The 72,089-nt window shown below is 31.5% G+C and overlaps 3 protein-coding genes across 4 annotated transcripts; 1 reads left to right on the forward strand and 2 right to left on the reverse strand.

Annotated features, from left to right (window-relative positions):
- Nucleotides 1-6,869: 6,869 nt before the first annotated feature.
- Nucleotides 6,870-12,086, forward strand: LOC118048148 (TOM1-like protein 6). Its single transcript, XM_035057722.2, has 9 exons — nt 6,870-7,334; nt 7,682-7,760; nt 8,008-8,106; nt 8,812-8,925; nt 9,444-9,607; nt 9,711-9,792; nt 9,870-9,955; nt 10,108-10,389; nt 10,756-12,086. Exons 1-9 carry the CDS (start codon nt 7,195-7,197, stop codon nt 11,657-11,659), a joined length of 1,950 nt encoding a protein of 649 aa, XP_034913613.1. The 5' UTR covers nt 6,870-7,194; the 3' UTR covers nt 11,660-12,086.
- A 198-nt stretch (nt 12,087-12,284) lies between these two features.
- LOC118048147 (regulatory-associated protein of TOR 1) lies at nt 12,285-25,018 on the reverse strand. Of its 2 annotated transcripts, none has more exons than XM_035057721.2 (23): nt 24,284-25,018; nt 22,509-22,611; nt 21,739-21,821; nt 21,508-21,666; nt 21,281-21,397; nt 21,001-21,158; nt 20,521-20,675; nt 20,258-20,402; nt 20,096-20,174; nt 19,819-19,920; nt 19,527-19,610; nt 19,312-19,422; nt 18,475-18,828; nt 18,193-18,382; nt 16,920-17,519; nt 16,471-16,788; nt 16,243-16,366; nt 15,703-15,827; nt 15,456-15,601; nt 15,259-15,360; nt 13,515-13,600; nt 13,142-13,226; nt 12,285-13,043 (listed from the first exon to the last, which is right to left on the reverse strand). In XM_035057721.2, the coding sequence occupies exons 1-23, from the start codon at nt 24,638-24,640 to the stop codon at nt 12,705-12,707; spliced, it is 4,122 nt and encodes a 1,373-aa protein (XP_034913612.1). In that variant the 5' UTR covers nt 24,641-25,018; the 3' UTR covers nt 12,285-12,704. The 2 variants fall into 2 exon arrangements, with proteins under 2 accessions (XP_034913612.1, XP_034913611.1); XM_035057720.2 differs by having other exon boundaries at nt 16,459-16,788.
- A 31,126-nt stretch (nt 25,019-56,144) lies between these two features.
- On the reverse strand, nt 56,145-63,712 carry LOC118048146 (alanine--glyoxylate aminotransferase 2 homolog 3, mitochondrial). Its single transcript, XM_035057719.2, has 9 exons — nt 63,305-63,712; nt 62,850-63,080; nt 62,585-62,755; nt 61,816-61,959; nt 61,541-61,720; nt 61,006-61,231; nt 60,565-60,678; nt 60,397-60,483; nt 56,145-56,440 (listed from the first exon to the last, which is right to left on the reverse strand). The coding sequence occupies exons 1-9, from the start codon at nt 63,539-63,541 to the stop codon at nt 56,397-56,399; spliced, it is 1,434 nt and encodes a 477-aa protein (XP_034913610.1). The 5' UTR covers nt 63,542-63,712; the 3' UTR covers nt 56,145-56,396.
- Between the last annotated feature and the right edge of the window lie 8,377 nt (nt 63,713-72,089).

A 72,089-nucleotide genomic window follows, 5' to 3' on the forward strand; every position in this document is an offset into this window, starting at 1 on the left:
CCCCCTCCAGTTTTTATATTTCAAGTAAAAATAGAAAATAAAAAAAGAGCTATTTTCAGTAAATTTAGATAGTTTTAATTGTTGTTGTTTTTTTTTTTGTCATTTTTATTTAATTTCTGTGTGTTAGGTTAGAATTAATCGTTAAAAAAAACAATACAAATAAAAGAGTTGAAAACACTAAACACTATATATATATATATATATGAAACTAGACTAATCAAGTGTTATATGTAAAAATTGAGTTCGGGAAATTATGAGTCATAATTGAAGGTTGAGTTGAAGAATAAATTGAAGAAAAGGGTTTAAATTTGTTTAATTTGGCTGAAATTAAAAATTAAAAGTTCAAGGGTGAGTTTAAATTAAATAGCAAAGTTAGAAAAATATTTATAAGCTTAATTGGAAAAGAAACTTGAAACTTGGAGTTAATTTAGCATAGAAATAAAGATTGAAGAACAAAAGACTGATATGAAAGCAATGGAGAAATCAAATGACATATTGTAGCTTGATCATGGTAAAATTGAAAGAAATTAAGAGAAAAAGGTGAAAATTAACCAAAAAATAAAAAAATTCAAATACCAGTGATTGAAGCGTAAAAGGTGCTGAAATAGAAGGACAAATATAAAGTTTGGCATGATATAAAATAGAAAAACATAACTCTAATTAAAGCAAAAAAAAAAAAAACAATGTTGTTCCACATTAAATAAAACAGTGTGTTTTGCTTAAGTTAAAAAACAAAAAAAAGTTTTAAACATTCAAATAAAATGACATTGTTTTGTTTCTAGTTTTGCAAAGATTTTGGGTTTTCAAAAACATGTATAGAAAGCTAACTTTTTGCCTATATTTCGCTCCTATCTCGGCTCTCAATTGGTTCTCCTAGTAAGCAAGAAAACACATGTTAATAATCTTAAACTTGTAATTCACTAGACAAAAGCAATAAAATATCCTTTATTAGTTTGGCAACATTGAATTGGAGTATTAAGAAATTGAGTAGAAAGAACTTAAAGTTGTTGAACCATAAGTGTTTAAAACTTGTTTAGGAGTGTGATTATGATTATTTTTTTAAGTGTGTTTTATATTGAAATGCATCAAAATAATAATTTTTTTATTTTTTTAAAATTATTTTTTAGATCTACACATTAAGACAATTCAAAACATATTAAAAAAATTAATTTTTAGTAAAAAAACAAATTTTAATTTTTTAAAAAAATACAAGTATAATTATGTTTTCAAACACTCTCTTAAAACTTATTCACTGTGAGTAGGAGACAATCAAGCATGGACATTTTGAGTAGTGACTTCTTGAATGATCTTACATAAGGACTTGGTTGAACCGTTAATATGATTATGTTTTAGCATATGTGTTTCGATAAACTTGAAGTTTTTGATTTTGATTATGTATTTTTTTAATTATATTATTAAATTAATAAATTTTATTGAACTCAAATAAATTAATAATCTGGATCTTTGATTTTTTTAAAAGAAAAATATTAGTGCTGCCTGAATATTTTTTTATATTAAAAAAATATTATACTCCTCTTATGATATAGTAAAAGCTCCCTATCTAATAAAAACTAAATAAAGATGTTTTAGAAATTGAGGGTGACATGAGTATAACTAAATAAATAAAAACTAGTGAGAGAAGGTAGTGCAAAAATAAAAATGAAAATAAAAATAAAAATAGAAAAAAGTGGTATTATAAAAAGAATGTGGAGATATATATATATATATATATATATAAAAGCATTAAATAATTTCTTCATAGTCTAAATTATTTTTATAAATACCTTTCTGATCATAATTTCAAGTGGACCTTGCACTTCATGCAGTGATTTGACGTAAAAAAAAACTTTATTACACTAAGCATGCACTTAAAATTGATGGTAGATGCAACGGTCGATAGGTATGGCCAGATGCAATTATCACCTCACCGCCATGGATTTTTAAAGATAAATGTAATAATTCTGAAAAAGGAAAGGGAAAGGTCAAAATCCAAAAGCAATTGCCCTTCACAACGTGCACGCAGGATGGAGGATGACTGTATTTCCATGACGTCTGCCATCATGGTGCTGGCCCTGTAACAGATGATGGAGATGAGTGTGACTCCATTTTGCCTTGTCTTTTACAGGAAAAGCACTTCCTTCTCTATCTACCGCAATACTTGCACGTGTCAATGGAAGTAATTATAAAGGCTAGTAGTGCCTACAGGTTTTAAAAAATAGAAGAAGAAGCTGTCAGGCTATAAGAACTACAAAAACTTAGGATCCGTTTGTTCGGACACAGCTGCAACCTCAGTTTCATTCATGTTTTTAACATCAATTCTGTCAAAATAATTTGAAAATATTAAAAATATATTAATTCTTTAAAAAATAAAAATAATAATTTTTTAAAAAGCATTTAAGTAGTTGGGTTTAAGGTTGTTAAAATCACGAATTGATTATTAAAATCTTACAATTTTACGAGTCAATATATATAACGTATCAAATCAGGTCAAAACTTGAAATCAGTTAAACTCAGTCAAAATCGGTCAAACTAGGTTAAAATCAGTAAAATTGGATCGATTTTGACCGAGTTTGACTAATTTCGAGTTTTAACCCACAAAAGTTAAAAAATTTACTACATTCATGTCTGAGTCCCCTAACACTCAACTACATAGCCCCCACTCCCCAGTCTCCCATTTCCTTGTTGTCCAAATCTCAAATTTTCAATCTTAGTAGACTAACACTAGCATTAAAGGATCTTGGATATGAGAAAACCTTATACTGTATTTTAGGCTGGGAAGGCATGATCGGAAGATAGAAACCATGGGAAAACAGAGGTAAATGGTGATGAATCAAAGGAGTAAAATATGAGATAGGAATACTTATATAGAGAGAAATACTGTTTTTTAGTCTAACCATTTGTTAACTACAAAGAAAGACAACAAAGACTCAAAGAGAACTTGAAATACATGTTTTGCTTAGTGGGATATTTGGACATTATTTCTAGAACTTGTTACTAATATAAAAAAGGTGGAAGGTGAGGTGACATGAGATTAAATTGATGTTATTTTGTATGTTTTCGTTTTCGTTGTCACAGGTTCACTGTATTGGTCTTTGTTAATTTTTTTTTGAAGTTGGTGATATACCTTAGAATGTTGTATCATCTCATTAGTTGCCTACAGTGTGTTTCAAGATATGTCTTCTAGAAAATGTTCTGAAACTCTATCAATAAAACATAGTTGTTCAATCTTATTTTTTTTGTTTTGTATTTTTAAGTTATTTAAACCATGAATTTTTATTTGAATTATATATTTCAAGGTATTTGGATATTTGTATTGTTTATTTCACTTTTATGTTAATTGTATTATATTATTATTTACTACTTGACTGAAATTGTCAATAAATAATTAGTTTAAATATTTTTCTTGTGATTTTACGATTTTACGATTCGAGTTTATATTAGCGGGAGAAGGTTATAAATGTAGTTTCTTCCATGGTATTCAGTAGTTCCCTCATTAATGGGGGGTGACTGGCATGTGATCTTTGACCATGAAAGTGACCCTTTTTCTCTTATGAGTAAAGACCACAACGGATGAGAGAAGGAGATTTCAGTTAGAGGAATGCCTCTGTAAGCTATAGTAGCGTAAAGAGGAGGAATGGGGAGGATGGATCCTTTCCGAGCGATATCCCCCCTTTTCTTTATAGTAAAGGGCAAGAAGATCAAGGCTGAATCCAACCTTTTTTTCGTTTTGTTTAGGTGTGAGCTAATTTTGACTTTATAAGATCTCTCTTAAAAGACCCATATGCATGTTCTCGAATTCGCAGCAATAAATAAGTGCGATTGAGCTTTCTTTTATGAGGCTGGTTGATCTGGTCTTTCCAATTATATTACATGTAGTTGTACATTTCATGTCGTGTCAAGAAAATATTTTTGACAACCTTGATTGGGTTGCATATGCGCAATTAACGAATAGTGATCCTATGCCAAAATCAAACAGTACACTTGACATGTGCAACTCTTAATTAGAGTTCAATAACTTAAATCATATGGAGTTCATCAAAAATATATTATTTGGTCTAATCCCACTTATTTATTTAACTTAAATCAAATTAGAATATATATATATATATATATATATATATATATATATATATATAAAACATTGTGGATACAAATCAAGCTATTCTCCTTCTCTCCACCTTAAGAACCGTAATCGTTTTGTTGTTTTAAGGTGGCATACCCGCTTCAGTTTTATCACTAATACTAATCAGATTTATTATTATTATTATTATTATTATTATACGAACAATAAGGAGTATACTAATCAGATTTTAAATATTTTAAACGAGCAGATTTGTGTCTAGATTCAACTATATTAGATCATAATGTGAAACATAAATCATTTTCCATCAAAACTAATTTCCAAGAATACTCTGACTTATATTGATATAGAAAATTCTAAAAATCATAACTTTAATGTGAGATTCAATAATGGATATTACTAATGAAATTACTCGTGTATATTCTTTTAAGTTTTTTCTTAGTTAATACTAGCCTACATACCTGCACTGTAGAAAGACATAAAAAATTTTAATGTAAAAAAAATATTCAGCTTTCGGATAATTTGTTTGCATTGTTATTAAACTAAAAAATATACTTGTTTTGAAATTTTATTTCATCAAGATAAATTTTCATTGCAAAGTAAGATTAATATGGTCATTCAATAAAATAATTTAATAATTATATGTGTTAATAAATAATAATAAATATATTTATTTAAACCAAAGAATGAGTCGAGAAGTTAAGATAAAGAAGTATATTAAGATATTTAATCTCATATCGCATATACCTTTTCATTTTTTTTTATCTAATTATAGAACAATATATTTTTTTAATCTAAGTCATTTGAAATAATCACAAAACATCTATTTCTTAAGTCCAAAATTAATTTTCTTATTAACATATTTTTTTGTTTATATTAGTGAATGCAAAGTGTTAAACTGGAATCATTATTTCTGTTAAAAAATATATTTTATGATTGTTAAAGTAAATTAAAAAAATATCAAAATATTTAAAAAAATATGTCAATTAGCATGGTAACTATTTGTTTTCCAATGCAAAAAATAATAATAATAAAAAAAACATAAAAAGGTTAGCTCAACGCCTAGCAAGCTCATTGCTTGCTTGCCTAGCTTTCCGCAATCAAGTGGCCGGAAAAATAGCAAAAAATATCCTTTAGTTTTTTGAATCATACTACTCATTTTTCAACTGATTTTTTTACTTGAAAACATATGAAAAACAACATACATAACTCAATTAACTTATATGTGCCCTTAAAATTTTCAAAAAAAAGTTAAAAATAAAAAAATCAACCAAAAACCTCAAATATTTCAAAGCTCAATCTACTTTTTCAGCCAATTTAAATGTTAATAATAAACATCATCCAACTCCTTGAATCGAATGAAATATTTAAACACTAAACTTGATTAGTTTTATGATTGTAATCATGATAACTAATAATTTTCTCTTTTTAATAATTGTAGAGTCTTATTCATCTAGAAATGAATTTATGGATGAAAATAAACATTGACAAGAATTTTGAATCAAATTTATTGATCTTTGTGTCTTACCGTATGACCCCCTTTTCTTTTGATGTATTACTTCTACCATAATTTCAATATTAATTCCATCTAATTCGACCATTGCAGAATGTAATTGAAAGGAGAAAAACATTTGAAAATGAAAAGAAGAGAAGAAGAAGACAGGGACGCACTATAAGAAATCCCGATTCCTTTAGAGTTGTAGGTAATTTAACATCATTCTATTAAGATATTGTATAATCAGAAGTCATTTATTTATTTATTTATTTTTGAAATAGGAGATTATGAGTTCGAATTCCTCTCTTCCATTTAAACTAATACTAGAATATTTTAAAAAATGAAAGAGGTTGGTTTGTTTTTCTCTTTTATTTTTTTGATAAAATCTGATATAAATGGATTCTTAGTCTGTTGTTCGATTAGCTAAAAGAATAACTAAATTAATACCTATGAACGGCTGAAATAAATTAAACACCACTCAAGAGTTGAGGGGTCATGACAGGGGCGTTCAAGCAATTTATATATATAAAAAAACGGGTTATATTTTTTTTATAATAAACAGCCTCACAAAGGATGCAAATATGTTAGAAAAGCATGTGTATTTTTTTATTTTGCTAATTGGAGATTATTATTTTTTAATCACCGGCAAGCTCCAAACAGCCTCACAAAGGATGCTAGTCATAAATGAACTTTATTACAAGAACCGAACTGCTTAGAAACAGCCAAAACAATCCTATGTTACAGTATGCTGTCTTTTCACTTCAATGTCTCGTATTGGCAATATCCCTAAGAATTCTAAGAAAATTTTGGGACCATCCATATTTGGGGGGTTGCATGACAAAACTGACCTCCACTTTTCTTTAACAGACAAAGCCCCACCCTGCTGATTCTGACCTCTGATAGTCATTTTTGTCCATTCTACGACTTTTCTCTTTCCCAAATTAAAATATAAAATTCAAAATAAAAAAATATAAAACAAAAATAAATAAACTCAAAATCATAAAAAGAACACCCAGAAAGGGCAGAAAAATAAAGAAAAAGAAAAGTTTGGTCTATAAAACTAAAATAAAATTAGCAAAAGGCAGGATCAGATTCTCATTCTCTATTCTAGCATACACAAGCCATTAATCATGCTTTATTCTCTATTCTAACATACAAAAACACAAATATTGTATCATTCCTTTCTCCTTTTTTAAGGAAAATAAATGTAAATACATGATATTTCTGTGTATGATATAAGACAATTTTTCTAATTTAAAGAAATTTGTTTATCAACTAATAAAATAATGTATAAGAAGAAATAAGAAAAAGGAAAGGAAATAAAGAAACGAAATTTCCGCGAAGAGAAGGCTGAAAGAAAATGGCGAGTCAAAAAATAATGAAAAGAAAGGGGAGAAAATCAATGAGAAGTGACCCAGATAAAGAAAGAAAGAGAGAAGGAAAACAACCAAGGAGGCCTAGATTGATTTTCTTTCCTGCCAAACTAGAAAATAATTAATAAGAGAAAGAAAGAGAGAGACTTTCTTTTTATCATCATCATCACTGTCACCTTCCATTTTGTCGTCAAACAACACTCCCAGAAAACGAGCTAAACACAAGTAAAGAAAGCGAGAGATTGATGGCTCTTGCTATGGGGATGGGTTTGGGTTCGTCTTCTTCGGCAACAGTAGCCGTTGATAAAGCAACAAGCGATCTTTTAATCGGTCCTGATTGGACCATGAATATTGATATTTGTGACTCCGTTAATTCTCATCACTGGTAATTCCTTTTTTTTTTTTATTCTTTTTTAACTCTTTTATGTTTTTATTCAGAATTTTACGTTTTGATAACAGGTGGGTTTTTTTATCCTGTGCATTTGTATACGTATGTTTATACGTATACGTACGTGTTAAAGATTCTGCTTAGGTGTTGTAACTGAAATTGAAGCTTACTTATTTGTTATCGGTTAATCAGTATGCTTTGTTTTTCCGGAAAGAATTTTAATCTTATGAGAAATAATTTATAAGAAGAAATGATGTTTTTTCTTTAATTGGGGTTTTCTTACACACTATGTTGTGTTGTTTGGTGAGGTTTTATTTATTTATTATTATTTATATATATATCAGGCAAGCCAAAGATGTAGTGAAAGCTTTGAAGAAAAGGTTGCAGCACAAGAGCCCTAAAGTCCAACTACTCGCTTTGACGGTAGTCTTTTGTTTTCTTGAATTCACTAATTTTTCTATGTTTTTTTTTTATTCTTTTATTTCGATTATGGTTTTGTCGAATTCAAATGTGTGTTTTGGAATGTGAAATTCTTTTGATTTTTGCACCAAAATATGGATTTGAATTATCTATTTGGCGTTCGAGGAAGCTCTGTTGTTTATAAAGTTTTCTTTCTTCTATTTTCTGGTTTTTTGGGTTTGATTAATTGAGTGCAAAATTTTCTCTGTAGCTTTTGGAGACAATGGTGAAGAACTGTGGTGATTATGTCCATTTTCAAATTGCTGAAAAGAATGTATTGGGGGAAATGGTGAAAATCATAAAGAAGAAGGTAACTCCTTGAATTCTTGCTAGAAGTAATTATCCACAATTTTACCATTTCTGTAGAGAATTTTTTTTCTTTTTTAATATGTGTTAGAAATCAGTATATATGATTCCCTTCTTTAGAATCCTTTGTAATTGTAATTCTGTAGCCATTCTGTTTTCAAGATGTTAAATTCTGAACTCCAGCAACCAAAAGGATAAATGTCAGTAGAATGTCTAATAGTCAAATGGAGTTTTGCATATACATTAAAGAGGTGGAACCATTTGTGTTTTGCAATTGATACATTGTTATGCTGTGTGTTTTATGGAAATTCCAGCAATGATTGTTCATCTCAAACCTTTTAACTAGGCCAGCCAAAATATTTCAGGAGAAATCGTAATCGGGATTATTTAAGAGTAGTATAAGCAAAAGTTTTGGCCCATCTTAACTAGGATAACAGATAAATTGTTTTGATATGATTGCCACTTATTGCCATAAAAACCACAGTGCTCAATGAGCTATTTGGTTTTGATGTCAAAAAATTCCCAGTTATGTTGTCCGAGGCCTCCATTGATCTCAAATAAGATTGAACGTGGTTGATTTTTCATGAGAAAGTGGAAACCTTGATGTTTTTATTTTTCTCATCTATTCACTCTTCATCAAAAACAAAAAAGGGGCTAGGTTGGGGGAAGCCTCATCTTAACTTAACACATATTTTAAATGGTTGTGCAGACAGATATGCATGTGAGAGATAAGATTCTGGCTTTGCTTGATTCGTGGCAAGAGGCATTTGGTGGGCCTGGAGGAAAGCATCCTCAGTATTATTGGGCATATGAGGAATTAAGGGCAAGTATCTCGCTAAAATATTCTATTATTTTATTTGATGTGCTCTTGCTGGGTTCAGTGTGTGTGCCAACTCTTGCATGAAATTTTTACTCAGTTGACTTTGGAAGTGGGGCAATAATCATTGAATGCTAGACTGATAAGCCCCTGATCTAAACATAATTATAGGTTTTGTATCCAACCAAATATTGTTGTGGATTGCAGTGCGCTGTCAATTTTTTAATTTGGTTTTTAATTTAATTTTGCTAGAAAGATATGGTCTTGATTTAATTTGATCCGTGTTAAAAACAATGCATGATTCATAATAAGAGTGCTATCAAATGATGCTATAGATGATTGCATTCAAATGAGATGCAAGCCAAATCCTTTGGATGGAATATTGCTCATATGCGCTTACATGCCTTTATGACAGCCAGATCAAAAGTTTTTTCATTCATAGTAGTTAATTAACAAATCATGCCATATTACATGGAATCTATACAGAAAAATTAATTTTTAGTTATGGGTTGTGCGAATGGCAGCGTGCTGGAGTTGAATTTCCCCAGCGATCATTAGATGCAGCTCCAATATTTACACCACCAGCATCCAATCCAACATTGAGGCTTACCCAACCTGGTTATGGAACGCCTAGCAATTCTTCTAGAAGACTTGATGAAACAATGGCTGCAGAGATTGAAGGCTTAAGGTTAGGATCAACCGCTGGTTTACACGTATTTGTCTATGATGTATTCTCAAAATTGCCAAATCTCATGTTTTGTATTGACTGATATTTTTCTCAATTATCATAGCTTGTCAGGCTTGGATTCCATGTGGGATGTTATGGAGCTCTTGAATGATATGCTGCAAGCTGTTAACCCTGGAAACCTTGAGGTATGTGCAGTGAGCTTTTTACCTTAGCAAAACAATTGAGGAAAATATTTGAGATGTGGTCCTGCTTGTCTTCTCAGGCTATAAAAGATGAAGTGATAGTTGATCTTGTCGACCGGTGTCGGTCGAACCAGAAAAAGTTGATGCAGATGCTAGCTACAACTGGGTCAGTTACTCGTTAGATGTCTATTTGCTGAAAATGAGTTTTTGATATAAGACTGGTAACTGTATGCTTGCCTTTGTTTCTCCATGCATGTGTCTGATGATCCCATGCAGTCTGGTGTATGAATATCTGAAAGTACCTTGGTCATGATGCAGGGACGAGGAACTTCTTGGTAAGGGTCTTGAACTAAATGACAGTATGCAAATCTTGCTTGCAAAACATGATGCTATTGCTTCTGGCTCTCCAATGCCAACTCAAGTTACAAGCTTATGCGCCAAACCAAGTGAAGGATGGTCCTCGGACATCAAGCCAACTGAAGCAAGGGATGCCAGCCCAAGATCTACAACTAATTCCACCACACTAGTTCCTAATGTGACAAGGAGCGCTCTAGATGAAGAGGATGAAGAGGAGGATGGCTTCGCACAGCTAGCTCGGAGGTAGCTCATGCTTATGAAAATAATCTTATATAATTTTTCATTGGTGACCTGAACTATTAAATTATTTTCACATTACATACACAAGGGAGATAGCAGTTCTACCACTACGGAACCCATCGTAAAGCAATCACGGGGTGGGAAATAAACCTTGACCATAACTATGGCCAGTATGTGGAGCGACAGGAGCAGTAATTGGTGAATAAAAGACCACTCAATTTATTTTACTTTGGTAGCTGGCCAACCTTTATGGAGATCTTACAAATTATTTATCCGTTTCCATTGTTCATGCTCTGCATCATGGGTGTTTACAAAGTCTTTGGTTTATCTCGAAGCAGTAATTGCACTTGTTTTGTTCTGTGAACACAGGCATTCCAAAACACGTTCCATGTCATCTCACAGCTCATGTGGAACAAACGGGGCTCTTGTGCCGTTGGATGCTGGCGTGCCCATTGCATCAACCTCGTCCCCATGCAATGCTCTGGCTCTTCCTGAACCACCTGCACCAGTAAGAACCATGAAAGAGCAGGATATGATTGACCTTTTGAGCCTCACCTTGTCAACATCAACCTCCCCTCACACCCCTCCAGTCTCCAAAACCATGCCTCAAATACATGTTTCCTCCAATATACAAGGTTATCCGTTTGTTTCTCCAACGTATCCTGTAAACCATGGGCCCATTCCATACAACAGCTATGTCGTTCCATGGGCCCAGCCTCAAACTCAGCAGCACCATTTACCACCTCCATCTCAACCACTTCAACAGTTGCAACCTCAACCCCAGCAGAAAGCAGTGCCTCAGCCTCAGCCTCAGCTGTACTTGCAGCCCCAATCTCAACCACAATTAGAACCTCAGTTCCAGTTGCAACATCCTCGGTACTTGTCTTGCTACCCACCTCCACCCTGGGCAGCTACAACTGGTCATCTCAGCAACCAAAATCACATGTCTGCTACAAATAGTATGCTTTCATCTCCCCAAGCCAACAAAACTGCATCTTATACACCAGTGCAAGCTGCTAGACCTGTGCAACAATTTAACTCATTTCCCACAAAAGCAGGCAATGGATCAACCATGAATGGTAATCCTTGGATGAGTTCCGCCTCTAGGATACCTGCAGCTCCAGGACAAAAGCAGTCCTTTGTTCCCCCATACAGGTTGTTTGAAGATCTAAATGTTCTTGGAAATGCGGATGGAAGGTATAAAATGACTAGCAGCACACCACCAAGCTTGTCAGGATCATCTGGCGAAAGTATGGTGGGTGGGAGGAAGTGAAATGTTGGTGGGGAATAGGGTGAACAAACTGGATATATCTTTGTGAATATGGCTAATGCCTGTTGTGTGGTCTTTCAGTTTGGGGTGTGTAAGAAGGTTCATTTTTAGATGTATCGAAGAAGGTTGAGGCGATAATAGCTCTGCATTCCCCATTGATGGGTCGTACATCCAACTCTTGGGTAGCTTCTGCTGGTTATCTCAGCAATTGCCTATGAAATTGATGTGGGATTTAGTGGTTTTTATCTTCAATTAACCTGAATTGCGAAAAGCAGCCAGTTTCTTCATTGGAAGCTTGTCGCTGGCTTCATCTCTCCTTCCGAGGTGTCATTTGTGGAGGTAGAACTTCCGTGGTGTGATCAAACATATTCTTCGCATATATGTACAACTGGCTCCCCCTCGAATGTTTTTGGCCCCGTTCCAGTTTTTACCTTTCGCGTCTTCTTCTCAGAATATTAAACGCCGCAAGACATTTTTATCACTCTAATTTTTTGGTCGAGATGATGCAAGGGGAGGGGGGCATCCTATCTTTAACATCTCAATAACACGCCTTGCTGGATGCTTGAAACAAGAGGATTTTTCACGGGGCAAACTCGACAGTTAATTACAAGCTATACAGAAGCCTACGGAACCATAAACCTATTAAAATATTCTGGGATTGAATGATAAACTGATTATCAACATCTGTTCGCAACACTTCCAATTATGTAGTGACACGTGTTGCTTATAAAAATGAACAAGGAGACGGAAGGATCAATGAACACACCACAGGAAAAGAAACTATTTACACACATTTTGCCCCCACCCCCACCATGCAGGACTTCTTCTCACCATCTGACCCCCAGCACCGGAGGCTAATGAAATATCTGGCACGCGATTCAGGACGTCAAATCAGTGTTCCAGCAAACAGGTGTTGGCACGGTCGACCGTCACATCTGATGGTAAATTGAAGCCATAAACTAGCATCGGTGACATTAACAAATCATTCAGTGCTTGTGCAGCCACCAAAAACTACGACATGATAGTCAACCAGTAAAGGAGTGTGCTTTCATCTTGCTTGAGTGTTGTCATCCGCGTAGATTGAGAATAAAGCATCAGTAGCACCAGCAGCAAGGAGTACCTGGTAAGGATGGAAGGTGAGGCAGCTTACAGGACCGATCTTCTGGGCCATTATGGTTAGGTGGTATCTAATGGAGCCTAATGGTTCACCATTTAGACTGAATAATTTAATAATTTGTTTTGCCGATCCACTGGCAATAATAGGGGCATGCCTATGAACAGCTAAAGCTGTGAGCGAGCCCCTGTGGGCCTTGATCGTGAGATAGGGATCTCTATAATTTCTCATATCCAGGAACTTCATGTCACCAGCCTGGGATGCACTGACAATCTGAAAGAAAACAAGAGAGAAAGAGAATTGTGGCAAGGTAAGATAAAAATCCACCAGCAGTCTAAACAAACTAGTATATCACAAAGTGCAATTGTTACCTTTCCAGGATCAAGCCCAGGATGAAAGCCAATCCCCACAACTTTTTCTACATTCTCAGTGTGCGGCCGAGTAGCACAAACAAGCCTAAGATTACAGTTAAACAGAGGGGAACGCAAAGTAATATAAGTTACTGAATAGTCTGGTCTATAATAAGATTAACATATTTCATCATATGATAAAATCCCAAACAGGTTCCATCATATACAATCCCGTTACTTGTTTCACTGTAAAGCATTAGGAACCAGTATATTTGAATTTGGGATTGTTATCATGAAAAAGGTAGCAACAGTAACAAGCTTATCAAAACGTCAAAAACAAGCAAACATTTATGCCATGCCAGAGCCAGAGGAACACTTTACGAGCAGTGCTTACATTTCAGGTGTTCGGACATCATAGAGTTTGACAGATCCATCCACAAAACCAGCAGTAAATTGACCTCCATGAACTTGAGAAGCAGACTGCACAGATAAACATAAATGAAGATCATTCAACAGATTTGACAAGTGATGACAGCGGATATGAAATAAACTACCAAATAGCAGTAAATAAAAGATAATTAAAGATGTGGATGCTTGATATGGTGGCAGAAACAATAGTGCACACAAATTATAAACATTCTTAAATTTGGACAAGATTTGCGATTTACATACATAATCTTTGCCAATAACCAATGTTGGGCATGAAACAACCTTATCCATATGAATTCAATTTGAAGATGCTATTGAAACATGTAGTACCAAGAACTGCAACGTTTAGTCACTGGCTATAGGAAGCAAATTGCTATGCAAATAAGTGGTGAAGGAGAATAATCCTTGATAAGCACCAGAGCAGCACATTAAAATGCTACTCCATGAGAAAACCAATTCACTTTTATGCCAGGCAACTATGAAGGCTATATTATTCCTAATGAGGCTGATGCAAATACAAAGAAAAAAAAGAGACCTCCATAAACTTTCAATCACTCTAGATAATGTACCAGAGGTCCTATTGTGGAGCTGGGGAACAATTGAATGTATAAAGGACAATTACAAGGGTGAGAACTGTTGGGAGGGACATGAACTATTTATCCATCATGGTTGGGCAGCACCAAGAGTGTACCATCTGGACAGTCCTTTTGGTTTGCGGCCTCTACCTTTTGTTTTCATGATGGAGAAATCATCCATATTCAAGATGATACACCATGATTTTTATTATATGATTGTAATGGATGAAACCTGTGGCAGGGTAAACTAAAAGTTTATGGAGCATTCTAAAAACACCGCTCTGAGGTTTAAGTAAAAAATAAACCAATACATTCCTTGCAACAGCAATTCCATAAAGAGAAAAAGGTTTATCAGATGGAGTAACGGTATTACACATTTTGAATACTGGAGTAAGAGGGAAGAAAATTGAAAATAATAATAATAAAAAAAACCACACCTAGCACTAATTAGAACAAAACAGAGAAGCAAGACTTTGGATCCAAGGCTGGGTTTCATTCAGTTGGAAACAGCTTTCTACAAACCTTGACAAGATTTCTTTTGACTCCGCGATTTATGATGGATAGGGAAAAGCTCTCAAGCAAAATCAGTTAAAAATTGAACATCAGCAAAAGACAACGGTAAAATCTGTAAGACAACATTTAATGTATCCAGCAAGCATCATTGTCACAAATGAGAAGAAAGGTATTTGTTAAAGCTCCTATAGCCAATCACACATCTGCATTTTACCACCAATAGGTACATGCATGATAACGTTTTCTTAGTGTTAATACATAGTAATGATAGCAGTGGTGTTATATGAGAGCCTACCCCATAAAACTTGGACAGTATAATAATCAGAAAGGAAAAAATGAGGTACAAAAGATCATAACAATAATAATGCGAAAAGAACCATTTTACATTTATTTAAGATATATTCATGCCATCAGAAGCTCTATTATTCTCATTACACAAGTGCCTGAATCATTCTCACATCCACAAGCACACCATAAACAAAAGAACAAAAGAATCTCTTCAAAACTACAATGTTTTAAATTTGCCACTATTCATAAATTCTAACTTAGTTCTGCTATTATCTATTGTAGCAAAGAATGATACTACTTTCAAAAACAACCCCAGGAAACAACAAAACTCACCATTGCTGAGACACTACAATCTGATGATGAAGGAATAGAATGAATAAGCTGCTCTTTATCCAGGTCCCAAAGCATGATGGATGATATCTCACCCGAAGCATACTAGGAAAGCAACATTAAAAATAGAAGAAACTATTATGAACATCACATTACAAATATAAAAACAGTACCAAAGACAAACTTAAGTGAGCATGTACCAGATATCCAGATTGTTGTTGCCAGTCCACAACAGCATTCAAACTCCGCACACCGGGTTTATGACCTTGGATTGAAGAAAATGCAGTGACAAGCTTTTGCTTACCCTTCACAGTGTAGTCTTTCCAAATCCGTATATTTCCATCAGCTGCAGCAAAAACAAGTATGGCAAAAATGATTCCAAGCATTCTAATAAAGGACCAGTCTAGCCACCATGAAATGAATTGAAAATCAGTAAAAAAACATTACATGAAGCAACAAGGAGCAAACTGTCATCTAGCTCGTTTACAAGACAGAGCTTCGAAACTCCTCTGTCAGGAAAATCATGATTATCAAACCCATTCAGAAGGGTAGCTTCCTCGTAATTCCACACCCTTCAAAGAAACAAGCATCACATATCACTCAAGAGATCAATATCTGAGAAGATTAAAAATTATTAGCCTATCACCAGGGAAAAAAACAAAAGAATCCATACTCCAGTTTTTGTTTGCCCAGGCCTTTTTGTAGTATCAGTAGAATTTAGGTAGAATACATGCTGAATTGTTCTTAATAGATGCAAAAGGTAACAGGATAAACAGGACTAAAGATGAACTTAAGCAAGAAGCCACAGTCACTGAGAAGTAGTTCCTATTGGCATATTGTACAATGTATGCAAGTTTCCCAACTTTTGAAATCATGACATCATACAATGTCATTAATCTGGGACCATACTTGGCATGTCAAAACAGACAGCCCTGAGAAACTAAAAATAATACTCCACAAAAGATGTATTGAATTAAGACTGCTTACCTAATTCGTTCATTCTCGTCAGCAGCAACCACAATAGGAGAGAAAGGCTGCAGCAAGGCTGTCTTTGTACCAGTTTCAAACTTTGTATCCCAACTAGCAATTCTGTTATTAAGGTTGCTAACAGCTGGCCAAGAAAATGAACATTTCATCAGCTCAACCAAAAACTCGTACAAAAATAAATAAATAAAATAAGAGAAAACAAATAGAAAGACACACAAGAGTGCTGACACATTGCAATATGTTCCAGTGCAAATTTTTCCCTTTCTTCCCTTCTAACTAATATTTCTTCAGTATCATCCGGTGTGGTGAGAAGCGGCTTTGAGAAGTGACCACAACTCCAATTGTAGATAGTTGACTGAGGAAGCAAACTGCGTTCTGTGCCTCCAGAAGGTCCAACAGAAGCTAAAAGAGGATCAGCTAATCCTGAATCTGGAGAATTCATAAGGTGCGGCCTGAACTCCAAAGAACACACCCTACGCATTCCTGTTAAGTAGCTTGATCGTGGAGGACTGACAGGAGGAGTTCTGAATGTCAAAGGAATGTGACCTGTCAAAAATATTCCAAAATTAAAGATTAGAGAAGATCAAAAGATAAAGGTGCAGATAAATAAGCTGACACAATCACTTGCTAGGAGTGACAGTACAATCATGGTAAAAAGATATAAAGAGAAGAGTTGCCTGCATGCATGTCAAACCATGATGATGAACGAGCCAGTCCAGCAAGACTTGGAGATGAAGTTTTAGGACCACTGCTACCAGTGGAATTTACAGATTTTGTCACCACTTGTTCAATCCCAATAATCGACAGTACCCTTCGACCAAGGCTTGCTATGCGTGGAGAAGGATCCTTGGCCAAAGTGCACATAGCCAGCACACACTGGGAATATAATGCATTATCCAGAGGCTTTGGCCTTGAATGGAGTATTTCCCCATTGCTGACAATGTCATTCAATATACCAGAATCAGAATGCAGAGATGAATCATCAGATAATGGTGATCCATGCATGATTCCAGCTGTAGTAGGACTGCTAGTGGAAGCCCTTCCATCTCGAACCACGGATGGGCTGTCACTACCAACTCTTGTCAGAGGGCCAAATTGAGATGAAACAATACTTGCATGTGGCACATACTGATTAGGGTTGGCATGTCCACTACCTGTAGCTTTTATATGGGCCAAAGAAGGTAATGAGTTGAGTAGAGAATTAGACTGAGGTTTCCAATAGGAGGCAGCAATTGACTTGAGGTGCTGTTTGTGGCCAAATGCAAAGCGTGCCAGAGCTGCACAAAGAGAACTGAATTCATTCATGATTCACAATTGTAATCACAGGGACTCACTAAAACAAACATGAAATAGGAGGAAAAATATGGACTGCCCCACACATCTATACCCCTACACTTGCCCCAGAACTGGTGAAGAAACAAAGTGGACATGAAGAGGCAAAAAGACACCAAACAACATTGCTTTTCATGGGAAAAAGTCTTATGTTGCCTCCTAATCTTTGTACAGCCTTTTATGAGTACAAAAACCTGTAAAGGTCATTTTGAAAAGTAGGGATCAAGTAGATGATCCACCAGAGATATAATTAGCTTTAATAATTGGTGTGCTTTGTCAAGCATGTTAGTAGACTCACTGGCTTTGGAGGATGTAATATTATAAATTTAAGCCCAAAAATTTTATTTTTAATTTGTTGACAGAAGAAAAAAAATTCCCACAGAACAGATGATAACCAAAATTGGGCTGAGAAAAAATGATAAGAGAAGGTAGCACTTCAGGTATTCTTTTAAATTCCAAAATGTTAACTATGGTGCCAGCGATAGTTGATGTTATTAACCTGCCCCCAACTGTATTATACAAGATAATTGCAATTGAAGGCATATTCCCGGCACTAAACTAAAAGAAAGAAAACATAATCAATCAAGTATAGAAATGTTAATAGTTAGCTACACATACCTACAGCAACCTCCGCCCTGACCAGAGGACTTCCATCTGATACAGCACTTAATAGACTTCTAATAATACTAATTTCAGCTCTAATTTTTTCATCATCATCACACTCATCATCTCCAGTAGCACCATCCCTGCAGACATCACCCCCAACATCAAGCAAGTTGGCCAGTGCAAATGCAGCAGAAGCCCTAACCTGGAATGAATAGATTATGTAATTAAGTAGTTCAACAAATAAGCAAACTCAAGAAGAACTGCTGAGGATAACAAACTCATAAAAAGGTAAACCTCTGGTTGGGGCTCCAACAGTAGAGGAGCATATATTGCTGGGGAGTCAGCCTGCAAACCTAGTATCTGAGCCTCTGTGAAATCCTCCCACAGCTTTCCCAGGCAGAGGCAAAGCCACTGAAGAAACAAGGGTTCAGTTTGTGTGTCATTTGGCACTGAACCTTGAAGGTGCTTCAAGCACACATGAATCAAACCAGCTTTAATACAGGCTTCCTGGCCCCGTCTGTGTCCATCAACAATAACAGCCAAAACAAATGCAGCCATTGCACGCTGTTCTGGATATGCTTCCAAGCTGTCAAGAAACCTAATAAAATATGTATGCCCCCCATCCTTAACAAGATCAACCTGGCATGACTGAGATCCACAAGAAAGAACTTCTTATGTACTGTTATAGAAATGAGAAAAATCAAATGGAAAGTAATTCTAATAGTGGTAAAATTTCCAGCCTTGATAAATTCTTTTGACAAAAGAATAATAGCCACGAGAAAATTGGGAATTAAAGGCAGTAAAATATAGTTTATAGTTGTTAAATTTCCAGCCTAAGTAATTCTTTGAACAATAATGCCAATGTTGTAGTCTTATGAACTAGGAAAATAGTATTTTAGCTACACAATATTATTTCAACATTTCTTGGCAGCTTGCCTTTTGATAATTCTTTTCATCACTAAAAATGATCATTTGCACCCTTTCATCTTATGCTAATTTATAATACAGGTGGAGAGTATTTTACTCCAGTAACCACCACTAGAGACCAAAAATATTCAAAATATTGTTTAATATAGCACACCATACAAGCACCAACTTGTCAAAAAAGCTAAAAAGACCTTGAAAATGTACCTTATCAAGCGCTAGAATTTTTGTCCATATGAATACAAGAATTTGCCTTAGTTCTGGTGTTGTTGTTTGCAACAGCTTCAAAACATATGGAAATATTCCAACAGATAAAGCCTAGAAATAAAAACCAAGTCAATCATGCCATGATAATAAAACCCCAATCCATGAGCACTTGTTCATAAAAAAGCTTTTGCACCAAAAAATTCATCAGCAAGTACCAGATCCACTGCCCATCGTCCCATATCAAGGAATCTCCCTAGAAGCACCAGTGCTCGGAACCGATGACATTGACTTAGCAGAACCTGTATATGAATAAATAAAAGATCTCAGAAGATAATAGTTACAGAAAAAAGAACAAAAGAAAAGAATTTAGCTACTACAGGCACGGATGTGGATAAAATCTAACCTAATATAAAGCATTTTACCAGTTTGTTTTTTGTAATTACTAACAGAAGGAAAAAAAGCCACTTGTGATTTTCTTGAAATTAACATGAACTAAGTGGCACACACCTGAAGAACAATAGGCAACTGCTCGGGTGGCTTCTTATGTTCAGATCCATGGTCCAACCACACCTCAAAAGCCGTCAGTTGTTCAGTAAAGAAAGGACTCGGCTGAATCAAAAGAAAGGCATATTGCTTAGACATTAAATTTTTATGCTTTGGATGGACAAAAGGTAATAATATGAAAAATAAATAAAGAAATTCAGTCTTCCAAAAGCACATGACAATTGTGGCAGAAGAAATTTCATGCCATTTTATTGTAGCATAGTACCACAATGGAACAAACCTGGAATTCTGCATTTGGATCCTCAACCAGAGATGGAAGCTGAGAGAGGCAAATTTCAGCAGCCATGTCCCATGCATCCCTGCATTGAACCTTAGTGAAACAGTGATAAATGGATATGTGAACACACTGCAGGGCTGACTAAACAAGTATTTCCTACAATACCACATATGATGCTGATGGGTTGGTGGCAACATTGGATGAGAAATTGGAGAACAATTTGCCGAACGCATAATTCTTTCAGCAAGCAAAAAATTTCTGAACAGACTGGCAACTAGCAAATCTTGCCTGAACAACTTCTGGAAAAGATCTGCAGAGTAAAACTAAGTGTTATCTACATGTAACAAAGAAAGACACATGAAGAACTAAATCAGAGGAAGTGCACAAATGAAAAATCAAAAAATCATTTTTTACTAAGAAGAAACTACCACGAGGAAGAACATTCCAAGCAATTGTGTCTGTCACTGCAGTAAAGATCCAGTTCAATTCTCCCAGAAGTGTTTTACGATCATTTTGCCGGCCAGGAATTTTATCAATTAATGAGTAATCAAGGGAGTCACAAAGTAGTGAACGTCTGTAGAACCTGGGGCACATGGATGAAAACCAAATGATTAACAAGTACTTGCCACAAAAATAATCAATTACCACAACATTTCAGAAGCGAACCATATGAAAACTTCAAATATCAAGACAACTCAACATAGTACATTTAAATATTCCTTGTAAAGTCAACAGACGACAAAAGAATAGAGGATAATCACAGACAAGGTACATAAATAGAAAACACTAACTAATGTAATGAGGAGAAAAAACATGGAAATCCTTATCCAGACGTCAGAAAGTTGCTATCTGAAAGGAAAAGAAAGGATGGATTGTAACAATCAAAACTAAAAAGATAAAAGCTTCACCATTTCAATGCCATCTTGATAGGAGTGGTGAGGCATGAAGTGAACACATCAGCAGGAAATTCATCACTTTGTGGCAAAGTCTCGTGTGCTTCACAGGCTGCAAGCAAAATGCAATCCCGCGTGGATCCAGCAGAGCCAGAAGCATTCCAGTCATGGAGCTATTTAAAGAATAGTAACAGCCATGTTAGAATCAGATTAATCAAATTGTGAGATCAAATTTTATGAAACAGCAGAAAATGGTGCATAGAAAGAAACTTATAGTGAAACAATTGCTGAATACCTCCAGAAATGCATTGACTATCATCCCAGCAGCAGAGCAATCAAAAACATAGATTGACGGTGTTCTCAGCCAGGAATCAAGATCACTGACTGGCAAGGGAATGTATTGTGTATAACTCTACACCAGTGATGAAAAAAATTTTAGCATGTTAAATATAAAAAAGTCTAAAAATACTACTGTCGCACTGAAATAAAAACACTCATCAACTAAAGGAGTAAAAGTAAAACCTTATTGAATAGCCAGATTTCACCGTTAGTAGTTGGCTTTGGAACACCATGTCCATTGTAATGAAACAAAACTCTCTCAGACTTGGCATATTTTCGGCATGTATTACAAAGTTTCTTCACTTCATCAACAGTAGGATCAAGTTGAACCTTGTAGCGAGCCTGTAATAGATGAACAAAGTAAGTATATATGGAACTATAATTCAAAGAAAGAAGTGTCAAGAATTTCCTCACCTTAGGTTGCCACCTTTCATACTGAATGCTTAAGTTTTTTCCAATTGTTTCAAGAGCTTTTTGAGGTGCCATTGAAAGTGGATCTGCCAAGAAAAAAGGAAATTAGAACCTCAAAAGGAAGGATTTAAATTCATGAATAAAAGGAGATTGTTCTTAGCATTTCTTGATTATGTTTCACTTATTTGCCATGGAGATAAAATGATGGGAAAGTAAATTGGATTTAAATTGTGTAGTTGAAAAATTGCAGTACGCTCCCAGATTCTAGTACATTGCTTCCTTCCATACAACCAACAAAGCATTACAACTATATGAATCCAACAGTAAGATAAAGAATCAAATAGTAGAGACAAGTTAAGCACCACACAACAGTTTCTTAAAAAGCTAACTGGTCAAAAGAGCCCCTGGACTTTGGTTAAACCAACTTAACCCCTAACTTTTGTTTTTCTGATTTTGGTCCCTCGAACTATCAGGTCAAAGCATTTGGCCACCTTCGTTAAAAACAGATGGCTGTAATTACTGCCTCCATCATCAACTGCTTTGACTTGATAGTTTGAGGGACCAAAATCGAAAAAAGGAAAAGCCAGGGGTCAAGTTGGATTTGACAAAAAGTTCGAGGGTCTTTTGACCAATTGGCCTTCTAAAAAAAAGTTTATAAACCACACAATTCTAATATTAAAACAAAAGCTTAAGTGAAAGCAGCATACAAAGCATGAGTAGAGAGAAGGCAAATATTTAAAACTAATAGGAGAGATCAGCAGCTCAAAGTGCACCTGTCCAGCACTCCATTCTGGCACAAGGGGATATCTTTATTACATCCGGAGGATCAACACTGATGTTTAAACACAAAACTAAAGCTACATATCCAGTCTTCATCTGCACAAAAAGTTGGGAGCTAAATCAATCACAAGTACATGTGAAGATATAACTTTTAAGCATCTAGAACAAAAATTTACCGTGGTGGCACAACATGGAGATGATAAGAAATATAGCCAAGTACAAAAAACATGATGTCCTAGATATTACCATCCTAGCCATTATCAATGAAAGAAAAATATTCCATACAAAGAAAAAAACTTCTTTTGTGAACAATGCAAGTGGAGGCAACGGCATCCCACAACATGCAACTGCTAAATGCATGCAGTTTTTCTCCTAGTTAATAACTCGTTCAATATTTTTCTCTCAAGAAGCTATTTCGGATATGATTTACTCTTTTTGCTGCATCATTTTCTTCTAATCCATCCAAGCAATAAAATCAGTACCCAATTCTTAATACACGTGTTTCATTCACAAGATCTAGTGGCATTTGCCACAATCTATGGCAATCCTAGGAAACGAGGTGGTCAGCCCTGTGGGAGCCCTAAAGCAACAAAACCAATTAGGAAATTCATTGTACACTATCATCCCATCTTACAGCAATGCTAAGCTTAAATTGATGCCTTTGGGGAATTTTCAATGTTTTCCCAAAGCAAGGAATAGCACCCCAAAAATTTGGTCTTTTTGAGCTCAAAAGCACCAATTCCAAACACACATTTAATATTATTAGATGTTTGCTAGGCCATAGCAGCAGATAGAGTTAAGAACTAGAGAAGCAAGCTCAAGGCAAAATAAAAATCAAAAGAGAAATCCAAACTTTTCATCAAAAGACTGCTAAGACTGAATCAAGGATCTTCAGGAGCTCTGTAGACATGTTCGTTTCCCAGCAGACAGTCAGCTATGCAGGGCACGACCAACCAACAGTCACATGGTCAAAATGATAACCCTCATTGTAGGAGTATTGAAATCTCTTTACTATTTTGAAAGTTATATGACTTTTTCATCTAAAGTAAAATGTCAAGAAGAAGCAAAAAAGATACTGGCATTTCAATTTCCTCGGCTCACTTTGTTTCGGAAATTTCACAAAGCATAGAACACTCGTCAAAGGTCAGACGAGCGGTTTCTTTTACTGACATTAGGATTTCTAAACCCAAATTTTCCTTGTATAATTGTTAAGCTAATATGATGTCAAGTAATTGATGGCATACACTTTCTACCAATAAAGCAAAACCCTAAATAGTACTTCTCTATAAACTATAATTCATTTCCAGGGATGCCATGTTAAATGTCACAGGTTTAAAAGACAACCTCTATGAAACATTTACGGAAAATGTCAAGTGCCACAATTTATATTTGTATTGAATCAAAACCTCTTCAAACCACCCCCACCCACCAAGAAACCACAGTTTCCAGTGATCACATTTAGCCAATTGCCAGTGTGATACAACAATTCCTCCGAGTAGCAACACTACTGTAAAACTTCCCCACCCAAACAATAATTTCATCTCACCTCAACAGTTCCATTATCTATTCATCTAACTATTTTCTTAAAAGTGTTTTTCATTTAATAACTACACAACAACCATAAAAGATCAAATTTTCTTCATAATCATAAATCCACCAGAATGACTAGCTGACAAAAAAAGCCCCAGAAAAAACTATAACTCATTCACATTCAATCAAATACTAAAACATAAAAAATAACACAAAACATCAAAACTCAGTATCTTACTCGGTCCTTGGGCCGCCATTTCGAAACGAGTCCACTATCAGACGGACCGGTAGGCACAGAAGCTTCAAATGCCTCGTGTCTAAGCTCACACAAAACAACAGTCTGCGGCAAATACGCCGTACTAGTAGTGGTTGTGGCGGTGGTGCTTGCCGTGGCATTGCCTCCGCCGTAATTACTAGTGCTAGCAGTATCAGAATCTCTATCTCTATTATTATTACTATTATTATTGTCATCTCTTCTGGCTACATCAATAGCATCATCTTCGTGACTTGACGGATAATGATCATAATGGTTCGATACAAAAGCAACTGGTGATTGTGAGGAGAATCTTGACGCCATTAAATCTCCCAATGCCATCCAAATCCCTAAACACGACAATAATATTTACAAGTTTTTTTCTAGAAATGGATATCTGGTTTCAAAACCCTAGCTCCTGGAAGTGATAAAACGGTGTCGTTTTTCGAATCACGAGAGAGGGGGGGAGATTGTTGTGGTCGTGTGTAAGGGTATCTACAGAGGGAGGGGAGGGGGTTAATCAACGAAACCGCTGAACCAGCGGCGCATGGAGATGCGTAAGAGAGAAGAGAGAGAATCCAGCTCGGTGATGTGGTGGTGGTTGTGGTGGTGGGGGGACAGTGTGGAGGCGCAGCGAGAGAGGGAGAAAGAGAAATAAAGTGGAGAGAGAGAGAGAGATGATGAGGGAGAATAGGATTGCTGTTCTTGTCTTTCCCTGTGTCTTTTTTAATTTAAAATTATAATATAATTTTGTTTTCATTAACATTTGTTAGGTTATTTTGATTTTGTTTTAATACAGTAGTGTACAGGGTAATTAATTACAACATCCTTTTGTTGAAGATATTTAATAATAAAATAATGGTTTTAAAATTGTTATAATAGCTTTTTTTTTTCTTGCTCTTTTTACTTTTTTTTTTTAATTATTAATATAAGTATTTAGACCAACTTACACACACTTTAACTAATTCTAAAAACTTTAAAGTTAACAATCATATAAATTTTCAATTGTTATTATATAAATAATCACAGAATTTGAATTTGAGATCATAAAAAAAATAAATTTTTTAATTTTAAATTTTTATCATTGTACCATAAATTAAAAGATTTGACTATAATTATTTACTCAAGATTATTTAATTATTAACAGACAACGAAAACCGTAAATGATATTAAGCATCTCTTAGTATTATACTGTTGGTGTTTAATTTTAAATTTATTGATGATTTAGGATTTAGAAATATAAAGACATTCCAAGTTATATTTTTATACAACTTTAGGGAGGAAGTCCATGAGACCTCATTCAAATTGCAAGCACAAGTTGTTAATTGCAAGAAAAAAAAATTTTCTCTTAAAATGATTTCAATATATCAAAGCTGATTCAAGGATTAGTTCTGGAGAAGAGTGTGATTTCAGAATAGAACTGTTTGTTTTTAAATTTTAAAAATGTTTTTGAATAAAACTTGAAATTTTTTCTATTTTAATTTAATTTTTTTTTAATATTTTTATATTATTTTAAAGTATTAATATTATTTTAATATATTTTCAAGTAAAAATATATTTTGAAAAATAACAATAATCATATACTTGGACCAGCTTTTTAAAGTATTTTTTATTTTTATTTTTATTTTTATTATATTATATTATATTTTACGATGTGTGAGAAAATCATTATGATGGTAATAGGAAATAGAAATTACGAACCATTATGATAGAAATTACAAGTAAAAATAGAAATTACGAAGGAAATCAGGTGCGGTCAATAGGCAACTAGCAAATAAAAAATGGAAAGAATCGATTCCAAATTCTTTTCTTTTTTCGCATATTCTCCTCCTTTGGGTTCATGACTGTTATTGATTATTACTCATTATCACTAACGAAATAAACGCTGTGGTTATATAGTTTCACCGTTTATGGCTGGAAAAGTACTTTTCTATCTTTATTATTATTATATTATACTATACTTTAAAATAATGAATCATTATGAGTGTAATATTTATACTATGAATCACACCATATATATTTAAAGGATTACGAGGGGCATTGTCTCTTTTTATTTTTATTTCAGAAAATATTGACGCATGTTAGATCAGGTATGGCCGTCTAACCCAAATATCTTGGGTCTGACATGCCGTGAGATTCAAGACATTTAAAATATTTTTTATATTTTTATTATTTTTTTACATTTAATTTTTTTTTGATATTGAGCCATTATAGAATGTCGGCCGGTATGCTAATAGTTTCTTGTTCCACATTACATATTATAGTTTTAGTTGTTTACATTTCATTTATAAAACTTTATTTTTATTGAGTTTAAGTCTCTAGATATTGTTAAATGTTCAATTTGGTCCTTAAAGTTCTTTAAAGATGTTTGATTTGGTCCTTACAATTTTCAATCTTGAAAGTCCCTTAGTTTTAGGTTTTCATGTTTTAATCTTAAAATTTTATTTTCCTAACATTTCAATCCTTGTATGACGTGCAAAGTTCATCATGGTCCTTGAAGTTTCTATATAAGTTCAATTTGGTAATAAAGTCTTGATTTTTATATGTTTTGTTCCTATAGTTTTAAATATCTATGTTTTGGTCCTAAAAAGTTAATTTTTCTACGTTTATTCCTTAGATGTTGATATACGAGAAAGAAAGTTGTCGAAAAAGAAAAATGAGGGAGAAAAATTTCGAGCGGGTACAAAAAAAGACATGTCTCGGTTAAATACAACAAAATAAATGAATAAGTAAGAATTTTGACTAAAAAATATTTTTTTATCATGAATTTAAATTATTAGAATTTTATGAATATTTATTTTAATTGCCTTAACTTTTAATTAAAAAATCACAAAGTTAATAAAAAACATATTTCATCGAAACAAGAAAAAATTGCAAAGATAAGAAATGAGGATTTTGACTAGAAAAACATATTTTGTTATCAATAATTTAAATCTTTTGATTCCTTTTGAATATTTATTTTAATTGTCATAGAATTAAATAAAAATGAGCTTCGAAAATGATCGTGTTACCTTCATTATTTCCTTTATTTCATAGTTTATTGCACTTATGTTACCGTTAACTAGCCCACACTTATAAAATATTTGCATGGGTATAAATTTTTTATTATTTACTAAGAAGATCAACTTTTTACTTTAGTTTTTAATTAACATTCACAACACTTTTTATGATTTATTGGTTCATGTGCATTTTTTAATTCATTGTATTAAGCGCAAACATTATCCTTTCATTTTTTAATTCATAAATTTTATGATATCAAAACATGCATCCTTATCACTGATTTTTTCTTCTCTTTATTTGAATTAACTTGAAATCATGTCTAAATTAACCTTTTTTCTCAGTTGCATCCAAATTAAATTATTGATCAAATTGTTATAATTTGTTAGAGAAAGAATAAATTCAACAAAAGATGACCAAAATCTAAAACAAAGAGAAACTTCATGGCCAGTTTTTAAATTCATGTGAAAAAATCTCTTTTTAATTCCCTTATTTTCTTTTATCTACTTGTTCAGTCCTTGTAGTTTTTGGAATTGTAGTTTTGGTCCAAAAGTTCACTGATTTTATTTTTTCATTACCTGAATTTTTTTTTAATATAAAGAAAGTCATTGAAAATAGCAAAGGATAGAGAAAGTTATCGATTGATCATGTTCTAGCAACCATAATGGTCAATCTTGGTGTTAGGGAATTTCGTTAAATGAGAGGATTTGGATGGTAACAGGTTTTACCTATAAACATGATGAAAAAAGTACATCAGGATTTTTCAATTAATTTTTGTTTTTTAAGTGATTTTGAGGTGTTTTTTTTGTTAGTTTATTAAGATTTTTATAGTGTTTTTGAGTTTTTTTAAGTTAAAATAACTTGAAAATTAGGTTTTTTGTGTTAAAAAACTTGAACCCTAATATTTTAATCACTAAGGTGACCAGAAAACATTACAGTAGACAAGAGGTTACCTCCCACTATATGCAACCCCTCGCCCTATTCCTAAAAAATAAATAAAAATGTAGTGGATGATGATGTAAAAAGATCAGGCACTAGCCTAAGCTTCTAATAAAGGTCAAGTACATGGGTCTAGCCTAGCAAGGCACGCTAAGGTGGTTTTTTTTAATTTAAATTTAATTATTTTAAAAAAAATTAATTTGAAATATTATAAATATATTAATTTATCAAATTCTAGCCTAGCAAGTCACACACTTGGATTTTACTAGGCTTTGGTGTTTTTTATTTCTTTGTTTTTTTATTAAATCAATTTTTTAAAATCTTTGATTTATTAAGAATTGAAATTTATAATTTTAATTTAATTTTCTTTTCTACAAGGTTATCTAAGTCTCATGATCTATGTCGCAAGTTTGACGAGTTAACTTGAGTCTCTTTTGTTTTAATGATTTTTTTTAATCCCATCTTTCAACATTGAGTTGATTGGAAATTAGGCTTTATAATTAGTTTTGATTTGCTTTATAAGATTATCTTAGCCTTATGACCTGGTTTGAGGGTTTGGTAAGTTAACTCGGGATTACTTGAGTTATTTTTTCCTTTTGTAATTGAGTTTATTTTTAATTTCATCATTGGACATTGAGTTACTTGAGAATTGAGCTTCATAATTTATTTTGATTTGTTTTTTACGGGGTTATCTTAGTTTTATAATGTATGTCTCAAGTTTGGCAAGTTAACCTAGACTGACTTAGGTTTTTTTTATTATTTTTTTTCAATTTCAGCATTCAAAATGGGTTTGATTTGAAATTGAGCTTTATATATAATTTATTATAATTTGCTTTAAATAGGATTATCATGATCTCATGACTCGGGTCAGGAATATGGTAGGATAATTCATGTTGATCTAGATCAATCCAATATGTTATCATTTTATTATTTTTTATAAAAAGATATTGCATTTATTTTTTTCTTAAATCAAACTAAATTTTTACCATCTTTCGAGTTTGTGTTTAGATCCACTAAGTCAACTAGGTCACATCAAGTCAACATCTACATAGTTTAAAAGACAAATTTTTATTATAAAGCATATTAGCAATGCCTGGATTGTTATTTCTTTTTTTTTCGTTTAAAAAACATTAATTCGATGTGCAACATAACACAAGACAATGATCTAGTAATTACATTAACAACAATGTTTATTTAAAGAAAATAACTAATTTAGCGATTGAAAAGGAAACATGGCACATATGAAAACAACACTAGAAAAACAACAAGCACATGAACACAAAGTTACACTAAATAAGGATCACACAAAAATTGTAATTTAAAATTTTATTAATATAAATTTTCTCTTTAAGTAGTCTCACTTTAAGAGGTTTACAACTCCTTAAATAAACTTCAAAACTTACCTAAAGCAACAAAAAAACTCAAAAATAAATGAAAAGTAATAAAAGTCCTAAACAAACTAGAAAAGAACGTCCTACTTAAATCTAAAAAAACAATAAAAGAGTTCTAAACTAAATAGAAAAAAAAATCTAAACTAATTAGGAAAAATGTTGCAAATCCTAAACAATAACTTTTGGCATTATCAGAAAGTCTTCTTAATCTTCAACTATAATGGAATTTTAACCCTATAAAAAATAAAACCTCTAAAACTTCTAGAATTTTATAGTGAAATTTCAGCTCAATCTAACAATCGAATAAAAAATTATGTCTATTAACATAAAGTTGTATATTAGAAAAAAAATCCAATGCATCAATCTTCCCAAATTGGAAAGAACTCGTCATAAGTTTAAATTGCCTTTACCTTGATCTCTTGGATATCCAATCAAGACTCTTCAATCCTTTTATTTTTCTCTTCAAGTGTATAACAATTATAAACTTCAACCTCTTCATGTTAAAACATGTATAGGAAACAATAATTGATGAATTATTTCATTGGCTTCTTAAGCAATATTTGTTATATCCACATAACTTTTGAACACATATAACTTTATGATAATAGTAAACTTATAATTAAAAGGATCAATATAATTTAAATCAATAATTTTATTTTATTGAGCATCTTTCATGTTTTATTTGCACTAACTTATCAATAAGAACATCATCAATGATATCATCACGACTATTACTGCCATTATTTATGATATTATCATTAACATTATCATCACTAAATAATATCATAAATTGGTGAATAATACCAATCAACATCTATCTTACCATAAACGGGATCACTATAATCTCCACAATACTCATCCGATCAAAAACTTTCAATAGATGCAAACAACTAATAAGAAAATCATGCCTATTAATACAAAACCACAATTGTACCGTGGAAGTTCACAGTGTGTGGAGTCTTAGTCTACAGTGGTATAAAGGATAATATTTTCTCCATGTTTTTTTATTGTTTTGTTAATGTTAATACTTGATTCTAGCTAGGAAAAAAAGTTATTTCATTTGGTACCAAAAAAAATTCCTTCATTGCTTAAAAATCCCTTGAAATTTGAATAAATCCTCTTTAGAAAAAATAAAGCAATACAAGGAAATATTGTCGCACCCCAAAAAAAATCCTCCCGGCGCGCGGCATCGGGCTGGCGATTTTTCATCATTTGTTGGGTTTTGCTTTGAATTCGTTCGTGGGAGTCGCCACCTAGTAATTTATTGAGGGCTACTAGGAAACCTGATGTACTGGTCTTGTCAGAGATCGCGGGTAAGGGACTGGTTGTGGTTAGGGAAGGTATTAGCACCCCTAACACACCCTACCTGAGGTAAGCTGCATTGTGTTCTAATGTGATTTAAAAATTTAAAATATTAATTAAATTCTAAGGCTTGAATAAATTAGTTATTAAATTCCTGAATATATGTAAAAACTTGTTCTTACATTTTCATGGAAAATACAACTTGATTTTATTTGTCCTTGAGATATTTAACCATATTTAAGAAAATTTAAAATATTAATTAAATTCTAAGGCTTGAATAAATCAGTTATTGAATCCCCGAATATACGTAAAAAACTTGTTCTTACATTTTCGTGGAAAATACAACTTGATTTTATTTATCCTTAAGATATTTAATCATATTTAAATTAACAATTAATTCTTTTTGTCTTTTTTTTTTATAATATTCAATAACATAAATAAAAAAATACAAACACACACAACTTTCTTTTTATCATTTATTTTTCTTTCCTTTTTTTTTTGTATTTTTTCATGTTTACAAGATACAAACTACAAAAAAAAAAACTCAAAAGTAAACAAATATTACATTAAATAAATATTACATTAAACAATTATAAAATTACAAAAAAGCCATTCAAAAACTCCAAAAACAGTGTTGGGACTAATTGGGTGAAGCCGAAGGACACCAAGAAAAGTGGCGGCGCGTGGGTTCACGCGCCGCCGCCACTGGCGGCGCGTGGAACCGCAAAAAAAAGGGCAGCCGGTGGATCTGACTCGCCTTCATCTCCTCTTCCCTCCTACACTGGCAGTGAGGAGCAACATCACCTGCAAAGAAGAAAAGGACGCAATCCAGTTGGTTTTATTTTATTTTTTTTTTGTTTCAGATCTGCTCCTCATTTTCTTCTTCTCCGTTGCGCCTCTGCTTCTTCTCGATTTCGCCTTCTTCTCTGCTTCGGGCGGCGCTGTTGGCTGATGGAGGGGCTGCCGTGTGTGGGAGCAGCGGGGGAAAGCTCCGGTGCTGAAGGAGATGAGAGATCGGTGGCGGTGCTGTGGAGTTTTTCTGTCCGTTGCTCCTTTCTCCTTCCCCGATGGCAGATCGGGCGGCGAGGTTGTCCTGGCTGCGAGGAGAGCGACGGCTAGCGAAGGGGCGCGTCCGGCTGCTGTGGCGACCGTCGCTGCTGAGGAGATCGGAGAAGAAGATGCTGCCGAGAGAGGGGCTGGTTCGGTTTGCTGCTGTTTGGGAGAGGTTGAGAGTCAGGGACGAGAGACAGAGGTGGAAGGGGCTGGTCCGGTGCTGATGAGAGGAAGATCGGCGTTGTGGGTGGTGCTGGTTTGGGGAAGAAAAGAAAAATGAAAACGGTGAGGGGGGCTGTCCGGTTTTGGAGGAGAAGGGAGAGGATTTTTATTTTTTTATGGCTTCGGGTCAGGGCTTGGATTTGCTGGTTGAAGGGGAAGAAGATGGAAAAAAAATAAAAATGGTGAAGAAGGGGAGTAGTGAAAACCGGCTGCTGAGGGGGGGGCGAAAATCAAAGAGCTAAGGGGCTCTTTTTGGTGAGCGGCTGCAGGGGAGAAGAAGAAAATCTCCAACGGGACTGGGGACTGTGGGTACTGCTCCCCTACTGCCGGGACCCGAAAAATGGCTCAAATCTTCCCCCCCCTTTGCAAAGCTGGGAATGAGAAGAAATAGGGGTTTTTTTCATTATGAGGAGGGCCACCATGTCGGCGGGAAACAAGGAAAAGAAGACCATGGGTGGGGGCTGAGTTCATCATTTTTAGCCGAAAGAGAGGGATTAAATAATGGTCTTGGGCCAGGGGCAACGGCTAGTTTCGGGTGAAGAGAAAAAAAAATTCTTAGGTTGCCCCTCCTTCCAAAATTCAAAATTCCCTTAGGCAAAAATATTGTTTCGGCCTCAAAATTGGTCCTTTAATTTTCTTTTTTTTTTTGTAAAATTTGATTTTTCTTGTTTTTTTGTATTTTTTTGAAAACGAGCAATATCAACGTCGACTCAAATACGAAAAATCAATTATTTTAAAAATGACGCGTGAAAAGTCGAACGCATTCGAAAGACCCTTAAAAAAAATTTTTTAAAAAAAAAAATTTAAAACGACGTTGAAAATGCTAAAATGATGAAAATACATTAAAAACATATTTTTTTGGATTTTCTTTGTTTTTCTCTATTTTTGGATTTTTTTGAAAAATATATCAAAAACATGGGTCAAAAATTGGGTAGCAACAAATATGATGAACAATTTCCACAGGATATGCCTTTATATGTATAGGAAAAAAGAAAGGCAAGGAAAAGGAAACAAAAAAGGAGAAGTAAAATGGAAAGGACAAGCAGAAGGAAAACTAATTTCTACATGCACTAGAAAATCAATACATTCTCAGTATACTTGAGTAATATTCTTTCCAAATTCACATAATTTAAAAATCTCTTGAAAGAATCAGCGCAATGTCATGGACTGAACCATCTTTTTTGTAATATGAAAATTAATATTTAGAAGACAGTTTTGTTTTTAATGAAATACAAGAAATATAATAGTTGGATTAAATCTTGATTAATTTGATAATATAATAAAAAAAAGACAATAATAACAATAAATAAACTAAAAACAAATATTGGTCCGTGCAAAGTTGAATTAACACTCAAAACTCATGGTATAAACCATGAGATCGAGATAACCTCATAAAAAAAATAAAATCAGCAAAAACTAATTTTAAAAAAGGATATGAAAAAAAAAAAGATCTAAACCAACCTCGTCAAATATTTTAAGCTCATGACCTGAAAGGTTAATAAAATCCCGATAAATAAAATGATGAGGGATGTAATTGAAAAAGAAACTTCCAAAGAAAAGAAAGGATTAAAATGAAAACAAATAGAAATTAAAAGTATAAAGATCAAATCTGACATAAAAGAAAATGAACTAAAATATCGAGGGATGCAATTGAAAAGATAATTCAATTAACAGAATGATATATTGAAAACATAATTTAATTAAGAGAATAATTAAAGAATAAAAAATAGCAATCAAAAGAATAGAAACCAAATCTGAAAAGTGAAAAAACCAAAGGAGGATTAAATTGAAAGAAAATTCTAATTCTATGGATAATTTAAAATAAAACAAACAACGAAAAAAAGAACAATATTTCAAATTAAACAATATTTTATATGCTAAAATACTAAATTGCCCTTGTCAAATTCAATAATTACAAAAAAAAAATTAAAATGAAAAGACAAAAACACCCTTTAATACAAAAAGTAAATGCATTTTTTTATTTAAGGGCTTGTGATTATTTTAGTGAAAATGCCCCTACTCGCCAACCAATGTTTTTTTTTTTTATATATCTTTAAAGGCATATCCATCATTTTGTTGTGCAAAATAACAACTAAAAAGCTATTATACCTCTACTTCTAAAGCTAATTGTGTGATATTTATAAGGGTAAAATCATTATTTAATTATTTCAATCTATAGTGCCAATAAACATAGAGCAATAGTAAAACATATGACACGACCAAAAGATTAATGTCTTCTCCTAAGTGTAGAAATGTCGAAGTAATAAATAACCCGGTAAGACTGGGATCGAATCATAGGGAGATTAACTATATAATAATAATAATAATAATAAGTTAAAGAGGACTTTGAGATGTTTGATTAATATGAGGATTAAACAATGATAAAAACAAATGTCAAGGTTAGAGGATCCACTAATGGTATTTCAAACAAATATAATATAAACTCTTTTTAGTATTCAACTGGAAACCACACATAACGGAGGTTCCAATCGGATGATTTGTCATTAATAGCTCATTATAAATTGTTAGCATAATCATATTAATTATCTTATTTAAGTAACACCAAACTTTTAAATATTGTTAGGAATTCATGATGCTAACTTATGTTAACAACAAATCAAGTTCCTTTCATAACACAGGTATAGGTTATACCATAAAGTTGGGCTATAAAAGTGCCAAACATTTGTTATACCAAGTGTTATACAAAACAAATCTAGATTAACCATTTAATAAGCAAGATATTAAGAATTAATAAGATAAAAATGATAAGACATGTTAATAGCAAGTTATTTAGGATATAAGCATTGAAGTCCATATTGAGTTTATGTTATACTTATTCTTACACCATTAGTGTAACCTTTTCACCTTGACATAACAAACTTAGCTAAACATAATGATGAAGAGAAACATAAATAAACAAGATGAGAATATAAATAAGATACAAGTTAACTAAGTAAAGAAAAGGAAATAAAAAGGATAAACAAGATATTAATGAAAGCAAAACTTAAGCATTACAAAAATATAAAGAGAGAAATAAAGAGCATGATCTTTATCTGAACAATCAAGATGCCTAAATACATGGCAAATGCCTCTTTTTATAGGCCAAAATTTGGAACTATTGATGACTAATTGTTGAGTGGGTGGCCACATCTTGACTTGATGACAATCCTTATCTTATTGTCTGAACAAAACGTCATTGATAACGTCCGAATTTGAACCACCTGTACTCATGAAAGTTTTAGGAAATTGTCTCATCTTTTTAGGAAAAAAATTGAAGTCAATTGGACTTCTAGAACTCGAGATATGGGCTGAACACTGAATAATGTTTGGGCTGTAGGACAGATTCAGACTTCTTTATTGTTGATATAATTTAGACTTCAAAATGGCTTTTTTTGGACTCCACATGAAAGTTTTAGGCCTATGTCTTGTCTTTCAATCCATATAAAGAAGACCTAAATCTGATATCTACAACTCTAGATATGACTCAATTACCGAGCAATGTTCCAATTTGGACTGAACCAGCATCTCTTTTCTAAGTTTGGCTTTCTCCTTGTCCTTTCAATTTCAGTACTTAAATTTATCAATCAATCCTTTCAATATGTGATAGGCCTGCATTTAAAATGAACATTTACCATAAATTAAAGGTATCTTATATTATTAAATATGTTGTTATAAAACATGTTTTAGTTAAGGAGTTATTAATACTTCAAGTGCAAAATGATGATATAAAACTTTGATAAAAATGCACTTTTAAGTACTAATTAACATACTACAGTAAAAAAAGAATATCAAAATGTAAAAAGGCAAAAGTTTGTTTGAGTACATTTATTGTAGTTCATTTGTTATCGAAATATGCTAAAATGACAAATTAAGATTAAAATTTTTAATAAAACTAATGACATTTATTATAAATATTAATTGATTGTCATTATATTATACATGATAATAATTTCATATATTTACAATAGATTATACAACTAAAAAAATCAATTTTAAAACTTTGAAGGGTGCAGTTCAACTCATAGTTTTGAAACCCGACCCAGTGGTCGACTTTGTCTAATGATCAGGTCAACCAAAAAAAAAATTAAAAATCAAATAACCCATCAAACAACTCCCCTGCACTCTTCATGTTCCCATTCTTCATATAAGCAGAAATCAACGTCGTCCAAGAAATCACATCCCTATTGGGCATTTCATCAAACACCTTTTGTCCACACTCCAAAAACCCACATTTTATAACATATCAATCATAGTTGCAGTTCAACATGCAAATCCTCACCAAACCCCCCAACCAAAATCTTCGTTTGCCTATGAATTTACAACCCCAAACCCACATCCATTTTAGCACCGCAAGCCTTAAAAAGAGTAGTAAATGTGAAAGAAACAAGCATAACACCTTCTTTTCTCATCAAACTATAAAACCCAGTTAATTCATTTAACCTTCCCTCAATCAAATAACATTTGATACGTTGTGTTGAGGCAGGGGTTGTCCAAGCTCGATGAATTGGAGGGAATGAGTAGGGATCACTATGAAAGGCTGCTGATAAGGGTAGAGCCCATTGACGGAGGGGACGTTGTGTTTGGGATGGAGACATATTACAGACATAGGAGCTATGGATTGAAATTGCTTTTCTTTAATTAGGTTCTCTTTGTCTTTAATTCTGCAGCGTTCACGACTATGTATATATAAAAAAAGAGGCCGGGTCTTAGCCGGGTTTGCCCGGGTTGCCTGGGTTCCGGGTCGACCAGGTTTTGTCGGGCCAACTCCCATGTGGGTTTTTAATTAGACCTAATCCAGTCCCAAGCCCGAGTCATTCGGGTCCTGGATTGACCCGCCGGGCCGGTTTGGGTTTCAAAATTATGGTTCAACTAGTTAGGCCTTAAGTTTGCTCATCAGAGGTTACCAGTTCGAGTATCACAAATCTCAAAGCTATTGGAGGCTTATATGATCGTTAACTTCAGGGTCTCGAGGGATTAGTTGATATGTGTGTGTAAGCTGGCTCGGACACTCATAGTTAAAAAAAAAATCAATCAATTAAAATCTCTAGTTCATTGCATTTCGTTAAAATTTAAAGTCACGTGTACAACATGTGAGCAATTCTAATATGAATGGATGAAAATATCATTTTTAAAAAAACTATCGTTTATGTGTATGGCATGTGATAGTTTAAGTAAGTAACAAAGCTAACGAGTTTTGAATTTATACACCAAGCATCTTTTGTTTGTATTTTATTAATTTAAAATGTTATTAACATAAATTTATATTGAAATTATCATGTTTTGCGTAAGTGACCAATAATTTTAACGAAAATAATTAACATGAAGATATATTAAAAAAATAGGAACAAATTAAAATTTAAGTATTTTTTGCTATACAAACATATAGTTGATAAATAATGTCAAATATAAACGCATGTTGATAGATTCTCCTTGATTTTTCCCAACTCCTTTTCTATATAAAATGTGAATGTAGCATATTCTTTCCTTAAAAAAAAATAAAAACTAACTAATGCGGCACTTACTATCGTTAAACTAATGGGTTGTTCAGCATTTTTTTTTAAAAAATTTTAAATATCAAAGAGTGATTAGAGTAAATGCATCCATGAAAAAAAAATAGCACGGTTGTAGTCCTGCTAATTGATGTAGAAATATATTTCAAACTTTCTTATAATCTCAGTTTTAGTTGAAATTACTCAAAATTAACATTAATTACATAATAAAAAAATAGATTACAACTATTTTGCAGTTGACAAATTGAATTTAAAAAAAATATTGTAGGAGTAAAATATAAAAAATAAACATTTTCAAGAATTATAAAAGTGAACTTATTACTAAAAACAAACTTCTTTTGGGGCGTTTTGGCCAAAATATATATATATATGATAGGCACGAAGGACATAGATTTCATCAACGTTTGTCTTGAGTGTGTTTGGAAATGTAGTAACGGTTGCTTTTTAAAGTATTTTTTGCTTGAAAATGCATCAAAATATTTTATTTTTTAAAAATCATTTTTTATATTAGCATATCAAAATAATCTGAAAACACCAAAAAAATATTAATTTCAAGTAAAGAAAAAAAATTAAAAAAAAATCAATTTTTTTTCCCGAAAAACGCTTTTAAAACACAAAAACAAACAGGGTTTAATAATATGTGAGTACACATGCAAAATGCAGTGATGCAGAGAGAGATGGAGGGACGTTTTGGTTTTTCAATTTGTTTCCGGTTGTTTTTTGGAAATGTGATTGTATTTCTTAAAAAATTAATTTTTTTTTAAAATTTTTTTTATGTTTTCAGATTGTTTTAATATACTGATGTCAAAAATAATTTTTAAAAAAAAAAAAAAATATTGTTATAATTTATTTTCAAGCAAAAAAACACTTTGAACCACAACCACCACCACACTCCTAAACACCCACAACCATGATATAAAGCTCCTTTTTGCCCAAAGTAGATAATGCTCACAACTTCTCTTCCAATGTCATTTTTGTTTGATCAAGCTATCAGTCCGCTCTCAATCATTTTTTATGAACAGTGAGCACCTTCTAGACCTTAGGATATTACGACTCCCCCATAATGAACATGATGAAAAAATAGATTTTCAATAGTATTACTAATATATTAATTAAAAAGAAGATCTAGTGGTTTTCACTGCTATATATTGTTCATGTAGATATTAAATCCTATCAATTTGGTGGGGGTTTTTTTTTTGTTATTTTTATGATTTTCATGGTCATTTACAACCATTTTTTGGGTATTTTTTCTTCAATCATGAAGTTTATTTGATTTATATTTTGTTTCGGGCATTATTATCTATAGGGGGCCAAAATTAAAAAAGAGAAAGAGTGGAAGAAAAAGTTGGCAATTGTGGTAATGTCAGTCAGATTTCTAAAGAAAAAGAATGTGAAAAGGCCAACTTGATAGTTGATTAGTGTCCATGAAAAACTCTATGAAACAAGAGACTGGAGATTCAAAATGAGATCCATTTTTGTTTCAGGATTTTTATTTTATTCTTAAGCCATTTAAGGTTGATTGGAATATGTTTTAGAGTTGAAAACAAGTTTATGAATGTTGTAGGTATGAGTTTGAAATCTTTTTATTATTATTTTTATTATTATTAAAAGGGTGAAAATGGAGTTCTAGAAACCTTGGAGCATTGCCCTTGATTTTCTAGCAATAATTAACTAAAAAACTAAAATGTGTGGGGTAAATACTATTAAGCCGACATTGTTCACACACTCACAAAATACTATGGATATATTGTGCCCATTTCAATAATTTATTTTGGTCCTTAAAATTTTATTTTGGATGATTTAATCATAAATGAAGACTAATTTTTTTTTAATTATAAATACAATAGAGAATTGAAGATTATGAACCTTTGTTATGAAGCTCTCATGACGTATTTATAAACCTGGTAGCATTGAGGGATAAATATCCCTTACCTGATAAGAATATTATGGGTCTTTGAAAGATTTTTATACACTTAAAAAGGTGTAGAAAAAATGAAGTTTAAGACATCAAGTGCAGCTAAGAAGATATAGACTGAGTTCTTCCCTAGGTTAGACCCAAGGGAGGTCGGTCACTTCCTTGGGCATGCCATGAGAGGATGGTAGTTATCTTGGACTTGGATGACTGCTAAGTTCAAACTTCTTGGGTCTGACATGCATGTCATACCCATGTTATTTTGGGTTTGACACACTGCCAAGTCCAAGTGTATTAGGTCTGCAATTTGTTGACGAGGAGCTGCAAGTTGTGGTGGTGGATTTTCTCTCACTTGTTGGTTTGCTAGAACTGTTTAAATGAGAAGTTGTATTTGTTCCACCAGTTGTTGAAGGATCAAATGTTTGAGAGTTGGAATATCTGTTGTGGCAAGAAGATCAGTAGCTCATCCTATTCCTGGAGTGTCCTGATTATCTGCCATCAATAATTGTACTTAGGGAAAAACATTTCTATAACTTTTTGTAAAGTTTCCCACAGACAGTGCCACTAATGATGTCCTAAAAATCCAACTAGCTTAGGAATAGGGTTTTCAGGTTGGAAAATTGGTTAATCAATTGGTCCTAAAAATCTCCTCAATTCTCTCTAGCCAAGGTAGTCAATATCATATTTGATCATTGATTGGCTAACGTTACTTGTGGCTAATACCTGTAAAAAGTTCCTTTTGGTGAAGGTGGGGATTCTCTGATGTTTAAATACGTATCTTTTTAGATAAACAAAATACAAGAATATTCTTGAGGGAAATGCTCTGAACATATAAATGCAGTAGAGCATTAGAGACTGTGAACCTTTGTTATGAAGCTCTCATGGCGTATTTATAGCCCATAAAAGAAGGGCTTTCAAAGTAATTACCTTGATAACATTGAATGAAGGATAAATACCCCTTACCTGATACGAATATGGTGGGTCTTTGAATGACTTTTATACACCTAAAAATGTATTTAAAAAATGGAGTTTAAGACGTCAAGTGCCTTTGTTATAAAGCTCTCATGCGTATTTTTAGCCCATAAAAAAGGGGCCTGCAAAGTAATTAAGTTGATAACATTGAATGAAGGATAAATACCCCTTACCTGATAAGAATATGGTGGATCCTTGAAAGACTTTTATACACCTAAAATACACACACACACACATACGTAATAGAGTTTAAGATGTTGAGTCAAGGTTGTTAAAATTTTTTTTTTGACATAATACAAAATATTTAATATAAACTCGAATCGTAAAATCGCAAATAAAATATTTTAACTAATTATATATTAACAATTTTAATCAAGCAGTAAATAATAATATAACACAATTAAAATATAAGTAAAATAAACTAAATATAAATATTCAAACACCTTAAAATACATAATTCAAATAATTAATTGATTAAAAATATTAAATTATTTTTAATAAGTGTTTTAAGGGTCATTCATTAGCCGAATCCTAAATGTATTAATTGAAATTAAGAAAAAATGTCTCCATAAGATTAGCCATCATTTCAAAAATAATATTTTTGTTCATTTTTTTTTTTATCAATGTACAAGCTATGTGCATACGATATTTCAAAAATATCAATAAAATCCTCCCTTGGTACTAAATTATAAGAATAATAAACATAAAAGATAATAAATTGTAACTCAATTTGTTGCTTGAGCTTTGCAAGTTGCAAAAGCATGTCTATTTGTTTTTGAAATATTAAACTGCATAAGAGTAAATTAAAACAAAAGCAATTTAATTAAACTACATAAGAGTAAAATATCCACCTCAACTATGGACCACACAAAATCCTTCTTACCACTTTGACTGCGTCGGCCTCTTTTCAAAAACCACACCTTCCTTCTCATCCTCTCTTGCATTTCTTTACTTTATTCCTCCTCCAATGGCTTCCATTTCCATCACCCTGAAATTCTTCATCTCTCAAATCCCCCTTAACAGATTTCTTTTCTCTCTGAATACCACAATGTCTTCCATTTCCATCACCTTGAAATTCTACATCTCTCAAATACCCCTCAACATATTTCTTTTCTCTTCGAATACCACAAAACTCTATTTTCCTCCTTCCATTTCCTTCCCTTCCACTTCCACTTCCCTCTTCGAAACCAAAACAATCACCTCCTCACTACCCCCCCTCTCCCTCCCCCTCCCCCTCTCCCTCTCTCATCTGCCCTGTCTATATCCCTAACAAAATCCCAAACCCCAATTAGTGTTACTGGTGCTCCTCTCTTCCTCTCCCCCCCTCTCGCACCCGCCATGTCTACATCCCCAACAAAAACCCAGACCCTAATTTGTGTTACTGGTGTTAGCAATGCTAGGGTTGAGAATGTGAGATTTGGACAAAAGGCAAAGGGGAAAGGGAGGTTGGGGAGTGGGCAAAAAGCAAAGTCGGGACCGAGAGTCAATAAATTTTGTAACTTTTGTCATTCTCATAAACTTGGTTAGAATTTACCGAGTTGACCGAGTTTTCTGACCGAGTTTGCGAGTTTTCGAGTTTTTAACTTGATTTTACACGTTATATATAAGTTGAAATGTAAAATCATATGATTTTACGAGTCAACTCATGATTTTGACAACATTGCATCAAGTGTATCTAAGTCGATATAGACCGAGTTTTTCCTTGAAATTAGACCCAATGGAGGTCGGTCACTCTCTTGGACATGCCATAAAAGGATGGTAATTATCTTGGATTTGGCTAACTGCCAATTCCAAACGTCTTGGGTTTGGCTTGCATATTAGACCCACGCTATTTTGGGCTTGGCACACTTCCAAGTCCAACTGCCTTGGACTTGGTTTACTGTCAAGTACAAGCGTATTGGGTCTAACATGCGTGCTAGACCCACTCCACATTGGACCTAACGTGCTGCCAAGTCCAAGCATTTTGGGTCTGGTATGCATGCCATACCTATATATTTACAATAAATAAATAAATAAAATTGACTTGTTAATAAACATATATCCCAACCTTAAGATTAAGTTTATTTAAATAACAAGCAATAAAATAAAAAGAAAAAAGAACTATAAGTTGTCTTTCAATTTCCTAAACTCCCTCCTTCTTTTAAGTGTATATTAGTTTAATTACCAGTGATGTTACAGGCGGCGAGTTTCTATTTCAATAAATCAAAATAGTTTATTGAATTTTTATTTTTTTTTATTAAATTGTTTTTGGTGTGTTTCTATATGTTGTTTTACTTAATTTAGGTAGGATGTTCATGACGGTACATAAAAATCAAATTATTTCCACAACAAAGTTGAGAACAATACATCTTTGACATAAAAAAAGATTTTTCCTTCCTTCAAGAAACTATCGAGGTATAATTGTGATGGGCAAGCAGTATTTTTCTTATGTATTTTTGCCAAAAATCTCTCTAGTTAAAGCTTACTTCTTTATTTATGTATTTCTCTTTATGTATTTATGTGAATAAATATTTTTTGTTTTATTTATAGTATTTTTTTTAATAAAAACCTATCATGCTTTGAAAATCAAGTTTCAATAGAAAAACAAAAAAATATATATATATTTTATTGTCCCTAGATATTCATGAAACTCTTTTTTTATAAAGAGAATTATGCATACTAAATATCAAGGGTAAAATGATAAAAATATAAAAAAAAATATAAGAAAATTTTTTTTTTTAAGAAAAAAATAAAAAAAAATTATAGATTTACAACCACTATAATAAAAAAATTAGTGAAGATTTAAAATAATGATATCAATGGCAAATAGTTTAGAACTTATAATTTGGCTAATGTGAGGCATATTGATAAAGAGATAGATAAGCTTAGAGATTTATATCCGGACATATCAAATCTCAAATTTATTTCTAAAAATTCATATAGACATCATGTGTATATGGAAAATAATGTTTATGATAGGCGAAGCATTGGAGACTTAATACGCAATCATCTTATTTACATACATATTTATATTTTTTATAAAATTATTTTCTCAATGAAATTTTTTTAAATAAGATATTCACTAACTATTTATGAGAGTTGTAAGTTTTACTAAACAAAACAACGGTCCTTTAAATCATACAATCCTTAAAGAAAAATTAGAAGATCATAATCATACATCATTAGTTGCATTGCTTTTCATGAAAAAGGATTGTCTTATGTGAAAGACCGTCCTTTATTTTAGTGATTCAAGACCTTATTATAGATTTTATAATAAGCTGGATTTAATATTTCAAATTAAAATAATTCCATATTACGTCAATTAAATTTTATCAACTAAAATTAATTTGGCTAACAATCACAGAAGATTTATTATTCCAAGCATGATCAAGATTCGGGATTTTAACTCAGAATGGATATGCTCAAAAGAAAAGGAAAGCATATGCCATGACATATGTGTCGTGACATCATATTAGGGTCTTAATCAGCGGTGCATACGAAGCCGAAACTCAATGATTAAGCACTTAATTTCAAAACCAAATTCTATATTGACAGCATTTAGCTTGCGCAAACCGCCCACGTGTTAACCACTGCCTCATCACGTGTCCATCCCTTTTGATGGTCACGTTTCAGATGACCTGCGAAGTTATCTCAAGTTCTACTGAACTGATGACTAGTGATGGCCAGTCCGACAATAACATGCAATAAAACTCCTTTTATATATATATATATCTGGAGAGGTGAATCGAAGGGAAGGTTTGAAATTATCAAGCGGGGAAAAGTTTACTTATCATGTCGTGCACAAAATATAGGCTTTGAAAGGACAATATCATTTGACAAAAAGAAATCGAACACCACTCATTTTCTTGGATAAAAATCATCTGTGGTTACGTTTTAAGACTTCTTCGAGAGAGTTTGGTAGATATTATATTTTAAATGTTTTTTATTTAAAAATATATTTAATTAATGTTTTTTAAGTAGTAAAATTTTCAATTTTATTTTAAAAATATTTCAAATATAATACCTCATCTATCAACTCCATCCAAATCCATTCTTGAAAAACTTATCATTTTCAAACCTAAATCAAATTAGAGATGTTAGTTAATGTTATGTCTTATATGATGAGTTATTAAGGGGGTTCAAAACACTATTTGTATAAAATTTAATTTTTTTTGTTTAAAATTAATTTTTTAAATATTTTTTTTTATCATTTTGATGTGTTAATGTCAAAAATAAAATTTTAAAAAATATACACTTTTTTATTTAACTATTCTTTACATCTTATTCTAATTTCTCGTTATGGAACCATTAGGATACGTGGAATCACACATATAAACAAAATATACACTTTTTTTGGGATAAGATATTGAAGGCGAAACGGTGTCCAAAATGGTTTAGGGAAAGATAACAACAGCTTGAAGTTGGTCAACAATTGAAAGCTGTAAATGAAGGTGACCAAAATGCACAATTCTAGAAGCATGAGGTGATTGATGTGTTTTGAATTTCAAGCTACGGACCAAAGTCTTCCACGGATCTGGTTCCTTAGACTGAATCAACCCTCTCATTTTGATTTCTTACACCGGCCAATAATAAACTGTGAAATTCACATCGTCGAATAATTAAAACTACTTTCGTCAACTAGAGGATAACAGAATTTGATATTAGATTAACACAAAACTTGATAAATCTGGCTGTTACTTATTGGGGTTCAAGATCTTGCTTGTAATTTGTCTAAATAATTATTACACAATATATTAAAACCACTGCGCATTTCTGTATAGGAAATTCATCTACTTATCTCTCTCTCTCTCTCTACAATGATTTTAGTTTTTGTAATTTTAATTTTGATTTAAAATTTTATTTTATTTATTTTTTGCCTCTAAATTCAAGAAAAAGAAGAAAAATTCACTGAAAAATAACAAAATTGAGAGAAATCATCTTTTAGCTACATTCCAACAATAAAAAAGACCGATCTTGATGTCATTGAGATGATTTTATGCCTTAATATTCTCTAAAAAAATAAATTAGGATTGCAGAAGTTTTTTTAATTAAGGTTGATTTTTTTAAAACTATTTTTTGTTTATAATTTAATGCAAAACATAGGTTTATTGAGATATCTATGATGTTTATTATATTTTTTTCAAGTGAAAAAAAATGTTAAAAATAGTTTTTTTATTCAAAAAGTTGGAGACCCAATGTTTTGGCAAATTGAACTTGTAAGATAAACTAGAGATGACATGTCGTTTGTCTAAATTAAAAAAAAAAATTAGACACGTCTGTTTTTTGAATGGTCAAGGCCCCTTACTCCTCGCTTTTTTCTTTTCTTTTCCTTTGATTTTTTTTTTCAAATTCATTCTTTAAATTTTATTTGATTTTGAATTGGTCTTCATAATTTGTTTCAATTTTTTTTTATAGGTTTATTGCGATTTCAAATAAACATCACAATATTTGGTTAGTGTTAAATTTTGCAAGTGTTTATTTTTTTTATTATATAATTAAATAAAAAATAGTTTTAGAATAAACGAAGTTATGAAAGCCAGTGGATTCTATGATCTGAATTGCATATTCGAAAGGTTAATTTGGGTTGATTAGAAATTAAAATTTATATTTTATTTATTTATTTTCAATGGAGTTATCGTGGTCTTAGACAAACATTTTAACAATGGGTTAATACTTAATTTTATAAGCATCTATTTTTGTTATCATGTAATTAAATAAAAAATAGCTAAAAATAAAGTTATTAAACTTAATAGAGTTTATTGTTACCCACTTTTGACACCACAAAAAAATTAAGAAAAGAAAAAAGAAAAAATATATATAAAAAATCTAAAATACAAGAGGATATACAAAAATAAAGTGTATAAGATTGTCTAAGTTGCTGTTGAATGATCAAAATGAAAAATAAAAAAATTAGCAACCTAATTCTGATTGATAAAGAAGCTTATTGGTGAAAGTATTTTTATTTGTGGTAAAGAAATACAAATTTGAATAGATAATGATTCAATAAGAATTTTGAAAGGCTTAATTAACTTTTCTAAGGATTTAATTGCTAGAAAAATTGTTTTTTAAAGTCAATTTAGGGTTTAAATGTAAGAAATTAAAGTTTGGGGTCGAAATATAATTATAAGGAGTTCAATTGGTTAAATAAAAAATTTAATTTTATAAATATTAAAGTTTAATTATCAGTTAAAAACTTAAATAAAGAAATCCATGTTCAATTTATTTTATACTTACAATTACCCACCACTCTTCGGACACTACACTTTGCACCGTATGTTTAAAAAATCACAGTTTCCACGGCAAGACAAGGGGAGTTAACTTTTCTTTATGAAAATTTTAAAAGTATAAAATACCCTTATTTTGATATAAAAAAAAAGGATAGAAAGTTTTGCATTTTCATTTTATCGATCACACTCCGTCTTTCGGAACAAAAACTTATTTAAAAAAAAAAAAAAAACTCGCACAACCAAGTCTCATATTTTATTTGAAAGAAACCTACTGTTTTTTTTGAAAATTCATGCAATTTATGCATCAATATATTTTTGTAATAAGTCATAATATAAATAAAGTAAAGTGAAATAAATGATTTTTTCAAACCAAACATTTCAAATACTAAATAAATATTTTTCTTATCTATTCCAGGCATTCATTATGTTTTTACACACATATATGTTATTATAGATTATATTGATTTTTGAAGTATTATTTTTATTTACTTCTCCATACGAGGTCAAGATTTTAAAAATCTTTTGTCTTATTAAGTAGACTAAAGTTATATATATATATATATATATATATATATATATATATATATATATATATAAACAAAAAAGTCCATAATCAAGAGCGACAACTTTTACTCGTGAAAATGAGAACAATTGTTGACGAGTTTTTGAGAAAGCATTAATGATTATTTTTTAAAGTATATTTTTGTTTATAAATATTTTAAAATAATATTTTTAAAAGAATAATATTTTTAATATTAGTATATCAAAATAATTGAAAAATATTAATTTAAAATAAAAAAAATAAATAGGTTTTAAATAATCAATGCACCACCATTGGGCTGGTACATCAGGGTTTATATTTTTATTGGAGAGTATAATTGTAGTTATTTTTTAAATTATTTTTTACTTTAAAATATATAAAAATATTTTTTTATTTTTAAAAAATTATTTTTAATATCAGTTCATCAAAATGATTTAAAAATAATAATAAAAATATTAATTTAAAATAAAAAATTTTAATTTTTTAAAAATATTTTTTTTAAAAGAAAAACAATAGCGTACTTGGATTTCCATTGGGCATTTCTAGCCACAATTAGCCAAGCAAAGCGTAGCGTTCGGAAGAACAAGGATCGTGGGCAATTTCAAAATCAGACAAGTGGCTCCTTGAGAACTCCCAGCATCCTTGAGAGCTCTGTCTCCCTTTTCTCCAAAAACAAAAAGACAACCATCCTCGTTTCGCTCCTTTTTAAACGATTAACATATGCAGAATGGTTGACCCTGAAGTCTCAAATATTACTATAAAGTATCCACAACTTTATCACCTTCTTTTCTCTCCATTGCTTTCTGTGCATTTTACACTATGAAAAGAAAACAAGTGTCACCAAGAACCAAGCACCTCCTAAGCTCTTTAGACAACACATTTCCAACCAGAGGATCATAACGCATCCTTACAAGTGTTCTTATCCATTTTTTGAGGGCCCACATGAATAAATACAAATAAATTTTCGAAAAAAATCCAAAAAATAAATATATAAATTAGAAATGCACACCAGAACCACCAGAAAATTACCAAAGAGATTTTAGTTACCTCCCACTCTTCTTCAGTAAAGAGAAAAGCTATTTTTTTATTAATCTTTTGTCTTTGTTGATGCAAAACTCCATAATTCTTTGCCCACTCACACCTGATGCAAGGACCATGGTGAGATGGGAATGCAATGCTCTATGAACGTCATGTCTTCGCTGTTTTCTTTCTCTTACTCTGAGTACTTGCTTGTTTTTCATATGAGATTGGTATCAATAATTAATTTGTTTTCTTTTCAGATGTGATATTAGATTCTTGGATGGAAATCTTTTGTGTTAAATGCAAATGAAGTCAAGACGCGGGCAGAAGACAAATAAAAATTACGAACATTCACTGTGTGGATGCTATTTCCTGTACTAAGAGACAAAAAAAGTGTAACCTTTTAGTTTCGGTTCCCAGACCACAGATTGCATTGTTTTTCCCTGACAGTGTCATGTTTTTTTTTCCTTTTTCTTTATTGATTGGTACCGACATGATTGATCCGTCGCAGGACCAGTTTCTCCTCACGGTGGTTAGGTTGATTGGCGAGGGTGTCCTGTGCATGTTGCACTTCTTATCTGCTGCTGAAAAAACGCCCTGTTCTCTTCTTTAACTAATTCAGCTGTTTTTTTTTTTTTAGAATCAAGAATTTCTGGTCGTTCAATTTCGAGGAAATGGAGGATATACAAGTTAATATAATTTACGTTAATCGTAGAATCAAGAGCATGAGAGTGTAGTTTTTACTAATAACATGAATAAAGAAGCTGAGAGGAAAACCCTCCCCGTCTCCTGAAAAGAGAAAATATCAGTACTTAGCACAATATGGATGGGGTATGAAATACAGGGACTTACTTTTTGATCTTGACATCTTGGAAGCTTCCAGTAAATTTCCAAGAAACGGGAAATGCCAGCAACAAAACCCCACAGAGATCTTTGCAAAGATAATATAGAGTGGGACACGAAATCTTTGAGAATTACAAAACTCCAATAAAAATATGCTTTTGAATCTGATTTACATTCAATGCAATATGGACATCGTTGTAATTAATGAATAATTAATTATAAGGAGGGAGTGCATCCTTGTCTGTATTAATATTGACGGAAATAGTCAGAGTAACTCCTCTATCATTGGGCATTTCCAATAAATATCTATTTTAATTATTTTTTATTTAATAAGAAATTGGTTAAAAAAACTTTCAACGTGTTTGGATTTATGCAATATTTTATGAAATTATATCTCTTGATTTACATAAATTTATTAATTTTTCACTTCAATCTTTAATTAGAGTTAACAACTATTTTATTTATTTTTTTATCTATGCATGTAACTCTTAGTTTATTTAATTAAATATATGTATCAATGTTTTGATTTATAATTATTTTTTTAATTTTAATAAATACCTTAAAAATAATTGTATATTTATTTTTTCACCATAAAAAAATCAGTTCGGTCCAACGCGCCGTTGGAGTCACCAATGCCAGTAATTTTATATTGCATGTTTGAACATTCTAAGCTCTAACCTATCATCACAAATCATGCATCCTGCGGCTTTGATTTGAGAAAATTTGATGGACGTGATAGATGTCTACATTTCAAGGTCTGGGGAAAGAAGAAAAAGGTCTTAATTTGTCTGATAATATGTGATGCAATTGCATAGGTGACGTAAATTATCTCATAAAATTATATTTTTATCTTAGGATCATTTAGCCGAATAATAAATTTAACAAAAGAGTGATAATATGCTAGCATCCATTATTATTTTTAAAAACTAATGCTGAATGATAAATTTATAAAATAAAATAAGATAAAAAAAGATATTGATTCATATTAATATTTTAAATTTATGATTTAAGTTATTAAACTGAAAATATTATATATAAAAAAACTATAAAGCTCAATTTCCAACTAATCAAACATTAAAAAAAATATAAAAAAAAATTATATAAAAAACCTAAAATAAAAATAATAATTAAAAAAAATAAAAATAAATTAGAAGGTAGCTTTGAATTTTTAATTCTCAAATTAAATTAAAAAGGAAAATAATAACTTTATACCTGCTTCCACCGACTTTGGACTTTATGTCATAATTTCTTTATCAAATTAAAATTCTTTTATTTGCAAAATAGAAAACTTTCCCTATACTGTAAACTAGTGCCATTTATACACATGGCACTGTTACTTAATGTTTTCATTTTCTTACCTTAAATGCAGCATCTGCAAACGGTGCTGGTGAACCAGTGGTTAAAGCTTGAACTTGAACATTCTTATTCCAAGAGCTCTCAACTATGAAATTCTTTATAATTGGATCGCCGCTAGCTTCTCTGTTGGTAGATAAACAAGAGTATTATCAGATTCATGAATCTCATTTAAGGTCCTAAATCCATGAATATAGTGTAACCCTTGCTATAATAAAAGTAAGGATTTTTTTTTTTTTTAAAAAAAACAAACAAACTGCACCTCTGCTTTACAGCAGATTGTCGGTTCTCTCAGCCAGGTTGATTTCTTCAAATTGCCACAGACTACAGCATGCACCTCTGCTTTACAGCAGGTGATGGGCTCATATCTGTTCTGCTTAACAGCAATGATGATCCACCATATCTACCTACCATTCTTGCATCACAACTCATAAGTCTGTTGCGGGAAGTTGCTGTCTGGTGCTGTTTCTGTACTCTGTGGTATCCAACCGATGATGAGGTTTGAGTTTCTTTAAGGATTGCACATGTTCAAATCACTTGACAGCAATGCGGTCAATCTGTGGACATATAAAGGGAGTGCTGGACCTACCTAATCTAGAAATTGCAGGCTCTAGACCAGCTCGAATTAGGATGAGTTACACTGTCCAAAAACTGTAATCTTCAGCTAGCGGACAGCATCTTCTTCTCCCCGACGATTAGAGAGTTTTTCTAGCCCTCTTGGTTACTGTTGTGATGTGATAGTTCACAGCCGGAGCATTGAAGAGTCTAAAACAAAACAAAACAAGGGATCTTGGTGATCTGGAACGCCTTGGCTTTGATAATCATGCAATCGACCCTTCGCTTTTTCTTTCCTTTTGTCCTTCAACCCCTTTTCTTAAAGCAGAATCCTTTTGCATTGTCTGGTTGCAAACAATGGAACCCGAATCACATGTTCAATAATGGTTTCTGAGGGTTCCTTGCGAGCAAAATCCTTGTTGGTTAGAAATCGTTTCAGGCCTCCTTAGGCTTTTGAACTTACTTGAGAAAATGATAAGAAACTACAAAAAGAAAGATTTGAGAGATTAAGAATCCGTGATATTCATAAATCAAAATATATTGATTTAGAGATTAAAGAAGAGACTCGCTGAATGAGTTTTGAGTGAGAGCGAGCACTTGTGCTGCTTTTGGCCCAAAAGAATACCATGGAACTCGCTTATGTTCATGCTTAATTAGCCTACCCCATTAACCCAAATACTATACATGATTTTTATATTATATACTTATTACATTCAAATCAAGGGAAATCTCTTATAAATGGCTCCGAGTATTAATAATAATAATAATAATAATAATAATAATAATAATAATTTTTTTCAATAAATTTATCAAAACAACTAAACCCTAGATCACCACAAAATATGAGGATTGCACGTTAATATATCCGAAAAATTTAGAGAATGCCTTATTCATCTTTTTTGGTCGGTGGTGGGATTAGAAAAATAATAACCAATATAACTCGCTTGCAAGTATTTAGTTATTTAATAATTTTGAATTACTACTTCTTGACTTGAAAAAGAAAAATGGAATATAGTTGCAATTATTATGATGGATCCTTTTTTTTTTTTTTTAATGTAAATAGAAAAGCGATCCGTATATTAAATAATTTCTCGTTTAAACCACAAGGCCGAAGGTGGCCGCTGGCCCATTAGCTTATATGTTATGGACTCATAAAGCATTACAATTGGACTAGCTGAAGAGCTCATCTAGAGTTTCATTAGTCAAAAAGGCCCATTTCAGGCCTTCTTTATATATATATATATATATATATATATATATATATATATATATATATATATAGATGATTTCAGGCGGGGATCCAATTGAGGAAATTATTTTCTTAAGAGCTACATTGAGGATGGATAAGTAGTTGAGGGGTTAAAATTTGAGGTTTTCCCATTGTTAATGAAAAGTGTCGACATTTTCAGCTCAAAGTCACCGAAAATTGATGTGCGAGAACAAAGCAAGCTGCCACCATTTTCTATGGAATGAGCACATAATGTTCTCATCTATATTGCTGTCAGACAATTACGGAACCACCCCTGATTCCTCAAGAAAACTCCACCCACTACCATTTCCTTCTCTATACATACTATCTACATTCCTTAGCTTGCGCCTAACGTTCAAAAACGTGATTGTGTGATAAGTGGCGAAGTAAATAATATTTGTAAATTAAGTGGGCAATTTTTCTCATTCACAAGCGAAAAGAAAGTTATGAAAAGCAATTAATGCATTCGTATTTAGACCTACTTTTCAGATAAAAATTAAAGGGAAAAGTTCAAAAAACTGAGGAAAACTCACACATTTTCATTTCAACCGATGTAAAAAGAAATAAAAAAAACATGAGAACTAAAAAGAAAAATTAAAAACAACTTCTTATTTTTTTATAACTTCACCATTAATCAATTAAATCGTTGAAGATGCTGGGTAATATTTACAATTATAAAAATACTTTTTTAAATATTATTTATTTAAAAATACATTAAAATAATATTTTTAATTAAAAAAATTTATTTTTAATATTAGTATATCAAAACAATTTAAAATTATTACAAAATTAATTTAAATTAAAAAATTAAACACACGTAATCACACACACACACATATATTTTCTTTTCTTTTCTTTTTTGGGTTGTGGGATGTTTTATGTCTACAAAATGATCAAAATTAGGTTACCGATTAATGAGTCTATAAAATATTTCTTTCTTATAAACTTCTCATATATTCATTTTCAAGATGATAATACGGGAGAGAAAACGTATTCACCGCATAAGCCAACAGTTCCAGGGACGTATAATGTTCTTGACTAGTAGCTGAGCAGCAGCGGCAGCCTTTTGGTAAAAAACACTAGAAGAAGGGTATTTCAGTAACCACAAGCTCTACAATCATGGCAGCTGCTTCAACACGTTAGGTTAGACATTGCCAAGATCGCACAGAGCAAGCAGATAGATGAGGAGAAACGCCAAGATTTGAGGATACAATGTCAGCATTGATGGGAGTAACGCTAAGGAAAAGCATTAGAGTTTTCCAAAAAGTTTCCTTTTTCTTGATGGACGTGTTCTCGCTCTGGGTATCAGCCTTCCGATATAATTCTACCTTACACTCTCAGCACTCTACTGCTGCAATTTTCCGCAGGCACTCCCTTCTGTCATCATTGGCTGCTCTACATGATCGTTAGTCCTCTACAATATATCTGTCTTTTTTGTGATTTTATTTTATTTTATTATTGTAATCGTCTTCAAAATGGATGAATAATAATTACGAATTTTAACTTGTCTCTTCAGAATGTTTGTGAACAAGCGTTTTCATCAATTACCACATGGATCCCTATTAAACATGAAGCGTGAACTGATTAAATTATCAAGCTCATATATGTTCTCGTTTCATTTTCATCAATTTCAATTTTGATATACTCTTAACTTTCCAAAAATTGATCTTATAAATGATTAACTAAAACAAATGCTTTTACGAATAAATATCTCATTTGCATAAATATGCAGGGATTCTTGCTATAAATCTTGATTTATGTTGTCATAAAAGTATCCAAATGCATTTTATCCAGTTTTACTTTGTGTTTTTGTCTTAAGAGTAGTCGCAACTTATTTCCGGTTTCGTTCTCTGATATGAGATTTAAATGAATATACCATATATTTGCTTGATCGACTTTTTTTTTTTTTTTAAATTAACTTTCATATTTTCAACAGTTCAATAGTACGAATGTTATTAGTATTTACTTAGATTTGTTGCCTGTGCCAGGGACATACTACCAGGAAATTAACAAATATAAATACAAACACCAATTTAATTTTTCCATTAATATATTATGGTGATATTTACCGACCGAATTTTTCATCACTAAATCCATTGGTAAACATTAACAGGAATATTCTCATGGTCATATAACAAGGGAATCATAGTGAGAAAAGAAAAAATAAAAAAAAAGCCAAACATTATGATGGCATATAAGTGTTACAAATAACATTATTGATAGAATTAATCCAACAATAAAATCCATCTGTTAATACACCGATGAAAAACTTTTGTCAATATATATTGGTGACATTAAAAAGGAAAAAGGGTATTATAATGGGATTTAAGAAGACAAATTGTACAGTGATATGATATTTTTATCAACAAAATTTCCATTTTAATTATATTAGGACCAACTTCTTTAATTATGAAGATAGGACCAATTTCTTTAATTGTATTAGTTTCCATTTTAACTTCCAATTTAATAAAACAATATCATGTTTGCTTCAATATCAATTAATAATCTCTCTCTCTCTCTCTCCTCTCTCTTTGACTCACTAGTGATAATAAGTCTTTAACTCATATCGACTCTAAGGTAGTGTTTGACATTGCGTTTCAAAAACGCTTAAAAAAATTATTTTATTTTTGCTTTAAATTAATATATTTTTTATGTTCTCGAATCATTTTGATATGCTGATATCAAAAATAATTTTTAAAAAATAAAAAAATATATTATTTTAATATGTTTTAAAATGAAAAATACTTTGAAAATCAACCAATACCACTCCTAAACACTCTCTAAATCTTCTTGTACGAGTAATGGTTAGTCATTATAAGTAAGAAATTATTCATCGTGAAATTGGTAAGCCAATTTATGTTTGTTGGTTAGATGTTTGTAGTAGTAAATTGGCATGTTGATGGTTATGATATTAGGGTATACCTTCTTATAATGATTCAAATCAAATTCAATCTAATTTTATCATGTTTAGATTATTTAGATATTTCATACATCTAAATTCCTTTGATTATGATATTGATAGAGAATAACATAAATCATATCTTAGGATCTCACCTAACAGTTTAAGCTATTGGGTTGAGATGATTCTTTGACATGATATCATAACCTTAATAACCAAGCGGTCATGGGTTTAAACCTCACCATCCTTATTTATGTTATAAAAATTAAACACAAGGTAGTGCAGACCTGTACAAGTTTCAAGCCCAAAAGACTTTCACTTGAGAAAGTATGTTAGAAAATAATATAAATCATATCTTGGGATCTCACCTAACAGCTTAAGCTATTAAGTTGAATTGATTTTTTAACAAATATTATCCAAGATTTTAATAAAGAAGAGCATCAAATCACTTCAATATAACATCTTCAAAAACTAGAATATTCTAAAAGAATCAAAGAAAAATATTTATCTAATAGATAATTTCGATAGATAAATGAATTACTCAATTGAAACTACTAACCAAACTTTACTAGTACTTAACCCTCAAGTAAAAGTTATTCAACCCGTCAAACTAGATCAAATCAAAAGAAGTAAAGAAAGATATAAATTTGTTTGATGATATTCTATTAAATTTAAAAGAGAATAATGAGGTAATTTAATTAAGGAAGAAAAAATAAGAAGTAAAAAAAGGATTAGGAATTCACATAGAAAATCCCTTTCGATTTTATTTCGGTTTGGCATTCAAAGTCTTGCTCTTGCATCCATTTTGACATTGATACCAAACACAACGTAGAGTGCAGCCATACATAATATAGTTCAATTTGAGAGGGAGAGAGATTAATATATTCCATCTATTCATAAGATTACCAGAAATTATTTAAGTAAAAACCCGAGGAGAAGTTTTCGAGAGGCAACGAGTTATTGTTGACTCATCGTTTTCTGATGCCCTAGCAAGTTATTCAAAGTAGAAACCTATTAATTATGTATTTATAATTTTTCATTCACAATATTTAGCATGCGATCAACTAGTAGGACCAGTTTGTGAATGATCAATACACATCTTTATATATTTACATTAAAATAAATTTGTTGACTTCACATCTTTGAAATGGTGTAATCCATCGCATCCACAAGGAAGTCTGCAACCAAAAGAGTGTACAAGACGATAAGAGACGGCAACCAAGCTGGTAGTATATGATGGCAATGGAATTAAACAAATCGTATTCTTACAGGGTATACTGTCTGGCGATCCGTTAGTTAGATAATTTTTTAAATTGTTAAAAACAATATTAAGAGAGTGATTACTTTTTTAATTGTGTTATAAAACATGATTTAACTCTTTGTCTAATTTAAATTTTCAATTAAATCACACATGAGTTAACTCGAATTAAATGGATTGATTTTATTGGTCTAAATACAATCTTGATGACTGGTGAAAGACATGGCCTAACTTTTAACAAAACTTCAAGATGTTAACTTTTATTTTTTAAAAAAATATTAAGATAATGACATATTGGATTGATCCTAATCCCTTAGTGACAAGTGTTATAAAATATATTAAGTTTAGTAAAATTTTTTAAACTATATAGTTTTTAATTATATGATAAAAATATATGCTCATAAAATTGAATATCAACATAAAAATAGATACTTATTTAAGACAATGATAACTCTATAGAAAATAATAAAAAAATAATATAGTTTATTTTCAAACCAATCTAACATTGAAGGATAAAATTAAAAAAATCAAAGATAAAAAAAATTATATCCATTAGTAGGTAAAATCATTGAACCTGTGAACGAGGTTATCTAGGCTAGCACGCTGAACATGTGAACCGGGTTATAGAATTTAATGGGAATATAATTTGTTTTGTTTTTCAAACTATCTTTGATTTAATTATATGATAAAAAAATAGACAATTGCTAAATTGAATACCATCCCAATACTAAGATGTTGAAAAACAAAATGTTAAACTCATTAGACTTGTAAATCAGGTCAACTGGCCAAATCTATGAACATGTCCATTGATTTTATAAAGTTTAAAAATATAATTTTTCTCTAAAATTATTATTTTTTGCTATATAAGAAAGAAATTGATAGGGAAAAAAGTCAAGTTCAATAATTAAAAAAAAAAACAGCTCACCAAAACAGTAAATTAAGATAACCTGGATTACCTTAGCAAATCTGTAAGTCACACTAACTCTATAGAAAGACAAAATAAAAATAAGGTTGGCGTTGTTATTATTGTAATCACTATTACTATCATTATTACCGCTACCATTATTATCATTGTTATTATTATTACTGTTAATATTATTGTTGTTGATATTGTTTTTATTATTTGTTATTATTATTAGGTTTCCTAGCATTATTACTATCCATTATCATAATTATTATCATTACTACTATAATAATAATAATAATAATAATAATAATAATAATAATAATTGTTATTATTATTATTGTTATCATTATCACCACAACTATTACTAGTACTATTACTATCAATAACATTAATACTATTATTGTTGCTATAATTATTATCTTTACCATTATTGATAATATTATTACTATTTTAATTATTATTGATATTATTATCACTATTATTTATATTATTATCATAATTACTTACTGATATCACAACTACCCTAATAAATCATTATTTTTATCATCATCATTATTATCACTGCCACCATTATTATCTTAATAAACTATTATTATTATTATTATTATTACTATCACCATTATCATTACTATTACAACTACCATTATTATTAGTAGTAGTATTACCACTACTATCATTATTATTAGTAGTAGTATTACCACTACTATCATAATTATTACTATTATTAATATTATTATCACCATCATCACCATTATTATTATTATTATTATTATTATTATTATTATTATTATATTATTATTATTATTATTACAGCTACTATAATTACCATTACCATTATTATTATTATTATTATTGAAATAACAAAAAACCATACACTTATTTGAATGATAAAATTAAAAACATAAAACCTTTGACAAAAGAAAAAATAAAACAAGTAAGAAATCAAAAGAAAAATGACCAAACTGAAATAAATATTATTACTTTTTTTATAAACTATTTTTTTTCATTTTATAATAAAAATATATGGTTATGGAGTTTATTTTTCTATGTATCCAATATTGAATGATAAAATCAAGAAAAAAGCTATTAAAAACAATTAAAGAGAAAAAACTAAAAAAAATATATCTGACCAATGGGTGAACTCGTCAAACCTATGAATTGAGTAATCTGGGTTAACATGTCAAATCTATAAATGAGGTTATGGACTCTAGTGGGATTAATTTTTTTTCCAAAACTATTTTTACTTAATTACATGATAACACAAAATAAACAATCGTAAAATTAAACACTAAATTCTAGTGGTATTATAATTTTTTTATTTAATACTGAGATGTTGAAAAAGAAAAAAGTTAAACTCATCAGGCATGAGAACTAGGTCAACTAGTCAAATTTGTGAAGATGTTCATGAACTTTATAAAGTTTAATGATATAACTTTTATTTGAAACTATATTTTTAGATTATAAGAAAAAAAATAGGTGAAAAAAAGTCAAGTTTAATAAAACAAAAAGAGAAAAAAGACACCAACAAACCCATTTTTGGTTTGTTATTTTCTTAAGAAAAAATAGGAAAAACTGAGACAAATATATATTAAGATATTTAATATAATAATATAGGTAATTTACATGATTGTGTTTAATGAATTTGCTTATTAAATTCAATTTCAAATAGAAATTGACACATATATGAGAATTATTGGATAAAATAAAAAATAAAAACATATTATGCAAGGTTGCACATATTAAAAATATCAAAAGAAATAAATATTTTTAATTTCTAAAAATAAATTTAATATATATAAAACTTTTAAATTACAAATGAATCATACTAATCTCTTCAAAAATTTAACAAATCCAGTATAACTAAAAAAATTATAACTATGTAGAAAAGGATAAATAAGCACGAAAAAAATAATTGAGAAGTAAAATACAAACTTTAAAATTATTTCAAAAAAAATATAAAAAAATTTCAAAATTAAAAAAAAAATCAAAACAATAAAAAAGAAAGAAAGAAAGAAAAGAATGAGGCCAAGCCTAGTGCCTGACCCATGACAAACAAGCTCACATGTATGCCTGTGAAGTCAAGCCCAGTCGCGTGACCTTTTTTTTATATAAAAAAAACTCCAATTAAAAAAAAAAACAACTCGTCATCTGCCTTATTATACGACGTGTTTAGCATCCTCAGATTCTGGCCACTATGGTGGCAGGAAAATCAAGATGTTTGGTTTTTACCTCTAAAAACTTATTTTCCATCAATTTTCCACCTAAAACACCTTAATAACCTTGTGAAACCAATCTTAAAGCTCCAAAAGCGCAAAAAAACTTTTTCAAAATCAAGAATCAACTGGAAACCAATTTCTTCTTAATCTCAAATTTGGATTTTTTAAGCACTTTTAAGGTATTAAAAAAACATCAAAGTCAAATTTCTCTTATCATATGAAACCATTTAGAAAAATAATATAACATTTTAGTGGCTGGAATCGTTTAAATGGCATCTTTCTCTCTCTAAGTCAGATTCCAACCATTTCCTCTCTCCCCTCTCACCTACTAAGAACTAAAAGAATAATAAAAATAAAGTTTAATATCAAAATGAATCTTTGCAAACTTCAAAGGATTGGTCACCTAATGGCAAAATAAAATAAAATAAAATATATCGGGGGATAAAAATATACTTCACAAATAAATTTGCATATATCACTTATGTTACCTGTGTTTTGCACTTTAGTCACTTGTTTTTCATTCCAACTCTCACCCAAATAAAAAGAAAAATATTTTATTGGGTTCTAATTTGGACTCAGAAGGGCTAAATTTTGTTAAAAAAATTTGATGATTAAATTGAAAATTTTAAAAAATAGCACTATTGTAATTTATTGTAAAACATAAGAGGGTGAACAATAAATTCGTGTATGGTAAAAACGCAAGAAAAGAAAAATTGCTTTAACAATTAACATTAGCAAAAAAAAATATTGTACCTGCATCTTCTTTAGTAAAGCATAGTGGAGGTGTAATTCTGAAAACATTTCCATAGAATCCGCCTTTCCCAATCAAGACTCCCAATTCTAAGATGACAAAAAAGGCCTTTTAGCTACTAGAAGTTAGCTCAGAGGATAACTGGACATCATGATGAGACGAGTACATACCTTTCATCTGCTCCATCACATGCAGAGTCTCAGCCTTGGCTGGAGTTTTCTGCTGGCGGTCAGTTACAAGTTCAACACCGAGCATCAATCCTTTACCCCTCACATCCCCAATAACTGCAGACAATCGTGGAAATAAGCAAACCAGGCGAGATTTTTTTTATGAAAAAACTATATTGCTTAAGTGCTGGTGTTGATATTAAACGTTAAAGAAAGTTCAATGTAGTTAAAAATTAAGGTATTTAATCATGTGGCTATGTTACTTTACAATTGCACTTCAGAGTTCAGAGGTACAGCAGGGGTGCAATTTAACTTAGTTAGGAAAAAAACACAATCCTGAGATATGGCGTTTGATGTAAACACAAAATAAAGTAAATTGAAATTTCTCATGTTTGGGAGAATGGACAAATATACAAGGTGAAAGAACCGAGTGAGACAACTTACTTTCATATTTATCCTTGAGTTCAGTTAGTCTCTTTTTGAGATAGGACCCCACAACTAGTGCATTTTCCTGAAGATTTTCTTTCTCCATCACTTTTAAAACTGCCAGACCCGCAGCGGTACACAAAGGATTTCCTCCAAATGTGTTGAAGTAACTCCGACGAGTCAAGACTTCTGCAATTTCAGGGGTGGTCACCACAGCACCAAGAGGAATGCCATTCCCAATTCCCTGCACTTGTCAATGAGGAAATATATGACACTTAAAAAAACCATCTTCTTAAGCATGGGAAATCAGGCATACCGAGGAATATACGAGGCAAATCTGTACGCATCTAGTGAGACTTGTCTAAAGTTTTGCCTTTATAATTGTAGGGACAAATAACATGCAAATCTGGCGTGCAAGAGGAGCCTCTAAGACCAGGAATTGAAGATACGATAATCCAAACTCAATTGTCCAAGGAGGAAGCTAATATTTTTGTTACTGCAAGACAGAAGCTTCACAATGAAATGCCTGAACCAAATAGAGGAGAGGACTAACCTTTGCCATTGTCACAATGTCAGGAACAACACCCTGGGTCTCAAATCCCCAGAAATGATTCCCTGTGCGTCCAAACCCAGCCTGAACCTCATCAGAAATACAAAGGCCTCCTGCTTTCTTAACGCTTCCATAAGCAGCAGGCAAGTAACCTGGAGCTAATTCTATAATTCCTCCCACTCCCTACCACAGAAAATATTTATGATAAGCACACATATGGTGCCTCATAAACGATAATAAGTTGTTAATCAAAAAAAATCAGAGTAGTTGATGATCACCTGGATAGCTTCAGATATAAATCCCGCAACATGGCCTGTAGTTCCAAAGTCGATAATATCTTGGACATCTTTTGCGTACTTTTCTCCATCTGAACCAAATACTCCTCTATATGGATCTGGATTCAAGGCATGATGGACTCCACTCTATTGCCAAAATGGGACTTTACAATTACAATTTGTGGTGACCAGATTGACTTTCGATCTCGTGAGTGCATCATGAATAGTGACTTTGTTCAATATTATCTAAAAAACAGCTATCCAAAACATTCAATTGAAGGAGCTGATACGTTTCTACATGATCTGCTCATGGACATGTTTCATTCTTGATTCGTTCACAAAGAAAAAATTGATGGTCCAGTCCTTTCTATACATGTGAAGAAATTTTTCTCTATTTAAAGTTTTCCATGCTAATGGTGAAGTATGGTGGCAATCATTGATTTGGACAGGTGAACCAATTGTGGTTTAAGTTCATCCCAGTAATCACACAGTGAAAGTGAACATTACAGCATTGCAATAAAACACCATCTTTCCAATCTTCCCTGCTATACTTTTGATATCCTCAGCTGAATTAGGCGGAGTAGACTATGAAATATCAACCTAGGCTAGTCCCAGATAGGACAATGGTCCCAAAATTCTAAAGAAAGTGGACTCATGGATGACATTAGTGGATTTTATTGATAACATTAAAAAAAAAAATAATAATAACATTATATCACCTGACCAGACCATAAATTAAAGAAGAAGAAGAAGAAGAAGAAGAAGATAGTACCTGAATAACATTAAATTTCCAGACTGACTGTGCAGTAGCACCCATGGTGGCAGCTGCATTCCCATGGTACGCATTTCTCAACGATATTATATCTTGACATCCTGTATACAATCTTGCTATCATCATCGCCAATTCATTCGCTTCCGTCCCCGAATTCGTAAAAAACACCACCTATAAATCGAAACCAGTTTTATCTGCTAAACTTATTTCGACAACAAAATAAATTCCCATTGAAACAGAAACCCCTTAATCATATATTATTTACTTTAAGATTTCCGGGCATTTTGGAAACCAAGGCCTCGGCGAAATCAGCAATGGCATGATTGAGATAAAGAACAGTGGAGTGTTGTATACGGTTGATCTGTTTGACGATCGCATCAACCACATCAGGATGACAATGGCCGCAACACACCGTAGCAATACCTCCAAAACCATCAAGGTATCTACGGCCGTTCTCATCGAATAAATACTGCATCTTTCCATCAACCACGTTCAACTGCGAACAATTTAACAGAACATTCCATCAAAATCAACCAATCAATAAATTTCTTCATACCAAAAAAAGAAAAAGGAAAAAAGAAACCCATGCGGGCCACCAGCCGAGCATATGATTCATGTTTCAACTGGCACAAGCTTGTTCCACCCTGACCCGTCAACCAAAGAGGAAAAAAAGAGAAAAGAACGAGAGAGATGACAAGGTGAGTTGCAGTGCAGACTCACGGGTTTACTGAAGAAGTGAAATAAAGAAGGACTGAGATATTCTTTGCGCTTAGCCAAGATTTCTTCGGCGGAAGGACCGGTGTAAGGAGGAGGAGAGTAATCGAATGGGGGTAGTTTGGGAACAGGGATTTCATTTTCAGGAAGAGGGGTTTGTTTTCGGGCAAGTTGAGAGAAGCAGCGGGGGGAACGCAGAGAATTTGTTGACGACAATACCCTTTTGGTGATAAATCTCTTCATCTTTCTAAGCTGCTTCAAATGATCTTATGTTGGTTTGTAGTAATGAAAAGAGCGAAAAAACCTTTCCTTGTCTATCTCTCTCTGCTTTTGCGCTGTTTTTCCTGATAGATTCCAGAAATGAAGGCCTTGTTTATTTTTGGGTTGGTGGTGGAGAGAAGAGAGAAGAGAGAGAGAGTACTGGGGGATATTAAAGAGGAAGGGAGAGGAGGAGATATATATAGGAGAAGGAGGGGAGAAATCATGTGACGTGTTGTGTTATTATTATTACTTTTTTCCCTTTGAGTAATCATGTTTTGACATCAACCATTTGCTATATTCCAGTTTAATTGTGATTTTAAAAATTATAAATATTTTTTTTTAATTTTAAATTATTTTTAATATTTTTGTATTGTTTTTATATGCTAATATAAAAAATAAAATTTAAAAAATATATATATATTTTTTTTAAAATACTTTAAAACCTAACTTGCAGAAGAGAACTAAACTTAAAATATCCTAATCCTAAAACCCACAAAACAAGAAGTTTCGTGAGAGAGTAAACTCTTACTGACTTTGTATCAACACTTAATTGATATTGTAAGACTGAACACAAGTTTCCCGTGCAAGCCGTACCTTCCAACAATTTGGGAGCATGCCAAGTACTGACCGGAGAAACACTGTCTAGGACCATGTGGTTGTCGGAAAGCCTTCTGAACGTCCGATAATAAAGAAAATTCGATATCAACCGAATTTATTTTCCAGTTGGAAAGAAAAGAAAATCAGAGAGAGAAGAAACTATTTTCCAATTCTCTACAGTAAAAATAATCTCTCCGTTTGTTGTTTTTCATCCAGCGGATAGCGTGTTTATTATGATTTTAAATTCGAATGAAAGATGTGGAAAGGAAAATACTGATAAATATACAAGTTCATGTACAGATAATTTCTTTAAGACTTGATAAAAAAAGAAAATAAATATTAACAGGTGAAATATAACTAAAAGAACTGTGTGAGTAAAATGATACCTCAAATTAATGCTTTAGAGAACATTACTAACGATATTTGTTCAAAATGTGTTTTTACCCGTGTGTATAGTCTATCTAAAAAGTATGTTTGGATAGTAGATTGCTTATACTTGTTTTGAGTAAAAAATATATTTTTTTAATTTTTAAAGGTGTAGTTTGTGTTTAAAAGATATTGTATTTTTTTTTAAAAATCACCATATCTCTAATTCAAACACACATTAAATTCAGGTTAAGAGGATATTTAATCTCTTGCAGTATGAAATTAGTCGGCTGTATGTTATTATTTCAACAATATTTAGTCTTGTATTGAATTAAATTTGATGACCATTCATATATAAATTCATACTTTCATCCATATTTGCTGACATATATGAAAGGAGCTTAAGTAGTTGCCAAAATATGCATCAGCCATGCCCTTTTTATCAACTCTTGTTTTTAGTTAGGTTTCTTTCGTCCTTCTGCATCTTTTTCCTTGCTGGGCTTTGCTTATTTAATTAGCAATAAAACTGGTTTCTCTTAGATGATTTTCAAACCTTTAATTCTAGCAAAACTGGCCTCTATAATGTTCATTCTGATGAAAGTGCTGGCACAGTAAACATTGTTTAATTTGGTGTCCATTCATCCCCACAAAATACCATTTGATGTATAGAGACGTGATCATGACTCTAATAAACATTTTCCATTTTTAAGCAGAAGTCTCAAACCAAAAACAACGTTTACAACTACTTATCTTAATATCGGTTGCTTGACTAATTCAGAGCTTGCTTAAGGTGAATGAGAGGTATTAGATAAAATTACAAATAAAGCTTTTTCAAAAATAAAAAATAAATAAATATATTTTTATTTTTTATATATGTTTGACAAGTTAAATTTTGGGTAATCTTCGGGTCTTTTGTTAAGTGTGAACAATTTTCATTTTATAAAGTATAATTGATAAATATATCTTATTTATTCTCAAAGGTTTTTTTTTATTAAGTGTAGATCGGCCTTATTCTATTATCCAAGTGATTCTTAGCTTAAGCTAGTCCGACTAATTAATTAACAAGCTAATAACAGTGCTTAGTTACGAAGTCAAATAATGGTTTAAAGGGCTAAACTTTGAAAGCAGTCTCCACTAAGAAATTTAATGGCTCGACTTGAATGATGGGAGACAGAAGTTTAAGAATGTCGTTAATACTCCATTGCCAATAAAGAGTAATTTATACAGATTTAGAGTTCAACCCCATGTATCTGGCAAGAAATCAGGGATATAATCAGAGCTAAATGTAGGGTTTTGATGTATGTAACCATGATCCTGAACCAATACACTTCTAGCGATCATAATTCATGCATATCGGGGGCGCGATAGGGCTATTAAACTTTATCTAATTAAGCGGTTAAATATTAGCCATGTATGGTCAGGAACTATATATAAACAATGAAATGTAATTTAAGTTTGTGGTCACCATGCAATATAGAAACAGTGTAATTTGATTATTACTACAATATTTTTTGAGAATATAGTGATGAAATTATGATCTAAGAGCTGTAGGACAAGGTGGCTTTCAACATCCCATGTTAAATCAGACGATGACGTCTCATCTATCTTGTATGTTTTGCCTTGTAGGACTTCCACATCCCTCTCGTTTATGTTAATTTGTCGCATCTAAAGTCGTAAGAAATTAGAGTTTCTTATTGGGAACCCAGTTTGAGTACACTCTTCCCATCAGCAGGGCAACGATTTGAACGAGAACGTGCAACATCTTCTTGAAAGCTACATGCATAAATGGAGACACAGAGTGATGTGAAATGGTAACAATAAAGTCCACTATGGACGATATAGTGTAAGCCACCTATAAATGTCAAGAACATGGTGAAAAGAAAAGTATTCCAATGACGTCTTTCTCGGTCGTAAGATGGCCAATTTCGACAGTAGTTTGAAGGTGGTGCAAAACTTTACTTTGAGGTGAAGTTGTTACGAGTTTTGGGGGAAAAAAAAGGGGGGATGAATTATTAAGTAAATAAGTATAATAAGAGGATTTTTAATTGGTTTTTAAGCTGTCTTTTGTGATAATCGCACAAACGATAAATTGTTAGTGGAAAATAGAAAATATAATTAAATAATTAATAATCATTGATGAGTTAGAAATAACAAACTATTGCTGTCTATTCATTTGAAGACTAGAAAGGGGGAGGGAGGAAAAAAAAATGCTTGAAGATTAAAATTTACCTTGTATTTTTTTATGGTAAAATTAGACGTAGAACAACCCTATGTTGTGGGGTTGATTTTTTTTATATATATAAAATAATATTTAAGTGTTGTAAATAAGTTTTTCTTAAAAAAGAAAAATCCGTGACTTGTGTCGTAGATTCAGCATAGTGAAATAAGTTGATTTTATTTTAATTAAATGATAAAAAAATAAACAACAACATCAAATGGACCAAATAAAAAAAATAACCATGATAACCTGAAAAAAAAAAACACTTTTTTTCAAAAGAAAAAAAAAGTATAGCTAAATCCCTAGCCAATTAAATACGGAAGGACAAGATTGGATAAAACAAACCTAGCCCGAGTCAACCTGAGCCCAAGTTAACATTATAAACATGTAAATTAGGTAATAACCCAATACAAAACAAATAAAAAAAAAAATCATAAAGCCTAATTCTTAACAAATCAACTATAGGAGTATGAAATCGAAAAAAAAATCAACAAATAAAAAGGGCCTAAAACAAAATCAAATTTAGGTAAAACCTCCAAACCCCATGAACCTCATCATGCTACTAGGATAACCCAATAAAAACCAAAACAGAAAAAATAATGAAGATTAATTTAAAAAAGAGCTAAAACTTAAAGGATGAAAAGAAAGAAAGATTATAATTCCTTTTTTAAAATAATGACTCCACAAAAAGGATCTAACTAACTTGAGTTAACCCACTAAACTTGTAGACCAGATCATGAGATTGGGATAATCTAATAAAAAAAACAAAGAAAATCACAAAGCTCATTTTATATATAAAAAAATATAAATGTCAAATGATGAAATAAAAAAATAAAATAAAAAACAAAAACAATGTCAACTTGTGTTAACATTTTATACCTGTGACAAAAAGCCCAATTTCTAACTAATCAAATATTAAAGGATGAAGTTTCTTAAAAAATCAATTATACAAAATGGATCTAAAACAAAAAAAATAGTAATTAAAAGAATGAGGATCAAAATTAAAATAAAAAACTAAATTAGAGGACACCTATAAATTTTGATGGAAGGGTGAAATTGAAAAGAAAAATCAATTTACCAAAACTATAAAAAAATCAAAAGAATGAGGACCAAATTGAAAAAAAATTACATATAAAAAATTTAGATTGAAGAATGAAATTGAAAATAAATCAAAATTTTATAAAGAGGTAAGGAATAAAAATTAAAAAAAAAATAAGAATCAAAGTTGAAATATCAATAAATAAAAAAAAACTTTGAATTTTTGAATGACCAGCGCAATTTTCTAGTCACCCTACAACAAATATCATGTGCTGTTCTAAGATGAAAAAGACATCACAATAATCCTAATGACATGATAAAAAAGAACTTTTATTCGTTGGGAGACACCGCATACACCATCGAAATATTAGGGGTGCCTCCCACACACCGGCATGTGAGTTGCACACACTTTTTCATTTTTTCAGTATATTTTATATTTATTAAAATATCAAATTACCCCTCATCAAATTTTATTATACCTAAAAAACCAAGTTGAAAATATGAAAAAACCTTAGAATGTCAATTTAAAAAATCTTATTTTTAAAGGTAATTCAATTATTTTGTTGTGTTTTATAAAAGAAAAAAATATCAAGTTGTCCTAGATTAATATGAAAATAATTAATAAACCATGTAAAATGACCAAATTATCCTCAATAAACTGTTCAATAATTTTCATGGGAAGAGAAAAATGATTATTACATGGTTTTAATCAACAATAATATCTTTCAGGATGAGTAATGTTTTTCCAAGTGATATTAGCTTTTGTTAATTCGTCATAAAAAATCACCAATTTATAAGTAATACTGATTCATCTTTCCAATTTCCAAGTGATATTAGCTTTTGTTAATCAATACAAGACCACAATGGATTGGATGGCAATTGATGTGGCCGGAAACTATCCACCTTACAAATTTCAATGCGATAACGAGAGAGCATCTTATCTTCCAACTCAATGATGCCTTGCTCACGTGGATTGAATAATATTGTAGGCTTTCAATAGCTTATCTTGATTTGATTTGTGATACGTTAAACATTATCAATATATTCCTGGATGAGTGTGATGCCGTATTATTGGAAAACTTTCATTTTAATTTTAATTTTGACATAAACTCAAAGATGAGGGGAATTCTTTGTTTCCTTCCTCATAAAAGTACTGCTCATTAATGAACAATATCTTTTTTTTTTAATTTAATTTTTTTATTTTTAAATATTGATTCTCATTCTAAATTCTTGATTAAATTTTCAAAACTTTTCGAATAATTGATCAACTTCGTTGTGATTTATACTTCTCGTTCACATCTTGTTATAAGTGTATGGTAAAAACGATCAATTGCATATAATTTTAGTTTTTCAAGGCAAGGTTTTTGTTAAGTGAAGTTGTAAACTTTTCTTTAAACCTTAAATTAGTAATCTAAAGGATAATTTTGCATCAAAGAGAAAGAAAAGAAGAAAGAAGAAGAAGAGAGGGAGAGAAAAAAAAAAAAAAAAAAACCCAAAGAGAGAAGAAGAGAGAAAATCACACACAAAAAAAATCCTTTCTTTGCTAGTACACTATAGTCTTTGCCACCAATACCTACCACAACAACTCCATCCGTGTCTAGAACCAACGTAAACCACAACCCCTTTTCTTTGTTGTCAAGTTTTGGAAAGTCACTATTCAAAATGCAAAAAAGTCAATATTCATTCATGCATTTTATTTTACTTTATTTTCAATTGCTTAATGATATTTTTATTACAAAAAAACAATGCTTTCATGTTTTTATATATATAGGTACATGTAAATATTTGTTTTCAAAATACAAAAGAACAAAAACAATGTTGACAAGATTGTTAAGCTATAGTCATTTTTTTTTTATTATTATTATGCTTGGCTTTTAACAGTTAGGTCGACATGTCTCCTAATTTTTAGAGACCGATGTAGATCTAGCACAATATTTTCAACCTCAAAACGAGTTAAAAAATGAATCAACAAATTTTCATCAATTTAGCATCATGTTTTGATTAAACTTGGATTTTAATGGTTAAATCAGTGTATTTCCTAGTTTTAAGAATTGATATAGGCCTATCAAAATGCAAAGTAACGAACATATAATTATTCATGCATGGTCACTATTCATTCATGCATTTTGTTTTATTTTTAATCGCTTCATGTTATTTTTATTTTTATTTTATAAAACTATGCTTTCATCTTTTATATATATATATATATATATATATAGGTGTAAATATTTATTTTCAAAAATAAAGAACTATGTTAATGTTGACAAGACTATTAAGTTATAATCATGTTTTTTTTATTAAGCTTGGGTTTTAATAGTTATGTTTATATGTCTCCTAATTTTTAGATATCGACGAAGATTTAACATGACATTTTTAATCTCAAAATAAGTTAAAAAATGAATCAACAAATTTTCTTCAATTTAGCATTACATTTTGATTAAACTTGGATTTTAATGGTTATGCCGGTGTTTTTCATAGTTTTAAGGAATGATGTAGGCCTGGCATAATGTTTTAAATCAAAAACTAGGTCAATAATAAATCAATGAGTCTCCTCAAAGTAGAGACAAATATGGGTTAAACATAGTATTTTGTTCAACTCTTATTTTATAATAATAATAATAATAATAATAATAATAATAATAATAATACAATTCAAGAAATAAAAAAAATTAACTAAAAAATAACGTCGAGATGTGAGACTCTTGATTTAAAGCACCACGCTAACCAGACAAACACCCATCAACAATAAATTACATGCAAATAAGCTCAAAAAATAATTTGAAAAGTTAATAAAATGCGTAAAATGAACTTAGGAGAAACACGTAGCTTAGGTTACCTTTCCTTGGAAAGGATTGAATAAAGGTTATTTTTATCATTCGTTAAGCATAACCAACTCCTTGCTCATATCTATAGAACCAATACATATTTTGGAATTCTTAATCTCCTTAAAGAATTAGATTATAACTCCATTCTCCATATTCCCTTTCATTTTGAAGGTCCTATGTACTTTGGGTGTGACAAACATCTACAATACCTAAGTTTTCATATCAAATTTATAGTTAATATTTTCTTAGTAGACTTAATTATGTAATCATTTCCATCTAAAATAAGCATGTTTTCCATAAAGAGATACAATAACATAACTTTTATTTATGTTTTTTAATAAAAAATATATTTATCAACTTCATTGATTTTAAGCTCATTTAACAATATAGCCTTGTCAAAATTTTCATAACATTGTTTAGGTACTTGTTTCAAACCAGATAATGACTTGATAAGTTTAAAGAATTTTTTTTTTTTATCCATTTACAACAAACTACTCTAGTTGTTCCATATAAACCTATTCATTTAGGTCCTATTCAAAAAAGTTGTCTTTATATCTATTTGATGTATTTCAAGCTTAGTTATAATTAAAATGACCATTAATGTTCATATGAAAGTTATTCATGATAATTGAAAGCATGATATAATATTAAAATAAATTACAATGATTGTGATGAGTTATGTTGTGAAATGATAAGTCTAGGATAGTTGGATAATGATTGAGTTGTATGTGTAATGAATATATTGAAGTGTTGTGAGTATTTGCTGAAAACCTGGGATCTGTCAGTATAGGAAAGATTTTGCTGAAAATTTTGGTAAATTCATGTAAAGCTAAGTTTTTTTTTTAAAATTAACCCCAAAAATAAAAATTGTTTACAAGAAATAAAGCTTGAAATGTATGAAAATTGTGAGGTTATTGCTAGCATCATAGGAATCTTGAGCATTTAGATCATTGTTGTGGAGGGTGTCACGGTCACGCTCTTTTGCTAGGCAACTGCAGGCAATTGTGAATAATTTGGTTACTGTGGGCACTAATGGAATCGCGGTGGCTGTTTATACAATGAATAGGATCTTGATTCTTGTAATGTGGGCACTTGTGGTTGCGATTCCATGCCAGGAAAGAGGGTTGCAGGTGCTTTTTAATTTTTTTTTTAATTTTTATTCCTAGTCATTTTCCATGGGCACTGTTGGTGGTGTAATTGCTCGAGAGGATTTTGGAGTCGTCATGGAAAAGGGTCTGGAGAAATGCTTGTAGGTTATCGAGAGAACTCTATCAAATGGATAAGCGTGCGAGGGTTATGAGAGAGTTGACGGATTGGGTTCAGTTTCCGTTAACAGAGGAAAACGAAGGTGTTCATAGGATTGTTAGCCGGACTGAGGGGCTTGATTCTCTGGGAAGGCCTAATCATGAGTGATGTTTTGAGTGATGGGCCATTATTGTTTTGGGAAATGAAAATTATGGAGAAAGATTCTGGTGTTACAAGTTAA

This window comes from Populus alba, chromosome 6, assembly GCF_005239225.2.
Source record: "Populus alba chromosome 6, ASM523922v2, whole genome shotgun sequence".
NCBI lineage: Eukaryota > Viridiplantae > Streptophyta > Magnoliopsida > Malpighiales > Salicaceae > Populus > Populus alba.

Bases quoted from the DNA above. Each gene is read 5' to 3' on its own strand.
- LOC118048148 (XM_035057722.2), top strand. From the start codon at position 7,195: ATGGCTCTTGCTATGGGGATGGGTTTGGGTTCGTCTTCTTCGGCAACA. The intron at 7,335-7,681 runs GTAATTCCTTTT...TATATATATCAG, and splicing joins TCCGTTAATTCTCATCACTG to GCAAGCCAAAGATGTAGTGA. The intron at 10,390-10,755 runs GTAGCTCATGCT...CTGTGAACACAG, and splicing joins TTCGCACAGCTAGCTCGGAG to GCATTCCAAAACACGTTCCA.
- LOC118048146 (XM_035057719.2), bottom strand. From the start codon at position 63,541: ATGAAGAGATTTATCACCAAAAGGGTATTGTCGTCAACAAATTCTCTG. The intron at 62,756-62,849 runs GTAAATAATATA...TTCGATTTATAG, and splicing joins AAATGCCCGGAAATCTTAAA to GTGGTGTTTTTTACGAATTC. The intron at 61,960-62,584 runs GTACTATCTTCT...TTTTGGCAATAG, and splicing joins GGAAATTTAATGTTATTCAG to AGTGGAGTCCATCATGCCTT.
- LOC118048147 (XM_035057720.2), bottom strand. From the start codon at position 24,640: ATGGCATTGGGAGATTTAATGGCGTCAAGATTCTCCTCACAATCACCA. The intron at 20,676-21,000 runs GTGAAGCTTTTA...CATGTGCCCCAG, and splicing joins ATCAAGATGGCATTGAAATG to GTTCTACAGACGTTCACTAC. The intron at 15,602-15,702 runs GTAATGTTTTTT...TTTTTGCTGCAG, and splicing joins TTTGCTCCTTGTTGCTTCAT to CTGATGGAAATATACGGATT.